General features: G+C 36.5%; 1 long non-coding RNA gene across 1 annotated transcript; it reads right to left on the reverse strand.

Annotated features, from left to right (window-relative positions):
• Positions 1 to 691: 691 nt before the first annotated feature.
• LOC116784506 lies at positions 692 to 51,162 on the reverse strand. Its single transcript, XR_004356100.1, has 3 exons — positions 51,064 to 51,162; positions 16,039 to 16,117; positions 692 to 743 (listed from the first exon to the last, which is right to left on the reverse strand). It is a non-coding gene; the product is annotated as an uncharacterized LOC116784506 (long non-coding RNA).
• Positions 51,163 to 72,089: the final 20,927 nt, after the last annotated feature.

The raw sequence follows: 72,089 nt of genomic DNA on the forward strand, positions 1-72,089 counted from the left end.
TGTTTATTGTCAAATTAAATGCCCTCAGACTAAGAGCTCATTTATAATTGAAATTTATTTTTAAAGCAAACTTCAGCAACCTCTCTGTCTGCTCTTGCCACCCATTTTAATGTCCTGAGAGAGACTGAAAGCATGTCGCAATACTAAAGAGATTTCAAACTTATGTGTTTTCAAGTAGCTATAGATTATGCTTAGATACTTTATCTCATGGGATGAATTTGAGATCAGAAAGTTTAGTGGTCCTCTACTATTTTCGTACACACACACACACACACACACAAAGTGGGAAAAAAAGGCTATTACATAATCATGGAGTAATTCAGGTTGGAAAGGACCTCTGAAGGTAATTTGGTCCAAGCCCGGCTGAGAGCACAGGTCTATGTTGTTGGTTGAAATTATTTAAGCGAAATGAGCTCAACACAACTGAAGGGCAGGAGATTTTTTTTTCCACCTCATGTAGCTGAGGTGGGTCTGAAGGTTTAAAGATCAGATACAGCTCTGATACGAACAGAGACATCAAGATTTGGATATTGAAACGGGTGATGCTTGTCTGAAATGTTAATGCAAGAAAATAAAATTTTTATTTCTTACTTACCATCCCTGCAGAATTCATGTCTCTTTTTTTCCTGTACTTCTCTGATAGTGCACAGAACACAAACTCATAAAGGTTTCTGGTAAGTGGTTGTCTATTAGACTCTTGTTTCTACTTTACAGGTGGTCGACCACAGTGGAATCCAGAAGCTCTGAGAAAGTTCATTAGGTAATTCACCTAATTAGTTAGATCAGCAGATAAGAAAAAGGCATATGGTATAATTGATCATTCAGTGAAAGCTTATATTTATTAAATTGACTACCACTGTCCTTCATAGTAATTCCTCTGACCTTAGGGATTCTCTTGATAGAATTGACCTGTCTTTCTAGCTTTTATTTTATGGTTTAATGGTCCATTTCAGCTGCTTAGCTCATAGACATTCTTAGTGCATCATTCTAACATTCAGACTTAAGAGCTAGAATGCTCAGTAACTCCCAAGCCTGCTGTAGAAATTACAACTATAACTCTATGAAATGAAGTATTAAAGCTGCTCAGGGTTTAAAGCTGCTTCCCGAACACCTTGGCTGCTTCCGTAGCAAGGCAGTGATTTTATGTGCACAGCAACATGGCACAAGCACAGCTTTTTGGGATGCAGATATCTCCACCAGCTTTTGGGTGGAAAATTCAGGCAAAGCAAATAAGATCCATGAGAGAGGTGGAAAATAATTCTATAAAGGCACGATTTATTAGTAATGGAGTTGGGGGAATGGGGAAAACAGATGAGCTGTGATCAAAAAGAAGCAGTTGAAGAAACTGAAACCAGTAAAGAAACAGTGGAAATTAAGAAACATGGAGAGAAAGAGATTCAAATGATTTTTGAATACATATTTTTTCTCAGTGAGACTTTGCTGAAATTATGCCAGTGATGAAGTTTAATATTGTTACCAGGGCATTACAAAAATATTTGACTTTACTAGGATTATTGATTTTAAATTAAAGACTTCAAGTCTGTCATACAGACCTTGTGAAGGTCATTATAGTTTTAATGATATCAAGGATTTTTCTGTATCAAAGATCCTGGAAACGATAGAAATCATGTCAAGGATAATTACAAATTTGTTTTCAGTGCACCTGGAGACAGCTCTATTGTGTGAAATGACCCGCAAAGAAAAGGAGCGGTGAATCAGTGAGGGCACTCTTAGGGATCAAAAAAAAAAAGGAAAAAAAAGAGGAAAAAAAAAGAAAATCAAATCTAAAACCCCACCAGAACAATTTTCAGTATATATTTCTAAAATCTTGTTTGCCCCTTGATTCTTACCCAGAGGCTTTCAACTGTGCCATTGCCAGCTGTGAGCTCCATACATTCCAATGCTTCTATTACATACAGTGCTCTTCCACCTCTTCTGGTCTGCCTATGCCTTCTGAAGAACCTGAAACTGTCCAACAGGGCACTTCAACCACAGGACTCTTCCCACCAGATTTAATTTATGCCAGTGATGTCAAATCTCTGAGACTGGGCCAAAGCGTTGAGCTCCTCTTGCTTGTTTGTTCCTCATGCTCAGTGCATTGGTGTAGAAACATTTCATTGTAGCCAACACCTCACGAAGCAGATTGAGGGATCCCATTACAGCTCACTTATATTTTGCAGCTCTTCAGATTTCTTCTCCCCTTATGGAAGCTAATCTGAAAATACATGCTCTCTGGCCTTCAGCTTCATTTTTCAGTTCTTCCACAGTTCTGGGATGGAGTTCACCTTGTAATTGTGAGTAATTCATAAACATTTAGTTCCTTGAGATCTGTTTTCACTTCTGTTTTGATGTTTTTAGGGTTTTTTAATATACACTTTTATTTGCCTTACTGTTATCTTACAAGGTCAATGTCATGCTCTGTTGAAAACTGAAGAAAACTATTTATTTATTTATTAAGCCATTAATTATACTTAGTCTCCACCTCTTTATGGTATCTTCTTTTAGATCTCATAAAAACAAAGTTATGTGCTTTTACTACTCAAGGTCATTTATAACTGGCTAGCTGAGAATGAATCACTGCCTCTCAGTGTTGCTCACAGAATCAAAGTCTGGTTGAGATTGGAAGGGACTTATGGAGAACATCCGGTCCAACCCCTCTGTTCAAGCGGAGATGCCATTCGGTTGCTCAGAACCACGTCCAGATAGCTTTTGAGCATCTCCAAGAATTGGGACTCTACCATCTCCCTGGGCAACCTGCTTGGTTACCCTCACCGTGAAAAAGTGTTCAGAGGGAACCTCTTGTATTTCATTCAGCATGTGCCTGATGCCTCTGGTCCTGTCACGGGGCACCACTGAAAAAAGCCTGACTCTGTCCTCTTTGTACCCTCCTTTCTGATGTTTATAGACACCGATGAGGTCCCCTTGAGTTTTCCCTTGTCTAGGCTGAACAGTCCCAGTTCTTAGTCTTTCCTCATAGGAGATATTCTCTATTCCCTTAATCATCTTACTGGCCCTAGACTTGACTCAGTCCGATAAGATGATATCTCTCATGTACTGGGGAGCCCAGAACTGGATGCACAGTTCTCCAGGCATGGCCTCACCAGTGCTGAGTAGCAGGAAAGAATCATCTCTCTCAATCTGCTGACAATGCTTTGTCCACTGCAGCCCAGGATGCCATCTGCCTTCTTTGCAACAGAGGCTCGTTGCTGACTCCAGCAGGACCTCAGGTGCTTTTCTGAAAAGTTGTTTTGCAGCCAGGCAGGCCCCAGCATGTGCTGGTGCATGGTTCTACCTTTCAACATCAGACTTTCCCCAGTGGTGCCTGGCCTCTCAGCTCATGGCTCTGACTCAGCTGGAGAGAAAGTTGCCTAAAATTTGAATTTGGCAATAGCTTTAATAGCTCTGTCCCAATAAGATTTCAGTCTCAGATTTGAATGTGTGTCTTTGTCATAGAAGCAGCTTAACTGTACAGCTGGATCTTTAAAAAATTGCAATGTGTATTTACTCTTACAGCTGGACAAACCAAAATTAGTGCTAAATAAAGATGTCGCTCTTGTAACTTTCTAGTTATTTTTTCCCCGCATTTTTGGTAAATTTGCAAGTTCAAGTTTCTGTTATTTCTAGATATCCTAAAAATAAAAGTTTAGTGCTGATAATACCAAAGTGTTTGAAAAAGTAGCTATTTGTAGAAGCAAGAAACAAGAAGTAACAACACAGATTTGACCTCACAAGAAATGTCACCTTATCATCTCCTTTCAGAGATTAAGGGACAATTATTATATTAATAATTGATATTTGATTACAAGCCTCTGTTTAATTTGGGGTGGGGGGTGCGGGGAGGAAGATAAAAAAGGCTACTTTGGGGAATTTTTCCCCTTTATTACTTTTCTCTTTCATATAAAGGTGCCTGGGTCACTTATGCTTTTAAAAATGGACATTTTGCCCTCTAGTGGTTTCTTTCAGTTACAAAATGTTCGAGGAAAACCTATTTCATCAGCTAGGAATGCTTGGTTTTATTTTAATTTTTAGACTGTGCACTCTAATTCATCCACTTAGATTCTAGTGTGGAACTGCAAAGCAAAAAAAATTATGATTGTTTTGAAAATGCTGGTATTTTTTTTCTTTTGTCTGTGTGTACTGATGCACTTTTAAGACTCCATCTTTAAAAACAGTGTCTTTGGGTTATATTTTATTCACTTAGATTGTTAAGGGGAAGTTAAAGTCACTGGACTTTAATTTGAAAGGAAATTATTTTGCTTTTATTTCAAAACAGTGACACTATTGACATTATGAAGAACATAATTTGCTGCTTTATTTAACAAAAAAAATAATGAAAGCCACATAGCAATTGAAGCTGTAATATACTTGCTAGAGCAGCATATATCTGCTGCAAAAATTTTCTTTGATTCTGTAACAATGATCCAATTATGTTTATTTGGCACATGACTTGTGGGTAGACAGAATTGTTTTTTTTCAAATTTATTTTAGAGCCTTAGTCATTGCTTTGGTGCTCTGGGAGTATGAGAATGAAGTCATACCATTTATATTTTAATTCTTGTGACTCCAGCATAGTGGTTTTCTTTTGCAATATTTTTATCTATTTTTATTATGTGAAGTTTTGCTGAAGTGAATGGCATGTTGTCACCCTCAATTTATTTGGAGCTCTGCAAAGGAGGAAGAATACTGCATAAAATACATAATATTCTTATGAAAGATAAGGAAGAATACTAATTAACATACTTGGTGCAGCACCAATTGAGATTAAAAATGCATGGTACTCAGGGTTTTTCTGTTCAAGATAACCTAAAAATAAACATTTAGGAGATACCACAAAAAGTCAATTTCAATACAAAGTTTCATTGCATCTCTCAATGCAAGTGTTTTCTGATTGCAAAAAGAAAGGTTAATGGATTAGTGCTCTTCCAATTCTCTGCCACATGGTTCCCAAAATATTCAGTTTAATTAATCCCTGAAAGTAACCATTGATGGATTGATGATACTCAGCGTTTTCAGAATGATTGGATGAGAATAAACCTGAGTTAGGCGATGCTATAAACCAAAAACTGTAACAAAAGTACAACTAGACTCTTCCTACATCATAATCAAACAAATTTCCATAGATGAAAATATCCTGAAGAAAAAACTTATTTCATTTGTGCTCTTAAGACTTGGCAATAAATGAAAATGTCAGACTATGCCTTCCAGTGCTCTATTTTTACTTGCAAAATGTTTGTTTATAAATATTTATTTATTAAACCCTTTTTCTCCAGTCTAAAATCTGTGAGAGTGTATCACCCAAAACACTCCTACTTTATGAAATGGTCGTATCTTTTCATAGAAAATCCCAATTTTACGAGAATAATGAAATTTTTACAGAAAAGTAATAGAGAGATCTTTCCATAAACAATGTAATTTTGAGTACTGGTATACAAGGGTAGCACAGAGGAGCCACCAAATAATGAAAATTGTTCTTGAGTCTTTTAGCTACTTCACCCCTCAAGAATAAGGGCTGTGTGTCTGCCAAAGTGGTATGAGCAACTATAGCATGACTCAGGAGAAAGTTAGGTTGAGAATTTGTATGGTTCAAGGCTAATCTCCTTAGGAAGTTGAGAAAAATGTATTAAGATCAGAGAAAATATCTCTACAGCTTATTTTTAAAAGCAAATTTTTTAGTATCAAAATGTTTTAAAAAGTAGCAGAACTTTTATGATAAGGACCAGTGGAAGAATAGGGATAGAAAGAGTTTGTGTCAGAATGAAAGAGAAAATAATGTAGTATTTCCTAATTAATTGTAAACAGAATGTTCATAGAATCATAAAATATGCTGAATTGTAAGGGACCCATTAGGATCAGCAAAGTCCAGCTCCAGGTCCTGCACAGGACAGACCTAGGAATCACACCATGTGCCTGACAGCATTGTCCAAACGCTTCTTGAATTCAGACAGGCTTGGTGCTGTTACCACTTCCCTAGGGAGCCTGTTCCAGGAAATTTGGTGAAATCTGGGTGATTGCAGATATCTAACCTAAATTTTAAAACCTGACTCAGCTTCATGCCATTTCCTTGAGTCCTATCACTGGTTATGAGAGTGAAGAAATTGGTAGAAAATTTTCTTCTCTCTGTAGCTGGTTCTTTGATTTCTTGCTGCCATTTTGTTGTTTTATTTGGTTTGGTTGGTGGGGTGGGAAAGGGCAAACGGTTGCTTTTTGTATGTATACAAGAGCACCTTTTTTCCCAGAGTTCTTATGATCTTAATTACCATTGCTGATGATGCTCCAGATCATCTATGGTAGACATTGCTGATAGTCAGGTGGACTCTGCTGTTTGACATTGCGTGCCATGTGCAAACAAGGTCTCTGCCTAGAGCTGCAGACAAACTTGGCTGCTCCAGTGTTTTGCCCAGAACTACCTGTTTTGTCTTCCTATTGAAGGCTCATGCCCTTGCAGCGGGAATGAATGAGACAGTTCACTGAGCCTCAGGTCACTGATTTATGAATTTCTTCTTAAGAATTACCACTGAAAATAGATGCTAATAGAAGAGGCTGTTAAATCACGGTGGCTGTGAGATGAATAGTATTCTCACAACTACATGTGATGCCCAAGTGTAGGGGACATTTTGAGGTGTTTATCAGTTCAGTACCACTGCTTGGTCTCCCTGGAGTCAGGAGTCTAAGTCTCCAAAACCAGAAACTCCAATGACTCAGGGATCAGAACACATGCAAGGTCCCTGTGAATGCTGCATTGAAGTCAAGGTTAATAAAAAAGGTTTATTTTGGACAGGCTGACTTACAGATTTAAAATGCCATAATTCTGATGTCAATAAAAGAAATTTTTTTAAACATCACATGAGATAAACTAGTGAGGACTTTTGTTTAAATTTTTTTTCATCAAATTGGTTCCCTTATCCCTAACTCCTACTTGTAATTATTAACATTATAATTTGTTTTTTTCTTTGTGAATATTTTAACTGCACTAAATATTTCCACTTTTCTTCCTTTATATGTAGTACAAAAAGAAGCACCAAATCAAAAATGAAAATTGTGTGTCAGTTTTGTTCTTCATGAAGAGAACCATAAATCTTATGAATTGTTGTCATATGCTGTAATATACTTATCAGTTAGTGATTGTTAAGTAGATTAATCAGATGGTGTTACTGTTCAAAAATCCTATTGCAAATAGTCTAAATCACATACTGAATATTGAAAATTATATCATTATGGTCATTTAAACTGCAACTAAAAATAATTAATTTATCTCAATCAAAGCAAGTTTAATAAACAGAAGAACACATCAAACTTAATTTTATTTAGTTTTTCTTCCTCTATTAAATTATGCTAGAGCACTAAAATATGCCCTAGGGAACCATTCCTGTAGGTTAATAAAGACTAAAATTATATTTCAAACTTTTATATCTATGTCATATGAATATCTAGATAGAGGATAAACAGCTTTTGAAAAATTGCCTGAAAACAGCAATCCATCATGTTTAGGGAGAGTTTTCTTCCAGTTTGCTATGCTAGCATTTTTGCTATAGTGTCAGTGTTCTTAGGAAAAATGGGATTGCCTAGAGACAATCTTGCATTACTGTAGGAATTTCAGCCAATCTAAAGTGCTTTTAGAATGAAAGTGCAGTAAATTCTGAAGAAAATTTTTTCTTTTCACTGCACCTGCAGCTATTACATGGTACTCTGTGGTTGTAGTTCTGACATCCTTCTAACCTCTATGAATGCAAAAATATTGTCTTCAAAAGTTTTAATTCATTAAACTAGCTAAATAAAATAAAAGTTTCTTTCCCATTTTGTAAGTTTTTAGTCCTTTCAGAACTACACAATGCTTTTGTACTTTTGCGTTGCTGCACCCATCATCCTCCCCCTCACCCAAGGTTTGATGGCTGCTTAAGATACCAGGAGACCATAGTTCTTGCTTTAATTGGTCTCAGGGACTTCACATTTAAAAAAGATTACCTGCAAATGATACTCAACCAGGCTTAGCAACCTCCAAAGAGAACTTAAGTCCTAGCTCCTAACAGTGAGATGTGCTTGTGAAGAAAAGAAACGCCAAACTGAGTATTTCTGATTCTCTTCCCCACTCCAGAGGTTATAGATCTGAGCCAACTCTGCAAGCACATATCTTCACCTACCCAAGCCACAGCCCCAAAGGTGGGACCTCAGGAAATAGTGGACTGTCGTGTTTCCCTCATTAATGATTAGAGGATAATGAAAGGCTTTTCCCAGGGAGTTGAAAATCCCACTGAATATGCTTCTCAACCACAAAGGATTCAGACCTTGCTGCATATCATTTTAGTATTAACTTTAAAATATGTTTGAATGATTTGAGATGAAAAATTGTACAACAGAGTGTGAGGTGATGGACTTTAGCATTCATAACAACATTTGTGTGTCGCCTAAAAGACTCAGGGAGAAAAAAACTCCAGGGCAGGAGTTTTACCTACCTTAAGTAGGAGGTAACATAAGGGAAGGTTTTAATGAAGTCTCTCAGGCTCTGAGAATACAAACCATGCATGTGCCCTGACCCATGAGTTACAACTTTTATAATGATGTCCATCCAATCCCTGTTTGTCCACGCTCCGGCCTTTGCCCCATTCTGCCCCTCAGGGGTTGAGTCTGGGGGAGTTTAGGGACCCCCTCTTCCTCATCTTCAATTTCTTCGAAGCGCGTACAGTCCTTGGAGACTTTCCGAAGTCCTGAGTGATATCTTATTGTCCAGGCCAGGGTGCAGATGTTCTTAAACAAAATGAAGGCCCACCTTGAAAAAGAGACTAAATATGCTATTGGAATTTAGGGGGAATTGATATGAAATGGGGTAATATGGTTGGATATGTGTAACTACTATGCTAAAGGGTAAGGAATATGATAAATGCAGCTACATTTAAAACCTACATTTTAAACTACACTCTAGGTCAGGGGTTGGGAAATGGGGCTTTATCTGATAATGAAAATACTTATTCTCTTGTTCACCACCCTGTATAACCCCAGCCCCAGAGCTACGAGTTCAATCAGGAGTTTTACTTTAAAAATATACAAGGCTCCAAAAACTCTTGAGGTAGCATAAACATGGCACACGTTTTCTCAGGAGATACTTTTACTGCTAACTTTAGAAAATAAGGGAGAAAATAAGAGATCTTGGCAAAAATTTAAATGGGTAATGTACAACCAAAATAGAGCATTCCACAAAACTATAACTTTGCACGTTAACCCACAGAACTTAGCAAAATCCAATCCATTTGGTCCCAAGTTACCCAAAATATTAAGAAAAGAGATTAAGAGAAGAAGAAGAGGAAGGAGTAAAGAAAGAGAGAAGAATAAGAGAAAAATAGCTACCACCAGACTGTGCAAGTCCAGGCTCTGCATGGCCTGGTAGCAGGTCTCAAGAAAAATGGAGCCATGTGTTGCTTTTTTTTGTGTTTTGGACCCCTGTGACAACCCTCCCAGACAGGACTTCTGGCCTACTGGCCACTCTGGGGATTCAGAGCAGGGTGAGGGGTGATATTCCTGCTATGCCAGGCAATCTAAGGCTGGGTTAGGGACTTCAGGGATGTGGTATGGGCTATCCTCCTGGGCTGCTTTTGCCTGACAACTGGTCTGAGGTTACCCAGTGAGACTGCAGGGACTGCCATGTGGAATACGGCATTACCTCACCCCCATGGAATTTGACTCATCCTTTACCACCCCCACCCCCCACATGCACTCTTGAGTTGGTTCTGACCCAATAATTATTCCAGCATCTCACATACCCTCACACTGATTTAATCAGTGCCTCTTCCACTATTCCCAGCAACACTGTAAGACAAGCATGCCTATGAGAATGCTCAAGCGTTAAACATCTTAAGTTAAACTTATTTTTGTAGTTATGTTTCACTTACATAAATCCAGTTTCTTCAAGATTTACGGTAGAATGAGTGAGACCCATATTAATTTGTATTTGTGTCTTTTTCATGTTGACATTGATGATGCAATTCCTAATATGCATTTTTCTAAATAGTACAGCTACATTGACTATAGCAGCGACACCAGCTGGTGTGCCAAAGTGAAAAATATGTTTTCCTGTTTTGGCTTTGTCTGAGTAAGTCTATATAAGCAATTGTATTCTTGAAGCAGGTTTCATAACAGCTGCTTCCAAATCTAAGTCTTTCTCTTACCATCTGTCTTCTACTAATTCTGCTATTAGAATGGCAAACAGAACCCCAAGGGTGCTGTGAGTTTCTGAGAAAGATGGGCAACCTCTAGCAGCATCTGAACATCGAAAGCACAAAGTTGCATTTGAATTTAACTCTAACTTCCTATTCCATATGAAGACCTGGGGGAAATGAGAACTGTGCAGATGCTTTGTGTGAAAAACACAGACTTATAAGAAGTCTGAAGATGGATTAAACAGGAAAAAAAAGTTTATTTAACTCTTTTAAGTGAAATTAACACCATCAGACATCTGAATCTGACTAATCTGACTTTTTAAGAAAAAAAATCCTCCTACTAAATCTTGTCTTTGAAAGTTCTGTTTCAACTAAATTTAAAAAAAAAAAAAGGTAAAAAAGGTTATAAGCATTTAAAATCAGGTCACCACACCATCTCTACTGTAGCACTTAGTGTTACAATAAGGAAAAAATGTTGTATCTTAAAAAATACTCAGCATACCCTACAGACATTTTAAAGATGGAGTTTCTTGTAAATTAATCTCTCTTGTAATGTTCTATGTAACTTAAAGATTTACATTTTCCCCATCACTTACTGCCTATTTTCAGCCTGTAATAGAGTCATATTTCTTGGTGATTTTATGGTGATCACTTTTTACTGAATGATACTGAACCCCACACTGCTCAGCATCTTCATAAATGCTCTACATGTTGGGTTTGAAACAGACTCAGAAAGTTTGCTGACAACACTAAACTGAGTGGTGAGGAGGACAAACCAGAGGGGAGAGCCATGTTAAAGAGAGACCTGGACTGGCTGGAAGAGTGAGTTAGCAGTACCAGTATAAATTAACAAAGACAAGTGCAGTCCTGCACCTGGGATGACATAAATAGTACAGGCTAGGATCTGTTTGGCTGGAGAGCCAAATATGTCAGCTGTGAGTTGTTGCATCAGCGATGGCATATCGGATCCTGGGCTGCATCGGCAGGAGCATAACTACCAGAGATAGACTTGAACATCCTACTGTACTCAGCACTTGTCAGGCCTCCCTTGGAGCACTGTGCCTGGTTATGGTCCCTACAATTCAGGAGAAATAAAGACTGGAGAGGGTCCAAAGGAGGCCCAGGAAGGGAGAAACTGTCCTATGAGAAGACACTAAAGGCCTTTTTTGCCCTGGAGAAGAGAAGGACTAGGAGAGGGCTTCATTACCATATTCCAGTCCTTAAAGGGCAGCTGCAAAGAGGATAGCTCTCTGTTCACAAGGAGCAACATGGAGAAGACACAGGCAAATAAATACAAGTTGCACCATTAGAGGTTTTATCATGATATAAGAAAGGAATTTTTTACAGCAAAAACAATCATTCAGTTGAACAACCTCCCCAGGAATGTGGTAGAGATTCTGTCACTGGATGTTTCCAAGATTGGCAATTGGACAGGGTGTAAAATAATCTCATCCAGGTTCCCTTCCCCACAAAAAATTAAACTAGATGATTTTTTTGAGGTCCCTTTCTGCTTGGGTTATTTTATAGTTCTGTTACATCTATCAAATCTGCTTTTGGAAGAGCAAGGAAAAAGTAACTTTTTAGGAGACAGCCCTAGTGCTTATTTCAGTAATGCTAGTTGCTTAATAACTATTTCTACTGAATTATCTAACTAACTACATAATATCATCTTTCTTCAGGGTAAGTAACAAGGTACTGACAGAAGGCCATATACCTTGACATATACAAAGCATTACTACTGACTTGGTTTTCCAGTTAGTCTTACTGTCAGAAGCTACTTTAATATTTTCTTTACTGATATCTGAAGAGGAACAAACATCTGTCAATGCTAAGTACCTAATACATGTATGTTTTATTCTCTTTCTACTTCCTGTCTGATTGCTGCTATTCTTTGCTGATTTAAAGAAGTCAAGAAAGTAGAAACTGGGAAAGCTTGCAGACAGAATTTGACATAAAATTAGTCTTCTTTCAGCCACATAAAATATGAGATTGACAGAGTGATCTGCTCAGATCATGAATCAAGTTTCCTATTTACAGTGCATACATCAGATCCCTCTGTTGCAAAGTCACTGAAATATGCAAACAGCTATCTCTCAACATCTTTGATTACTTTGTGCTAGAGTGTCTCCTTTTTAAGTTGTATGTTCATATTACCCAAACTTCATTCATCACGTCCTTGGCTGTTGACGAAAAAAGCCCATTGTACTAATTTTTAAAGCTCACAATGTCAACAAATAATTTTTTCAATTATTTTTCCAAATGCCAATCAAAAAAATGTGCATACTTTACTGCAGATATGATCATGAAGACCTTTATTTATTATAAAACTTCACATTAATTATCTTCCAAATACTAAGAACATTTCATACTGTATAATATGAAATCTTAAACATTTAGTTCCATCATTTTCTGCAAAAGACTTTTTTTTTTTTAATAGGTTTAACAGTATAATATTGGGGATTATTTTTGTCTCAAAAATTGGGAGAGGAAAAAATTTTGTCAATGATGCTAAGCACAAGGCGTATAAATCACTTTGTAATAGAGAGAATAAGGAAGATCAGTCATGCTTCCTGAGGGGAAAGGAAATGGGAGTTGAGTTTTAGTCTTTTCTCCATGGAATATTTACTATCAGACTGCACAGAACTGAAATTCAGTGTATCATTTTAGTTCTCTCCTCACAGTGTTGGGCAAAACCTGATTAATTAGTACTTAAATTTCTCACAATGAAAACTCATTCTGGTATATAAAATGTTGACATAAATTGCATTTGAGCATTTTTTAAGGAGTAATTATTCTGTTGTTTCTTAGTAAACTGACATCAGATTTAATCTTTTAGAGTGACATTCATCTTGACTAATTTTATTCACCTAGAAACATTATCTAAAGAAATTGTCTGGGATTCCTGACCAGCCAGTGGACAGAGATACATGTAGTCTCAAAAGCAGATTTATATCTATATCTAATCTAATCTATATCTAGATCATCTATATCTATATCTATCTATATCTATTTATATCTCTATTCTAAGTTTGGTTAAACTGTATTTTGAAAAAAAATATCATTTTTCTATTAATGGAGGTGTTTATAGCACTGGAAAGCCTAAATTAAAGCTATGATCTAATCAAAGTTTGTTGATGGCTAAAGTAACATGCAATTTCATCTTTTGTCTTCACACAAACAATCATTTGATCAGCAAGAAGAAAAAACTGCTTCTAATTTATGTCACTTCCCCGATATTCTCAGCAAAATGAGAACATTTTACGTGCCTTACATCTTCTGTAATTTTCAAAGCAGAGCCCAATTTCATTTGACAACAAAGGTTAGCATGTCTGTGACTGCTCAGATGTTAGATGGATGCAGGAGAACATTATTATCACAGGAATGTCTTGAAAAGTTTTCTGTATATTGGAGCCAGGGTGATGGGCATTGTCATATATTTTCAATGAATGAAAAATGCCTAAAGGTGGTTTATTTACACTTGCAGTACATGCTATTCTAATATGACAACAATAGAGGCCACTATGGTTCCAGAATTCAAAATCTAAAGAAGCCTATAAATTTACAGTTTTCCAGAGAATGAAAGCAACAGTAGCAGTTTACAGGTAATGTTTACCTTTTAAATTCTAGTAAAACATTAAATAAATACGTCTTCATGATTGTCTTGATGTATTTTCTTGAAATTAGATTAAATTCAGTGAGAATAAGATTTTGTTTTAACTAGATTAGAAGTTTAGGAAATATTATATTGAAGAATTAAAATATTAGCATAAGAATAAATCTTTTAATTTGGGAGGTACTGGGTACTCTCTACAAAGGCAGAGAAGTTAGAATCATTGTTTCTACCTGTATGCCGTGTTGAAAAATGTATTTATTCTAGTTGATACTGGTTCAGAGCCCATTAATGAATATGAGGCAGTAAAGTGGTTATTTAATTTTATTTTTTTTATTTTACATTCTAACATTATTAGTAGTTCTTGCAAAGTAGCAAGGAGTCATTATTATAGATTAGGATACTAAATGCATAGGTAGATACATGTTTATGTTTACACTGAGACGTTATTCAGGCATTTTTTTGACACTTGTATGGAAAATCTGAAATGTTATCTGTGACTTATTCAAAGAACTAAATATTGGTAAAATTAAGGAAGTCTCGATGTTGCAACTACCATTTTCTGAGCACAGGTACAGGGAACAAGTACAGGACTGGAAATTTGTGTATGGCAGACTGCCCAGTAACTAAATATACTTCTTTTTAAATGCATAATCCTCACTTCAGTAGCTGCTTCCTTTGAAATTTGGCTGGGAACTGAGTGTTTTAGACTGGGCCTAAAACACAAACTAATACTTGTCCACTTAACATGCTCTGTGTGGACAAGGCTTAAGTTTTCACAGAGCTCCAATAAAAGCAGTGATACTTGGTCTGGACACAACTGCAGAGAGTAATGCGGACATAGTTGAATTGTTATAACTTTGATGCTTCTTAATTTCACTAGGCAAAAGGCCAATTGCTGGAGGAGCTATCTAAGGGGACACAAGATTTAATGGTGATACGATCAGTAAAAGTGTCACTCACTGAGCTGGGGAAGATGCATATTTTTATTTAGGTATTGTTCAAAAGTGAATTAAAGTAATTTTACACCATGCATTGAACAGTCATCAGATGGCTGTTGGCTGCTTTCAGCTTGAGCTGGATTTAACTGTCAACTTAAAAATGAGAGATTTAAATCCCTGCAAATGAATTCTAATATAATTTCTGTGTGGTAGCAAGTGAATACCTTTAATTTTGAAATAACTTCAATGAAATTCTCTGCATTCAAGTCATCTTGTTATTTCACAGAGTAAAAATAGCAGAATCTAGAAAGAAAGTAATAGCAAGTTTATCTTGCTTTCTTTCATTGTACAATTACAGGTGCTGTGGATGATACCAGAGATCCTGAAATTAAGTATGGGGCAAGTCTTAGAGGAGCTGGAAGGCTTCTCTTAGTATTTTATGTTTTCTTTCCAGTGCCTAATGAATTCTGTATTTTTTTCATTCTCCCTGTGTATGTCCTCTACATGATTATTAGTAAGCTATTTAACATACGCATATTTACAACACAGATTTTTCTCACTATATGCTATCTTTGCACATGCTGAAGAGATACTTTATATGTGGCAAAAAGAGAGCTTTGCTCACAAAGCGACATTACTTTTGTCAGGTCAAAGGCTAAGCTGAGAAAAAACACTGGTTTGCTGGCATGGTTCTATCCATCATACAGATTTTGCCAACTTGTACCAGTCAAGCAGTGCAATTTTATATCCATAGAATTTTTTCCTAACATAACCACGTTGACAGAACATTATAGTCTTACCTACGGAGTACATCTGTTCCGTGTGTTGCAGCTGATTCAGACGACTTGTGATCTGTAACTCCTACCTCCCAATTTATTCATGTAGTTCAGGAGTTGAGGATCTTGCATTTTTTCCCTTTGTTTATTTCTTTCAAGTCTCTTGGAGAGACTCTAGAATAGAAATTTACCTAATACTTATTAACAATTATGAAGATAATGAAAGAAAAAAAAACCCAAAAAACCAAAAGCACAGCAGAATCTAAACCTTTAAACTTTATGCAGGTGACAAAGAGCTGGAAATTTGCTTTAGGGACAAGGACTGTCTTTTTATAGAACAATATATCTGTGATTTAATTTCCCTTAGGAAGTCTCAGTCTAATCTAGGTGTTTTCACCCTGGCACGTATCAGAACTAAATTCTCTACTATTATGGATTGTTGAGGTTTGTCTGAAAGCCTGCCACAGTGTAGCAACAGCAGTGTCTCAAAACAGAGCAATCATAATTTGAGGATGCTAACATGAAGAGAATTAATCTGCCAGCCCCATGGACTGATTCCTCACCTGCTCAGGCTGAAGTGTCATCTATAGGGCCAGGTTTGACCAACATCACCACATCAGTCAGTGAACACTCTTTTAATGGCTGTCAGCAAGGGGAAAAATGACAGAGAAAAGGCAATTAGAGTTAGAAAAGTGTTGTTTGAAAAATTACTTTTGTACTTGATACTTCCGTGAATGTGAAAAGTATGGTCTGTAGTCTGTTAGGTTTAAGAATAGCCAGAAGTAGAAAGATACTTTCTCAAAGTCAGCACAAACTTAATAGAGGCAGAAATTTACATTCTGTGAGACAGAAACAGGGATAACAGAGGAAAAAGGGTTAAACAAAATTAGATATAGTGACAGGTGAGTAAAAGTTAGCTACCTAAAGTATTTTTCTAGTCCTACCATGGGCCAGTTGCTAATGCTTAAAGTAAGGAATATGTTTATGAATAGCAGGGACTAGAGGGGGATGGCTGTGATATGTGATACCACATGATAACACACCAGACAGTTTATCTATCAGCAGGGCTGATAGAAGTCAAGAGCAGTAGCTCACGTTAATGAAGAAAACTTCAAAATTACCGAAAGGCCAAGGAGAGAGGCTTTGCTGGTGGCACTGCAGCAGGAGGAGACCTTACTTTCTCCCAGTGATTGGTTTTGAATGGTGTTCTGCCACGTCTGTACTTAGCCCATATCACTGCAGTGATAGCACTTGTGGTAGAACGCCTGCCAGGGAGGTCTACTGGCTTGTAAATCTCTTTCATTCCTAAATGATACCAAGAGAACTGACCGCAGCACCACTCACTTAAGAAGAGTGATAAACCCTCTCCTGGACCCTTATTGCTAAAAGCATTGTTTGCAGGAAGCAAGGGAACTCAGAAGGTGAACAAGGAACAAGAAACTGAGAACGAGTTAAAAAATATCCGGTCCAACAGCAAGGTTGTTTGTGTCAGATATCCTGTTTTTGCTAGGCAGGTTTGGCTGTGTTAGCAATTCTCTTTCAGTTTTTGGATTGCTCTGCATATGGTAGCAGAGTTAAACCTTGTCACCTTTGAATGACATAGTTCAGTTTAATGCTTGTAAGGTGAACAGTTCATTGCAGCTCTAATGCAACATTCTGATGCTCTTGAGGCAAAGATCAATAATTAATGTTCCACTAGAGACCTTAATGGCACAGTTACCATCACACATTGTTGTGTTTTATAATGACATCTCTCATGAAACCAAAAACTTATAAAAGCATAATAGTGGTAATGCTTGAAGGAAGCAAGTTAACAAAAAAACCTCAGTATCCTCCCTCCTATCCCCTGCTGTCTCCTTCTTCCCAACAGTAGATGCTTGCATCTGTGATAGGGATCCTAAGGCAAAGCAAGCATTAGCTGGTTGGTATTATAGAACACTAGGTAAAATAGTACAATGGGTAAGAAAAATACAAGCGTGCATCATGCCGTGTAAAGACAGTGCATTCTCACACAGAGAAAATTCACAGTGTGCTGTCAGATGTGTTTGCATCATGAAGACCTAACAAACTTAGGTGGATATGTCCTCCAGCCATAAGCAGGATCTCAAAAGCTTATGCATTGAACGTGCAGAAAGTGATAAACCAGCAAACTCCTTTCTGGCACTCTTTATTCTTTTTAAAAAGCATTTCATTGTTGTTGTTCCCTTGACAACAAATTTCCATTGTATCAAATGTAGCACAGTATAGATCATTCATCATTAAAGTTTTACCTTTACACTCCAGTCAAATATCAGTAAGAGGGATTGACATTCACAAATGGTCACTTTAGCCAGGGGGACCAAGTACCTTTAGGCTTCCTCTGTAGTGGGTGATAAGGGAGCACCTAGATATAGGCTACTGCTCTGAATCCTTTCAAAGCAGGTCCTCTAGCAGGTGTTTCTAAGTTGGAATCTAATTTTCACTTTTTCATCCATCCAACAGTATTTTTTCCCTAAGTATGCAAAACAAATTTTTTAAGCCTCATTGTATAAGCATGCTCTGAGGACAAACAATTTCACTGAGATTTTGAACCATCCCCAGGCATTCAGCTGGAATGTCTGAACTGGATGATCAGAGAGCAATTTCCAGCTTTGAGGTCTTGATTGCTCCATCTTTCCCTATGAACTCCTTTTCTTCTTAAAGGAAATGTGTGTATGTATACAGGACTGGATCTGCAGTGCACTCTGGGAGACATTCTGCCTGGCATGAGTGGGTAAGGACCATGAAACATGAACATACCTTTTTGCTAGTTTGGACATAGTCAATGGATGAAGTGTTCTGCTTCCTGCCTTTCTCTCTTGTGCATCCAGCCACAATGAATGATTTTGCCCTTGGTGAAAAATGAAAAACAGGTTTCTTATGCCAATGTACTTCTGCAAGGAATGACTTCACTTGTGTACAAATAAACAAAAGTAACTAATGAAACTATTCTTCATTGGTTAATCCTGTCAGACTTAATATATTATACAAACCATTCCTTGTGAAGGCTTAACATATTATTTCATCAAGCAATAAATGTTGTAGTGAAAAGCACCCCAAGTTAGTCACCCTCAGTGTGTTTCTCAAAAGAAGAAAATTAATAAGGTAAATTTTACTTGAGCTTTTAATGATGATGTTACACATGAAAGGAGTGACCCTAATATTGCAGTCCCCAAATCAAAGGAAATGCATGCATAGTAAGTTTTAATGTATGTTACTGTCATTCTTCTTCGCAAGTTTGTTTCATTTTAAGAAATTTTATCTTTCAGCCTTCTTGAACAAGTAGTACAGAGTATAATGTCCCACCAAAATAATTTCAAGTCCTCTAAGCCTTGATTCCTGCAGTTCTGAAATATTTGGCTGATGAAACATGAAATTGCCCAGGCATTCAGCGCTAAGATTTAAGTTGTGTTTCTGGTAGCATATTGACTATGGACCAAAGTGGAATCATTGCAATGCTGAGATTTCATGTGCTAAAAATACAAGTATATTGTTGCAGAATAACGTATGAACGTACCTCATGTTACATCAGGTGTGTTGGCCCAAAGATAGTAAGAGGATCTGGATTTTTTTCTATCTTTACACTACTTCATGGTGGTATAAACAATGCAACTTTTTGTCTGAGACACTCAGTGTACATTGTATTATTGAATGTGCTTTCTCTGAAACTTCATATTATATTTAGAGTTATTGCTGTAGATTATGTTCATGAAAATTTTTAAAACTTATGTCAATATAAATTCAAAAGAGGGTATTTTATTGAAGCATTTAAATGATGTGGTAAACTGAATGGTAAAGGACCAGCAGACAATGTTTGCTGTGACAACTACATACTGGTTTTACACTGCACATACCCATTTTAAACAGCAACCAATGTCTAGCCAACTATTGAATCCAAAAACTGGTGTGAGCAACTACAGTGACTAATATGGATTACAGAGGCAAATAAATTCATTTTGAGACAAGAAATAAGGATATCAATAATAAATAATATCCCCATACCAATGCAGGATCCATGTAATACATATAATATATGATAGACTTGGTACACAATTTATAAAGTTTTTTCTGAAGAAAAAACACATGGAAAGATACTTATATTTATGTACTAAAATATAGGAGATTATATAGAATATTCTTGTAACACAGATGCATTAACAAACAATGCAAAATATTCATATAAGAATATCTGTTGATTCACACCATAACTATGTCAGTCGTGGGTTACACCACTGACACCTGCTTGGGACATTCCTGTCCAAGCTATACTGTTCATTTTTCCAGCACTTTAGTTGTACTAATGCAACTCATTATGGGACCACGCTGATATGATCCATTATAAAAATAAAAAAAGTATACCAAAGTAAATTGGGTTTTAACTTCAGCTTTATCATGTAATAATTTTTCCTTGAAAAGACTTCATCATGTGTAAAATATTGTGTTTCCCACCCTTTTTAGCTGTCAGGCTGTATAAAGTTCTTTGAAAACCAGATGGCAATTGCCATCTTCATTAATATCTTCTATGAGCTGGACAGTGCTTTCCTGTACCACTGCCTTTTGAAAGAATTCTCAATTCCAGTAAATAGCTGAAGTGAATTGCAAAAAAGCAGTGGAGATGATGAGCTGGATGTAACATTGCTTTGGTATCTTCTTTCTGACTTCTGTCATTTATAATGTCTTTACCAGGGGACAACCATCAAAGAACTTTATTTGTTCTGATAATATAGAATGAGAATTAAAAAGCAGAAAGGACAATCACATCTGCTCAGTGCTAGGTCTGTGTCAGCGTGTTCTTATGCAAAATGTCATCTCTCTCCTATTGTCTGACTCAGGAAGAATACAGTTTTCCAGCCTCAATACTTAGAGTTCCACTTCTATTTTAGTGCCAGCTCAGTAGCCAGACCTTAGCACAATTTCTAAGAATGTGGTTTGGGTATCTTCTGTGCTTAGTAACTCTAAGACTACTTAGCAGTAATTGGTACATCTATGCTATTATGATGGAAGGTGGGTACAGAAGAGGCCAAAGGACAACTGCTATCTAATTTGTGGTCTTTTCCTGTCAGAGACTCTACAGGAGGAAGGAACTCAGAAATGCTACATGAGTAAATTGAAAAAAAACCACCCATTTTCCAATGTAATCAAGAGGTCAGGAGCAGGTTCTCCTGTCACATTTTTAATTGCTCTAAGGAAAAATCTGGCCTAGGACTAAGTCTAAGTAAGGGAGGGACCCTAAAATATATACTTGAATTTCCTGCATAGCCAGTTCAGACTTCAAAGGCCAGCAAAGGCCACCTGGCCAACTTATCTCAAGATAACTTAAGACATTTTTCAGCTGGTGCCTAAAGTATAAATGCTGTTAAAGGATGTAAGACTAGATCCTTATTGCCACTAACACTAGAGACAATGTGAAAAAAACCCCTCACCTTGATTTCCCCTGGACTTCTGTGCTTATCTGGGGGATTATAACTGGTTTAATCCTATGCCTGTTCTTTTAAGAAAGCAGTGATGATATGAATAATAAAAATATAAATTACTATATGTTGAAGTGTTGAAATTAAATACAGAATGGTCTAATCAGAAAAGAAAAATATCGTAGTAAGCGCTGAATTTTTGGATTCCAAAAACTGGATATGAGAAAAAGAAAAACTGCTAAGTTTAATCAAAGCCTTGGGCTGACAGATACTGGAAAACCCCCTTTTTCACTGACCTCATCTCTGTGGATTCTTCCTACCTTCTTCAGGAGGATGTAAAGAACATGATGTTATCACATGTCCTGCCCCAGCCAGAGAATCCACATCCTAATCTCATTAGATCTCTGAATAAAACCCATTGTGTTCCCCCCCTGCATATGTATACTCTGTATCCCTTGTTCAATACCTAATCCCCCTGTAAAGTACTCAAGATAAAATAGGGTTTTTCCATGAGGTAATTCCTAAAACCCCAAAAATGTGTTAACCTGGGTTTTCCCCTTACCTCATCTTTGTGAAACCCACCAATTTTAATACCATGAATATATAAACCCCGTTAAATATTTAAACCCCAAACTCTTGAAATATGAACTTGTGAGTCCAAATAAAGGATTACAGTTTCTGCCTCCAAACTGGGATTTTGTTAGTTTATTGACTGCCTACACTGAATCATCTTTCCTTGTATTATTCCGTTTTCTGTTTCATTTTCTGTAAATAAACTGAAATTTAAATTTTCTGTAAAGAAACTGAAATATGACTTACTATTAGTAGTTCTGAGGCATCTCAAAGAAGACATCTTAAGTCCTGTACCATAATCTGGGACACTGACTATTCTCTTGATCCACTTGGTTTGATTTTTCTAATGGCTTCATTATGGGCAGTGACAACACACTTTTATTCATCTGTTTAGAGTCTTTTTGTACAAATTGAACTATGAGATACTTAAGAGAAGATGTTTTTATATATTTTAGATTCCTTAATTGGAAAAGGGTTTAATATAAAATTAGACAATATCAATAATCTTCATGTGATGACAAAGTGGTGAATGTTTTTCAAAATATGTAGAAGATTGTTGACATTTGTCCTCAGTTTTTGGTACTAACGAGCAAGAACAAAATAGTAAGATTGTAATGGTGCTACAAAGTAGCACGTTAACTTGTCAGAAAGGGACTTATACCACAATTGCGTTCAGCTCAGCAAACTAAAAATAAAAAAATGTTCTAAACTGAAGAATCTGAATGTCATTTCTTTCAACTGCTTTTGCTGAAGTGCAATCCTGAATTGTGATGCAAAGTTATTGATAAAGAGGCTTAATTTCCTCTAGGTCAGCTTGCATTCTGCTTGGGAAATATCTTGAAATTAGACAGAAATTGGTGATCAGACATCTGAAAATAGAAACATTAACATTTTTTTGGCTTTTGAATCTTGAACATAGGATCAAGATATCCAAAATTTTGCAAGAATTAGATAATTCTGCAAAAGAAAGGAAATTATGTTTTGGGCTTAATTCAGTGGGGTAAATATAGGCAACTTCTACAACTTGAGATGCTTGAAGATATCTGAGTCAGATACAGGACTGAAATACAACAGTGTATGTGTAGTAGATTCTTACTAATGCCCCATTCCTGGAAATGTTCACGACCAGGTTGGATGGGGCTTTGAGTAACCGGGTCTAGTGATGGCCCATGGCAGTGGGATTGGAACCTGATGATTTTTAAGGTCCCTTCCAACCTGAACCATTCCATGTTTTTATGATTCTGTGATACATGTATGGAAGACCAGAGTTCTTCTGGAGTATTATCAGAGGATAAGTAGTATATCAGGATACATCAGTAGAAGGAAAATAGTGCTACAGACACATTTCCAGGTAAATGAATGCAGATACTTATTTTTGGTGTAAATAATCTGGAAAAATGAAAATGTCAAGACATCTTTTCTTCTGAAGAAGAAAAAGGTTTCAAAGAAAATGCAAAGAGTAACAGGTATTCAGCAACCCAAATTCAGAAAAGAAGTAACATAAAGACACGTACTTTCTGTAGATATTTTATAGTGAGGTATTTGTTGTCTAAACAACATCAAGAATCTTGAATCTTTTGGCAGTCTCTGATTGAATCAGATTATAGTCTTTTATTTATGGCTCAATTATGTCCTTCATTTATGAAAAACTGTTGAAGTATATACAGTGATTTAGGTAAACAGAATGTCATCTTTCTTACGAAGGTGCTTCAAGTTATTTGGGAGAGTTCTTAAGCTAACCACCAAATGTTGTAAATATAATTTAAGTATTTTATGCCTGCAGGGCATGGATCTGTGTTACTAATGAATGATTGAGATTTTTTTTTATTAATCAACATTTGTAAACAGGATCAGACATAACACTGACTCTTGAGGTACACCACTACTTACTGGCCAAACCAGTCTTTGTTTCACTGACCACCACTACCTGGACACAGCCATTTAGTCAGTTTTCAGTCTACCTCACTGTCTCCTTATCCAGTTCATACATCAACAGTGTGTCTAAGAGGATCTCATTGGAGACAGTGTCAAAGGCCTTACTGAAGTCCAGGTAGATAACATCCACTGGTCTCCCTTCATCTACCATGCAACTCATTTCATCATAGAAGTTTATCATGCTGATCAAGCTTGACTTCCCCTTGATGAGGCTCTGTTGACTATTCCTGATGACTTGTCTTTCATGTGCCTGAAAATTCTTTCCAGGATTAGCTGCTTCATTATCTTTTCAGGGATCAAGATGAGGCTGACTGGCATGTAGTTCCCTGTGTCCTCCCATCTTGAGGATAGGAGTAGAATTTGCTTTCCTCCAGGCACTTCCAGTTACCATGATTGTTCCAAGACTATCAGGAGTGGCCTTGCAGTGATATCTGCCAGATGCCTCAGTGCTGATGTGTACATCCCATCACAGGCCATGAACTTATCCATGCATTAAATATTCTCTGAGCATATCCTTTTCCACCAAGGGTACGTCTCCCTTACTTCACATTTTTCCATGGTAAAAAATCAAAGCAAACCAAAATGCAAACAAAAAGCTCTGAAACAACTGCAGTCTATAAGTCAGTTATCTATATATAAAAAAATGGATTACTTGTGAATGTAACATTTTTATGCTGGTTGCAGTCCTAATAATAAAGTAAAATTGCTTATGAATAATTAAAATAAGATTGAATTCAAGAAAATTCCTTTGCTTATTTGTATAATCTGCTGTAACAGGCAGGTAAGTAACATAACATTCCATACTGCTGTAGAGTTTTGCTGTAAAATTGAACTCCTTAATGTGCAAACACTGCAATGCAGTCAAGATGAACATCCAGCATAGGAAATGAGCTCAGGTGTCTGTCCTCTCTGTACTCCAGTTTCCTTAGCCCAGTCTGAAGAGCACTGGAACCAAAATGCCAATTTCCTACACTGCTCTTCAGTCATTACCATCAAGATAGAACTTCCGTGGTAGAATGTGTCTGGCTTAATCTACACAGGGTGTTCAGACCACACAGAGAAAGTAATGAGAGCCATTGGAAGTAAACATTATTGGATTTCGAGCAAGAATAGCCCTTAAGTACTTCAATTCAATTTTGATGCTGTATTTTGCTTTATTGCAGCTTGACCCATACAACACCAGACCTACTTTTAAATGACCATTTGTCTACAGCAAGAAGTGCACTGTCATACAGCCCTCTGTACCTCCACTGATTACTGTGATATGCAGAAGACTGAAATTGATGATATCACTTTTCGTTTTGTCAGTAGAAGCTCTAATTTAAGTTTATTTGCAGACACGTACATGGGGAGGTTACCTAAGTAATTCTGGCCTTGCAAGACTCCACATCCTGAAGAGTCCCTAGTTACCTGTCAAATTCCACCCTTAACCATCTGTTAGATTCCTCATAGCTCCATCTGCAAATGTTACCAACTTCTCACTTCGTTATTTCTTGTATTCAGCAATTACTTATGTCATGTCCAGTGGTTTCTCCTGATCTATTTGCTTAGTTTAATCTCAGGCTAGGGTCATTTGTCTGTGTCCTTTAATGGAGGGATTCATGGGAAAGGGCTCTGAGAAGAGCTATATCAGAATATATCCTGGAAATGAATCCACCTTTGGGCACCGGTACCTTAGATCAGTGATGGACAAATCTTTTGCTCTGTGGACCTTTAGCAACTATGAAAACATTTCATAGATTACTAAACACCATTCTCATGATTTAATTTAAAACAGTGGGGAAGCAAAGGAACAAACAAACAAACAAACAAAACCACTCTAGAAGTTGAATGGACAAGTTCTTTTTTTTAGGAAGTGCAGATAAAGGTGAAATCATCATAAAACATATGACTGAAAGCAACTGCTCTATATATTACAAGTAGTTGGACAAGATATATCAGTTAGGTCTATGTTGCTGATTTCATTCTGGCCAACATTTTTAATTGTAGCTATGGGTTGCATCCCTATTCACTTATCAAATCTGTAGCATTAGGAATTTGAGGGAACCTTAAGGTGAGTCAGAATAGCTAATAATGGAGACAAATGCAAAAATATGAAATCAAATTCTTGCTTATTCAGCTCACTATCATTGTGACTGTATCAAATTATTCTGTAAAATTTTGCTACCACATTTAAAGGAAGCAACAGCAAAACATCTGTCCATTCCCCATTTGGTCTAGATCAATCTGCTTTTCCTCAGATCTGATAAAGAAGCAGAGTGCCTCAAAGATTAGTTTTTTTCGACTTGTCTAAGTTTTACTTGGCTCCCCGCCAAGTCCCCAGATTCAGCACAAAAATACCTCCGTCAAAGCACTAAGGAAAAAAAAGCTATGAAAAATCCAGACTAGCCAAACTGTCTGAACACAAACGTATTTAAGTATATTACAGTTGAAATACCATATAAAATTCCAAAAGGGAAAGGGAAGAGGGAAGGAAAAAGGAACAAAACCAGAATAAAATATACACGATCAAAACCTCAAGATCTAGCAACTAAGGAATTAGCAAAAGAATATCTTACTGCTCTCCTTGGGACAACAGAAATCGTACTGGATGACCACCGGCACCCTCCGCCTCCCAAGATCCACAAGGCCTCACCAGGCCCCACTCCCCCACACAGCAGACCCGACAGCAGGGAACCCGCACCTCCAGAGCCCCTGGAAGGGAAGAGAGCGAAGGCCTCTCCTCCCTTCTTCTTTATAGTCCTGGCTTATGTAAAAATCATAGGGAATACTGGGTAGTACGGCCACTTCCTTGGTTACAAACTGGTCACCAAGGAAGGCAGAGACTAAAACTACTGCACCACTATATCCATTTAAAAGAGATGACCTCTCCATAGAATTTTGCCTCACTTATCTCTTTACCATCCTAATGAAGAGAGGATTATGAGGAGGACATTGACAATGCTTCCATTGTTTTTAGAGAAAACAAAGGATAATTGACTTAATATGAAGAATGGAGAGAGGTTACATATTAGGATTAATCTTCTAACTGTGAGGATAGAGAAGATTACTCAGGTGATGTCCTGGTAAAACTTCTTCATACTCACTATCAGCACATTCAGTGTATGTCTGTAGGTACATCAGAATCTAAACTGTGCTTAAAAATATCTTTGTATAAAGGAGATATAGAAAATATTGTATTTTTATGAAAGGAAATGTATAGTGTATCTCTAAAACTTATTTTCAGCCATGTATTTATATGATAGGATTTTCTGGTTTTTTTCTAGTGTTGTCCTTAGAGAATCTAACCCATTCTAATTTAGTTTTGCAAAGTAAGACTTTGGGTCAGTATCTGTAAAGGAATAAATATGTCATTTAATTCTTTGGACAGACAACAAGTGGATTTTCTATGCCCTCTTTAACTCTATCTTGTTTGCTTTTGACCCCATTTAATTAGCAAAACATTTCTTTCAAATCTAACATATAAACTAAGCTTTCTCTCAGATATTAAAAATATTATCACTGTGCATTGTTGTTAGATTTATGGTTCAGTGCCAGCCTAACTGACACAGAAAAATTTAGTACCCAGAAGAATCTGAATAGAAAACTAAGGGAAGAGCTTGTTTTCTTTAATTATTGAATTCATACAAATTATAATTAACATAATGCTTAGAATATAATTATACTACCATACAATAATTTATCTTGTGTTTATGTACCATGTTCAATTTACTTTTGTTAACCCCTAACCTGCACATTATGACTTGGCATTACACATTTGTAATAGCAGATGTTCATTTTATTTTTGTAATTACCTGAATATGAGATCTAGGGTAATTATTTGTATAACTTCATTAATAATATACAGTTTCAAAACATTGCCAAAGGAAAAAAAAGTATCAATTTAAGAACATTTCCTATACTAAATGTATCTGTTTTTAATTAACTGTAACCTGCTGTTTGAAAAAAACAGTGGAAACAAATGAAATTAGAAATAAACAGGAATTCCAGCAGAGCTATTTCATGCAAAGAATACTAGAAATAGTGAATAAATTGTCAAGAGCAATGACGCGATCAGTATAAATGGATTTGCGGAGGAGAAGGGAGAAATTAAAGCTGCAGTGGCAATATGGAAGAGTGAGAAGGAAATAAATTTAGAGAGCTTGCATGCCTGGGTCAAGCAACCTGACTTAGTAAGTAATTACTTATTAATGTGTTTCCCTCACCAGGCCTGTATGTAGATTCACAGTTTTACCATCAAAATCATTTGTTAACATAACAAAAGTTCAGACAGGGTCAAATTCAAGGTCCAAAAGTTCAACCTAGGGAAGAGATCTTTCATTCTGGAGGCAGATGGTGCAGCAGTTGTTGGGTGATTGGTGATTTGTTTACTATAAATGCTGACCTAGCATTCTCAGTGGCATGCTTGGAGATTTAGAAAAGGAAATAATTCAATTACTCGGTACAGCAAGCCTGCCACAGGTCATGGCCATTAGTGGCCTACTAAGCTTTTTTATTTGATACAACCTCATAGAGGAAAGTCTTTTTGCTGATGGTAGCAAAAGATAACATTTCATGCACCACATTTCTTTAATTTAGAGACCTTGGTTTTTAGAAAAAGTGGACTAATAATTAAGAAAAATAAAATGCTACTTAGGTAATTTTAAAGGTATTTGAGGCTTGATTGGGATATCATGATATGATCTAAATATCTGCAGTAATTAAATATTGCTTTCGGAGGGTTTGTACACTAATTGGCAAATGCATCAACTAAGTAGCACTGGAATGGATTATAGCATCTCTCTCATTTCTTCTGTGTAGAAGGGTAAAAGACTGTGATTTGGAGAAGGGATAAAAAAGCTGCAACACTGACTGCTTTCAAAACATTCCTGAAAGGTTATCAGAAATTTGAAAAAAGTTACATGAAGAAGTATATTTTGAAAGGTTATTTGCACTTTAATGGATGCACATGAGAGATCAATACAAGTAATTGTTTTCCATTATACACTCAGTTTTTACAATGAAACACAACTCAAAAGATCTGTGTGTCTATATGTATATGTATGTGTATATATATATATATATATATAAAATAAGAGGGGTTTTTTGAATATTTCAGCAGTTGGACTGATTTAAATAATTTGTTTAACTGAAAAATACACATTGGCCAAAATCTAACTTTGTTCTATGTTTTTTATTAATGGAAACCAGTTTGGATAGCCCTTTTTGTTTTGTTGCTGTTCTTGTTTGCAGCTAAGAAAATTGAATAAAAACGTCTTTCAAAATTTTAATGAAAAGTAACCTACTAGCATTATTCTGAATTCCTTCTACAGACCCATGTGATCCACATCTCTGTTCTCTTGATATTTGTTTGAAGAATCAGCACTTTTCCTTAATGTGAGAAAGATACCAAGAATAGGAACTTAAAGGAATAAGTCCTATTTTGACATCTTTATGTCAAATATCTGAAGAAATTTTGGAATAATGTCTGCTTAAGCCAATGAGAGTTAGCTACGTGCTAGCATCTGGTTTAGCATTGCTCATGTGAGGAAGGTGCTTACTTATTATCATTATTTATAAAACTATGTATATACTAAGTTTTTGTTTGTTTGTTTGTTTCTGGTTTTGTTTTTTGTTTGTTGGTTTGGCTTGGTTTTTGGTGGGTTGGAGTTTTTTTAAAGTAATTTTAAGGATATGGATCAAAGTTATGATACAGGTAGAATTTTTGTATTCAGATTTTCCCAGTTTGCAAACCTGGGCTTACTCCTCCGGGCTATTACTAAATCTTACTATGACTTAATGACTCATAGCATGAAGTTGGTAATTTATTCAAAATAGATTAGGCCTTCACTGTGTTAGGTGTTTTGTCTCATAGGAAATTTTCAGTACTTTATAACTCACAGTAGATGATCATAATACAAGTTGAATGACATATATGCCTGTGTGACTTTTAAATTGGTTGAAAAGATGAGCTATTGATAGACAGTTATTAAAAGTCACTGTAAACAGCTTAGATTGTCAAATTAGAGAACTGTTTATTGGAAAGAATAGAGAAAAAATTCCCTAAAGATTGCACTAAATAAGAAAAACTATTTCAAAACAGTATAGTACTGCAGCAATGCTTTCCATCTTGGGATTTCACTGCGATGCTCATATTTTTTAGCACATTGTCACAAACCCTTAACTCACAAAATCAAGAGGTTGTCTGTCAATCAAGAATCTGCCTGTCATATTGCCAGAATATTGAAGAATGCTTGGAAAGGTAAATTAAATGTGTTATTAAAACTGAAGACCTAAAAGACAATGCAAAAACATGTAAAATCTTCAGTAAACTTCATGATTGTTAAATGAGTCTATGAGTTTTTAAAACATAGCTCACACTTCCATGACTGCCTGCGGCTGCCAATATACAGAATTGTGGTTCAGTTCACACATATTCCAGGTTTGTCAGTGAAAACAAAATATAACTTGTGTTTCTGACAGAAGGTTTCTACTTCCTATTATTCATCACTTATTTTCCCGATTTGGTTTTAATTAAGAGGATCTTCCATATAGTCATTTTTAGATTTGTCTGTGACAGTCAGTTTTCTTCCTCTTCTTCCACCATTAGCCAAGTCTGAATTCGAATAAGTACACAGGTACGAATATAGTTTCGAAGGAATAGCATTAAGTCTGCCAAATTGACCACTTAGTAGTTACAAAATTCAGAAATGTTTGTGGTTCTGCCTTTTTGAATTTCTTTCTTTCATGTCTGTAATGCAGTCCTTAGTTATGCAACTGCACTATGGGTTGGTTTGGGTTTTTTTCCCCATTAATATTTGCTTCATTCATCACACTACAGGGATCTCCTCCAACTGAGGCTTTATAGTTAAGTAAGCTATTGAAATTTAGAAACATGAAATGGATGTATCATAGGAGTATACCATAGGATCAGGAATGTGATACCAGATGTGAAGACTAGAATCAAAACATTTTGGAAGAAGATTCTAGTTTGTAAGCTTCTGCTGATATTGTTTATATGAAGTAGAACACAGCTTACAGAAGGGATTTCAAATGCCTTTCACACCATCTGTTTATAATAATCCAGGGTCTTTTAGGACTTTGTAAATTTGTTTTTAGCTTTGCCAAATTACCCATATTAAAAAAAAAAAAACCACCACAACATATTTTTCCCAATTTGTGGGTGACTTTCTTCCAGGGTAGCAGAAGGCGCATTCACACCCATTCATCTCTCCTCAAGTTCGTAACTGCAAATTGTCTGCAACTCTAAATTTGCTTTGAAGTATAGGATCTATAACGTTTCAAAGTACAATGTTTTTGGTTTTAAGTGAGAATATGCATTTTTTCTTATTCTATGTCAGCATGCTCATGACTGATATAGGTAAATATTGGCTCAAGACAATAAAAAAGAACTTTGACTTCCATGTTTCACATTAAATGTAAAGTATGGTTTGAGACAGAAACAACAACAAACAGGTTTCAGAAAAGGGAGTATTTAAATATGTATACAAATCACAAGGGATGTGGTACATTTTCCATCTGATCTATTTAGTTTTGCATATATCCCCCATTTTCAGGGTATCTAAGAACAGTATGATCCACAGGTTTGCACATTGGTCAAGATGCATTATCAGATCCCAGAAAACAGCAAATGCTATCAATAAAACATGAAACAAAGTTAATTACAGGTTTCCATTCAGAGTCACCCCGCTGCTCCTGGCCCATTATAATGAATCACTCCACATATGTAGGAGAGATTGACAGAAATTTTATAAACTTTCTATTCTTCGAGTTTTACCTGTATAATAAGTGGCTTCTGTACACTAGAAAAGTGATTTAGTATCAATTTCAAGTAAAATAAGGAATGAATGTTTAAAAGACTGATGAGACACTATTTTTACTGCTCATGATACTGTGACTAACCAATGAGTCAGATGAATGCCTCTGTCATTCTAATTAGTCATTGGATGAACCTCTATTTTTCCTTAAACTCTAATAATTTTTTTAAGTAACTTAGAACTTTTCATCACTTTTTGAATGATGAGACCAGCAACTACTTCTTCAAATGTCCTGCTGGAATAAACGTGTATTACTTGTTTGTCAAAAAGTAAGGTCATTTTATCTTGCCAGTTCCTTTTGAGTCAGTGTTTGGATGTCACTGTCACATCTAGTTTTCTACTTGAAGTTACGTATTTCTGGTATTCAGAGTTTTACAGACCTAAATAGTGAAAAGGTTTTATCCTACTGCAGTCCTTCTTTGTCAAATGTAGTGAAAAGGGCTGGTTATCTTTTACTCCATTTCCATAACCCATTGATTCAATTAGAAAGAATGCTAACTCGTTTTTCAGCACACATTCTTGCAAATTGTCTTAATCTAGCACATTAAATGCATGAAGGTACGTGCACATTCTTCTTCTGATGGATTTGATAACCTCACTTAATGAGTCTTCTAAAAATTCACTGCTATATTGAGACTGGAATGGTGAATATCTGTTCAAATTGTTGCTGTTTGCAGAAGGTTCTATAGGTAAATCAGCATCTTGGGAAAATTACCCCTTGTTTCTTTTTTTTTTTTCCTATTATAATTTTTCTTCCACTTAACCAGAATGCTTTAGCCCTTTATGAAACTAATGAAAAGTGTGTTTTTCATCTGTGTTAAACTATATTAGTAATATCCATTGTTAAAATTTCAAGCATTTGAACAGTGGTGTCAAGTGGTGTTGGCTTATTGTCTGTAATATTAGCACTCATACATATTTTATTTAATATGTCTCAGTGAATTTAACATCTTCTTGTATCTTTAGAATTTTTATTTCTTAAATATAGATTTTTTTTTAATAACATGGATAAATTTCAGAAAGCAAGTTGATATAGTAAAGGTAACACTGTCAGATTTACTGACAGATTTACTGTGAACCTAGCCAGTGATGCAGCTTTTACTTTTTCTGGACTGAAGTGAGGAGTCTAGACTTAGAAGTGTAATTGAACCTTCTTATAATGTAGGAATACACAGGGAGAAATGAGGAGTCGTTTCACCACTGTCAGTTCTTCATTACCCACTGGCTACCTACTCATCAGTGTTGCTAAAGAATGGAAAAACTGCTGGTAAAATCATATAACTCAGTGACTGTAGGGATTTTGGGGTTCTTTTTGCATTTTATTGACATAATGGAAGTCTGATGCACCTGCTAGCTGAAATGGTGTCTTTGGTTTTGGTATTCTGAGTGAATCTGCATTTTTAAAGACTATGAATCATCACAATGGCAAGTAAGTTCCCCCTAAATGCTATGATACTATTGGAAATTTCATCTCTCCATATGACTTTGCATTGTCCATTGCTTTGAGCTACACCTCAGTGGCCCAAGTTTTTTCTTCTTTAAATTAAAAGAAGAAGTGAAGATTTGGGAGTAACATATTGACAAAACTGAGATTTATCTCAGAGGTGCCTCTCTCAGTAACTGACATAGAACAATATAGACTTTCAGAATAATTTAGAGAAATGCATCTAATCAAACAACCGTATTTAAATTCTGATGTGATATTAACACAATTTGGTGTCTAAAGAGAAAATAGTCATCTTTTCTTCTGGTATAAGTATGTGGACGTATGTATTTGCAGCCACATGGATTTCAAGCCACCATATCCCAGACTCAATGTATATAATATCTATCTTGAAGAAGTCCGGCCTCTATATAAAAATTCATCTAAATAAAAGCTTTCATTAACTTCAATGTCATATTTTTAAAGAGATAATTAGAGAAATTTTGACATTTATAGTTTTTTAGTAGAAAGGTAGTTGATATGTGTGGTGTTTGACAAACTAAGATTAATAGTTATACTTATTTCATAATCATGTTGGAAAAAAAAAATCTGCGTTTTTCTTTGATGCATTGCATTTCAGAAGCCAGTTTGACTCGGCAGCTTAGTTTTCAGCTGCCTTTAGAAATACCTGTTAAGTAGCAAAATAAGGTACATTAGATTGTATAAATTAGATTTGTTTCAGAACACTAGAAACTAGTTAGACCTCAAATAGTGTTGCTTGTAGCAAATTCTAGGAGATTATATGTGAGACAGTGTGATATGCTCAAAGAAGTTAATACATACTGGCCTGGAGGCCTTTATTTTTTATTACCGAGGAGTGCAAATAAACCTGCTTGTTAGGGTGGAAATTTAAAGGTCAGTCCTCAGATGTCATAAATCATAGATCTATGAAAAAATAAATTAAGGAAGCCTAAAATACTGTCCCAGCGTCAGCAACACAGCAGTGTTGCTTTAATTCTGCAACAAAGAACTGACTCCAGTTATTATTCTGTTCCTCAGGGAGTACTTTCATTCTACTTCAGCTCTTAAGAAAAACATCAAATAGGTTATAATTCTAGAATTTTTTTCACTTTTGATTTTTACTCTCAAGAATACATATTAATTTTAGTCCTTCCTCTGGTTAAACAATGCTTAATTTTATTCTTGTCAAGAGATAAGTTGATGTTTCTTGATTTATTTTTAAATCAGTACAGATTAGCTTTATTTAAATGCATGTATTATTAATAAGTGCATGTTTATTTAATTCTAATATTAAGAGCTCATAAGACTACATGAATTTTGAGAGGTCATTTAGACTGTGATCAACAGGGATCCATATTTATGTTATTTCCAATATATATTTCCATGCGTTTACAGTTTTGGAGATTGATGCTTTCCAGAGCAATCTAATTCAGTGCACCACTACCTTTGCAAAAGATATATCCTAATATCTAATCTGAATCTTCCTTGCTGAATGCAAAAGTATTATTCCTAGTTCTGCCTGCCGCAGGCATGAAGAACAAATCTCTTTAGGGAAACAATATGTATTTATGTATTGTGTATATCAAAAATATCATCTTGTAGTTGTCTCTTTTGCCTATAGTCTTCTGTACTTCAGGCTAACTAACTGAGATCATTCAGCTGTCCTGAGAGGGCTTGCCAATAAACCTCTCATCGTTCTTTTTTTCCTCATGCTTTGTTGTAACTGACAGGGTCTTTCTTGAAGTATGACGCCTAGAATTAGAGACAAGGCTGCAACTGTGACCTTACAAAGACTTGACAAAGGACAACCTATTTTATAGACTGTGAAGCAGACTAGTTAAACTCAGCTGTGTTCTTGGGATAATTCCATCTATCAGTGTTGTTTTATTCTCACTACCTATAAAAGTTACCTTTGTCATTCTAATTCTGTCGAAGAAATGTACTTTGTATCTCCTTTTTCCCAAGAAAATTCTTGTTATTCTCACTAATAGATTCTTGCCAGTGGTGCCTACTCAATTAGAGACTAGAACAGTATGCAAAGGGCACAAATTGAAGCACAAGAAGCTCTGTCTGAGTATGAACCCCTTTTTCTTTTTTTTTTCTGTGAGAGTGATTGAACACTGGAACGGGTTGCCCAAGGAGGCTGTGGAGTCTTCCTCAGTTAAAACTCAACTGGACAGAGCCCCAAGCAACCTGTTCTAGGTGATCCAGCTAAGCAGTTGGACTAGACAGTCTTCAGAGGTCCCTTGCAATATTCTGTTTCTATGAAAATACTACCAAAGTAAAGGTTATACATACAGGATTGTCATTCTTAACAGAATTAGAAGAAACAAAATTTTCAGTAATAGAAAGAGTCTAAAGTATGTTGTTTTCCTTACTTTCTAAATCTAATATTTATGTATATAAAATTATAGAATCATTAAGGCTGAAGTAGACTTTCAGGATCATCAAGTCCAATCTTTGGCTGAACACCATCGTGTCAACTAAACCATAGCACTAATTGCCATGTCTGGTCATTTCTTGAACATTTTCAGAGGTGGTGACTCTACTACATCCCTGGGCAGCCCACTCCAATGCTTAACAACCCTTTCGATGAAGAAATTTTCCCTGATGTCCAGCCTGAACCTCCCCTGGCACAGCTTGAGGTCATGTGTTCTTTTTCTGTTGCTAGCTGCCTTGGAGAAAGACCAACTCACATCTTGCTACAGCCTCCTCTCAGGTAGTTGTAGAGAGTGACAAGGTCCCCTCTGAGCCTCCTCTTCTCCAGGTTCCCTCAGCTACCCCCTGTATGATTTACTCTCCTGACCCTTCAGCAGTTCCATTGCCCTTCTCTGGGCATGCTCCAGCACCTCAATGTTTTTCTTGATGTGGAGGCCCAGAAATTGAGTATATAAGCATAAAAGTTAAAGCAAGTCCTTATGAATTATTTATTGTGTCAACCAGTGTATGAAAATAATTAGCAGTCTCAAATATGTTTAATTAAATGGTATGTATATTTTATGTGAATAAGGAAAGTTAAGTTTGCATTTGGAAACATACAGGCTTATTGGATACATTGTTGAATGAGGAAAAAAGGCATGTTGGTTCTCTAACAAACAGTAGACTGTTCATTTTGCCAAGCGTAAACCTTCTACTCACTTTTAAATAGGCTCTCAGAACATATTTTGTATTTTGTTGTATGACCCTTATCTATTGTCCATCATATTAAGTGACATAAAATGCTCATTTCTGAAGAAAAAGTAATTACTAACACACTAATGTCTCCCTTGAATGTGATTTTTTACATTAAATTGTGCTTATTGTCATTTAATGAAAGATTATTATACATTTACCACAATACCCCATTAATGTGCTCTGTTCAGAACAAAGCCATGATTGTAGTTGCATGTGTGGTCATGCGTGACTGCAAGTTGTTAGAATGAAGTTTAGAGAAATACTTTTTTCCTAATGTAGGTTTCTGTGTTCCAGACTGGGAACTAATCACTGCACTTCCATCAGTACTTTGAAAATTTTGGATTGGCTATGGTTTAGTTTCAAAAGCAGTTAACCATTTGAATTGAAAACCAAATCAAACAGAATTAGATTTTCCTGACCTTGAAAGGCGTAGTTGTTGGACTGATTTCTAAAATCAGATCTTATTTTCAATGACGATATGCTACATATACAATGTGACTTGCACCTCATCACAGAAGAGAGTTTGGAAAATCTCAGTCTTGAAATAGCACTACTGCAACTGTAAGTAGACAGGCTATTTACTATAGTTTCACAATAATATTTACTGCTTAGCTGGAAATATCTTGAATTATTACAATATAAAAAGTAGTTACAAAAAAATTCTGATTTTGTCCCTATTAATCTTTAGAATATGAGGTTATTTTAGCTTTTTTCTTTCCTTTGTTTTCCTGCTTGGATATATTTACTTAGTCCTTATGTTCCAGCTTCATATTACCCCTTTCCTGAGAGAGACTCAACAGGCAGATAGGGTGTATGATACAGGGAATTCCCTATTTTCTCTCTGCCTGGCTGAACACAATAACTAGAAATAAGGAACAGTGCTGACTGTTTCTGCCCGGTGCGGCAGGTGTGACTCCTCTATGACTGCTGCACCTTCCCAGGTGCCCTTGCATTGTGGGTATGAGGCTTTGCAGGTAAAACCAAATGATAACGAGGATGTTGGTTCATCTAACATTGGGGATTCACTGAAGTTAAGTTGGCCTACGCTCTGCATCAAAACTACTTCCATAAAGAATAAAATGATGGGCCCAGTGCCCTTCTGGACCTGTTGTTGGTGCAGAGGGAAGGACTTGAGCATGATGTTGGAGGTCATCTTGGGAACAGCAGTCATGAAATGATAGGTTTCAACTCTTGGAGAAGTAAGGATTGGGGTCAGCATCACTGCTACCAGAGAGCAGACTTTGGCCTACTTAGGAGTCTGACTGACAGAGTAGCTCTGGAGGTAATCCTGAAGGGCAAAGGAGTCTAGGAAGGGTGGACATTCATTAAGAAGAAAATCTTAAAGTTGCAGGAGCAGGCTGTCCCGACATGTTGACAGAGAAGCTGGGAGGGAAGACCAGCCCGGCTGAACACATAGTTTTGACCGAAACTCGTGTAAAAAAAGGGGAATCCATGACCTTTGGAAGAGGAGGCAGCAACTGTTATGTGGTGCTGTTATGCACAGAGAAAATTATAAGGGCCAAAGCCCAACTGAAACTTAATATAGCTACTATCGTAAAAGACAGTAAAAAGGGTTTCTATAAATATTTTAGGAACAAAAGAAGGGTTAAGGAGGATCTCCATCCTTTACTGAATGTGGGGGGAAACACAGTGACAAAGGATGAGGAAAAGGCTGAGGTACTTACTGTTTTCTTTCCTCCGTCTTAATAGTAAGACCAACTGTTATGTAGGTACTCAGCCCCCTGGGCTGGAATACAGGGACATGGAGCAGAATGAAGCCCCCATAATCCAAGGGGAAATGGTCAGTGACCTGCTACACCACTTAGACACATGAGGGTACTGAGGGGTCTGGTGGAAGTGCTCACTGAACTCTTTTCAATCATTTGCCAGCAGTCCTGGCTAATGAGGGAGGTCCCAGCTGACTGGAGGTTGACCAATGTGACACCCATCTACAAGAACGGTCAGAAGGAGGATTTAGGGAACTACAGGCCTGTCAGCCTAACCTCGGTGCCAAGGAAGGTCATGGAGCAGATCGTCTTGAGTGCATGGCACTGCATGGGCAGGACAACCAAGGGATCAGACCCAACCAGCATGGGTTTGGAAAAGCAGGTCCTACTTGATCAATCTGACCTCCTTCTATGAAAAGATGACCTGCTTAGTGGCTGAGGGAAAGCCTGTGGATGTTGTCCATCTGGACTTTAGTAAAGCCCTTGGGACCTTTTCCCATAACATTCTCCTGGAGAAACTGGCTGCTCATGGCTTGGGTGGGTGCACAGTTTGCTGGGTAAAAACTAGTTGGATGGCTGGGCCCAGAGGGTGGTGGTGAATGAAATTACATCCAGCTGATGACCTGTCATGAGAGGTGTTCCCCAGGTCTCAGTATTGGGGACAATCCTGTTTAATGCCAACAATCTGGATGAGGTTATTGAGTGCACCCTCAGTCAGTGCACAGATGACAACAAACTGACAGGGAGTATTCATCTGCTAGAGGTTAGGAAGGCTCTGCAGAGGCATCTGGATAGGCTGCCCAGGGAAGTGGTTGAGTCACCATCCCTGGAGGTATTTAAAGGATGTGTAGATGCAACACATAGGGATGTGGTTTAGTGGTGGACTTGGCAGCGTTGGGTTAACTGTTTGTCTCAATGATCTGAAAAGTCTTTTAGAACCTAAATGGTTCTATTATTCTATGATTGTACCCCCTTGGTCAATCATTCTGTATATTCAGTTCCTCTTTTGTGTCCTCATGCTTTTGTCAGGCTTTTAATGCCTATAAATTTCATGTCTGCTTTCACTTCTGGTCCAGCTTATTTTACCTAACAAGGAATGATTTTTTTCCAAACTTCTTCACAGGTTTATTACATTCTCCTCATCTATATCTTCCACAAAAAAAGATGCCTACAGAGACACATAGGAAGATATATCTAGGTGGAAAGGAACTATATTGCGTTAGTCATGCTATATTTTAGGATAGATCCATCAAGGCACACGTGTCATAAACTATAAGATCATATGATCCATTGTTTATGTGCTGGAGTTCATTTTTTTACTGTCATTATTAATGGTTTTATTAAGACAAACAATGGAGTACTCTGGAATTTATTGTAGTTACCTGTAGCTGTTAGTGTTACCTTTTTATTTCACAGATTTACAGTTACATGTATACCTGATCTGAGGGACTGAAATACAAATGTACCCTTTTGCAAAATACAAAACTATCTTATAGTTTGATTTCTATATGTTTCAGTCAGTATCCCATACTGTCTTCTAAGGCATTTCATTTGCTAATGGAAAGTTGGTATGTATTTTCGTTTTCCAAATGTATCTCAAGAACTGCATATCTTTCTGATTTTTTTGAAACAGATGTTTCAAAATATAATTGAATTTCTCATCAAGATAATTCTAATTTGATCTTCTCATCAAGATCAAATTCTAAGAAAGAGAATGCTTAGTTAAAGTAGTTTTCTTGCTTGTCACATGAAAGTTACATGGTTAAAAGAATTATTTTTAAAAGTATTATTTATACTTAATCGTTTTCTTCCTTTGATATTGGTTGCAGTTTAACATAATAATTCCTACTTTTAGGGATAATATTTTGAAAGTGTGATGGTTTTGAGTCTAGGCCTTCCTTCCTGGCAACCAGGTCGGAACCAAGGAAGTATTCCATCTTATTCCTTTACGTAACCAAACATATAAATATGAGGGGAGGAGAGACTGAGTCCTTCTTCTCTTACGGTGTTCTTGGAGAAAAGCAGCCCTCCCTGCAGCTCCTCCAGCCATGGGGATGTGTGGCCTGTGGTTTGCCAAAAGACTGCTGTCTTCCTTCCGAGTTTAGAGGGAGATGACGTGATTGTGGAGTGGACTGAGACATTTCTGTTCTCTCAAGGAAAGTACTGAGATTTTGTTTGTCAGTTCTTTATTAGTTGGGTATATCTGATGGGGTTTTTTTCCTGTTTTCAGGTGTTGGGAATTTCTTTCTTAGGTGTATATAGTCTTTGCAATTGTATATAAATATAATATGAGTGTAAATATATTTATATATTACTGCTTTAGTTCTCTTATTTTGGTTCTCTTGGTTTTCTTTCTCTTTTCCCTTGGTTTTTGGGGGGAAAGCTTTTGCTGTGGTGTTGGGGACTTGGCAGGGAGCCAGCTCCAAAATGCCACAGAAAAAATTACTTTTGAGAAATAAGATTTTCTGTTGATGGCCTGCTATTGAGCTGCTTGAAAATAAAATTCCTTGATTTTTTTCTTTGGAGGGCACACCAAATCCAATACTTATGCTTAGGTGTGGTATTATTAAATCAATTGAGGTACTGGAATTGTACTGGTATGGACATTGAATCCAAAACTTGACATGTGTAGTTCAGCTAAATTAGTAACCAGGACAAATTAACTATATCTAGCTGTTTGTTTAGCTGCCTATGTATCTTAACTGTGTGACTTTGGTTTTATTTTCAAGAGCAATAGAACATGGATAAATTACTCTTAGGTTAAACAATCTCTCTTTTACAACACCTTTTGAACTGATGGCTGAAAACATTTCTTTTATTACAGCTCAATTTGTTTTTACAGAATTTGCAGGTTTTTGGGAGGGCAGGCAGAGACAGCTCTTCCAATAAAGGTGGGATTGGTAAATCAATACATACTAATATTAATCAAAGTTGACAGTGACTATCATGATCATGTATGATATCACTTTTTATTTCATTAACATCTGCATAGGGTTTCCAGAACCTACTTATTATTTACCTCCATTTCTTTTTTCACGGAAAACTGGAACTCAACTTTTAACCTCTGGATCGGTTTGTTTTGACTGATCACCATCTTTCACCATTTGGTCCAAGGCAGAAATTGGCTTTTTTGCCTCTTTTGGCTGTATTTATGGTAGATTCTGTTAAAAAAATGTTGTCTTCTTCCTTCATAGGAAATCACTCCTGTTTCTTTCAGCTTTTGCTCTTCACTGCTTTCAGTCATCATCAAACTTTCTTTTCATTTCAAGAGATGTCAAAACAATTATTAATTAGATATTTTGATTCAGTTTTTTTCATCTTGTTGTGTATTATAGATAAAATTCTAATATACACACTTTTTTTTACTTACAACTAGATTCCCTGATGATTAATTAATTTCCTTTCTTCCTGATCTTTTATCCTGTTTTACTAGAACAAAATTGTTTTAAACAATTATATAGCTGCTGCACTTCACAGTTATTTATGCATGACTGCAATTTTCTTCTACAAGTATGCATTTTATTCTACTCTGTTTGGAGAATTCTGTTTTCCATGACACTAATGTTTTTCAAGTTCAGCAAATAATTGATGGTGTCTTCCCATTGGCTGGCACGACTAATTTGAGTGAACTCCCTGCAAATCAATATATCCTTCTTTTGTATTTCAAGCATGTAAATTGTTCTTCTCTGGCTGTTGATATTCTCCTGCTCTCACGGGTTACAACACTCAGTATTTTCAAATTATTAGCCAATAATAAAGAAGTACAGTACATTGCGGTACTTTAACCAGCGTAGGAACATACCCAGACATATATGAAATGTCATAAAATAAAACATGGATACCTTCTGTTTGATACCATACACTAGAAAGGGAAGTACTTATTCTTAGTATGAGAGAAATTGTTTCAAATCAGTCCAGGACTCTGAGCTCTGCTAAAAGGTGCTCTGGAGTTAACCTTACTTCATGGATTATTGAAATATTTATTCATGGAGTGGTACTGTACAAATTGTTCAAAATCAAGAATAGGTCAACCTTCCAGACTTGGGAGATTGTTCCCATCAGCCACTTCTCAAGGGTTTGTGGGAAACCAAATGCTCATCTTTTCAAATGATCACAGAGAACATACTATAAATTGTGTTTTCTTGCATGTGTATCTGTGTGTGTTTGTGTAATACATATTTAAGAGAGCAAAACTAGAAGATATCATAAGCACACAGTTGCAGACTTGTAAGAAAGAAAAAAAAATATGTAATGTTATGAAATCTCATAGTATGCAAATTCTTTAACCTTACACCTATAAAAATCTGATCAAAGTCTTGCACTTCTAAAGGAGAGAAGAGGGTAAAAGAACATTAAACTTCAGATCTTCTTGCAGAAACCCTTGTATTTATTACCTTACTTCACCCAGTTATTTTTGTAGTCATCTAATTATTATCATACTACTTTGGCATGAGCCCCTACGCTTGATGCCATATCTTATACACCAAGACCTACAAAATGAGCAGAAATTCACTAGCTACTTATTTAATATAGATGCCTCTGTTGTAGTATTTCTTATCAGTCCCTGTGTAGCTTTGCTGCTTTAATGATTCACATTGTTGCAGCTTTGAGAACAGCTGCAATAATAAAAAACTAAAAAAAGGTATAGGGGTATTTGTTGCGTCCAGTTTATGAAAATTGCAGATGACACTGTAATTTTGTCAGCTGAGAGAATTAGACACCTAAAATATTTCTAGGAGAATCAATACTCAAGCGGGTACAGCTTGTGATGTTTCTGAAGCAGTTTTTAGATTTTCCTTTTTAGTAGCTGTAAAAAGTAGAAGATGAAATAAAAATTTATCATTTCCAGGGGAAATGGTAGGTTGGTTATTGTTATTAGAGCACAAAACCTATAGAGCATACAACTCTCTTTAGAAATGTATAGCCCACAAATTGATCATATTATACGTATTTGGCAGTAAATTTTCAAGTAAAAATAATTCTCATCAGATACAAAGTCTCTTTATACTTACCTTTCAGTTTTCCAAGGATGTTAAAAGGAGTAACTGAAAAAAGCTTATGCCTTTAAAACAGTAAAAGTCCCTTTCGATGTAGAAAAAAAGTATCTGAATAGTTTTTAACTCTCCTTCCTGACATTACTTTTCCCAGTATGTTAGATACCATCTCTTTTCTGCTATAATATCTCTTTATATTTAGCCTATAAATTAGATTAAATTTGTTTCAGTGTGATACTTTTCATTTCTTTTCTGCCAGACTTCAAGTGAAAATTCTTCATCTACTTTCTTTAGTTCATATGACTACAGAAGAGATGAAACATTAGTCAAAATGAAAAAAGAATCCTCAGAATAACCAAAAAAAATCTTAAGGAACTAGGAATGCAAAATAAAGTACTAAATAAAGTGGTCTAACAAGATGCTTGCCAGCATGTGCAGTCTTCTGGCATGTCCGAGTATGGGGTTTGTGGTACATATGGACTATAGAATTGCCATAACAACACAGGTAGGAAAATACATTGATGTCTTCTGCAGAAGATATTATTGGCCTCTGAAGAGTCAAGAACAGGGACTCTGTTTCTTTTCTTAGTTCTAAATCTACTTTCAAATACAGCACTTTTGGCCTAATACTTGACACAAGTCATGCTTCCATCTGGTGGGATAGATGTCTTCAGTTATTTTCAGGATCTGCAGGATTTTCAGGATCTTTAGAAACTTTTTCCACAGCTCTTATGTGATACTTCCTTACCAAAGCTGAGACTTAGCAAGGGTATATGGCCTTCCAGCCCAAAGTTATACTGTCTATAAAATGATTCCACAGAGGCTGAAAACATATATTGTGTCTAGATGAAGTATATATAGAAGACCTAAAGTTAAGGAAGCAGTTTAGAAATAGTAAGCTACAATTTTTTTGGCAGGGAGACAGAAAGAATCCAAAGAGAAATGGGGATGAAGCTGATGCCTTAGAATTCTTAAGATTTGTAACAAATATGGATTTTTAGTATGGCTGTATAGTTTCTAACACTTTAGAATAGCAGTTGAGAGTTAGCAAACTGTGTTCTCACACTTCATATTGAATTTGCTAAACTCTTCAGGTTTTGTTTAATATTCTTTTCAAGGGAAAAGACTCTAGCAAGCACATCTTTGGGACACATGCCTAGAAGAGCATAATAGGATATCATTGTAGTCAAAACCTTGAAGGACCAGGAACCTTGGATAGTGTGTGCTGTGAGGAGGAGGAAGATGAGGAAGAAATGGGTCTTGAGACCTCCAACTCAATTCGGGGGGGCGCGTGCCAGAGAGGTAGATCTGGGGAGGTCCTGGGGGCAGATGATTCTTGAATTGGATGGATTAGTCCTGTAAAATTGTAGAATCCCTCACTCACATGCACTTTTATGTATTTGCTGTATCAAATCTACCTTATCTATACTAATATTGTCCAGAAAGTTTTTTCTATTTTAGGCAACAAAGCAACCTCGGAAGGAATCTGTCATCCTATACTATGAATATGATTTAATTCACCGGAAAGTTCAGTCCATCTTCTGTACCTAACATATATCACAGTAATGGATTGGACTGTGTGGACTGAAACATTTACATAATATTTAAATATTTATAATTGTAATTAGAAATACTAAGAGCCATTTTTATTTTTTTTAAAAAAAGCTTATCCTTTTTAATAAGGGTATTATTTGTCCTGGGTCTGTGCAGAAAAGCTTACCAACACCCTCAAGAAAACTATTCAGTAAAGAGTTAAGGAAAATTTAAACTACTCTGGGCTTGATTCAGAGAGTCATAGCTCCTAAACTCAGCTCCTTAGATTCTCATTTGGTGGAAGCTCATACAGCTGTTGATGTAGCTGCATCATGCTAATTTATGTCAGCTGATGATCTGGCCTCAGGTACTCTGGATGAAAACAATAACAATTCTGGCACCATCTAGCATTTTTTATTATTCTCTTTACATAGGTTGCTTTCAATTAACCACAGCAGCTTCTCTAGGAGCAACAGAATTGAACCTTAAACTCAGGGAAAATGTGTGATTTGCTCCCAGGTTCCCCTTTCTGGGATGGCACTGTGGTCTGTAGGCTTGTTGACAGGGCATGCCTGTCTCTTGCTGTCTGTCTTTATTATGGTCACAGCAGCAAGCACTGTTCATTGCTGCACACTCAATTACTTGTACAGACAAAACTAAGTAACAAAAATGCCTCCTGCCACAGTGTAATTAATCCTCTGGAGTCCCATAGGCAACAAGCAACTGCACAAACAGCAGACTAATCTGCCAAAGTACGCAGATACCTCGATTTGCAAAGCAATCAGTTTTCTGCTGGTATTTCTATACTTAATAGTTAATTGTTCTTTGTCATATAGCTGAAGTGAATTCTTCTTAACTTGCAATTACTTGGAAGCCACCATTCACTACCTGCATATTTTTATAGTGGGTTGTTTATTTCTAGCCTTTTGACAGATCTTCTCTTTAAACATTAGAGGGCAATACTCTCACTGCATATGCACATGGAGAGAGTAATTTTTTTATCCACTACCTTCTAGAGTCTGATGTTCATTATCCTTCATATATTACCTTCAGCAAACTTTTAAAAGTATATTCTCTATCAGGAGTCATTATCATGGCTAGGCTTCGTGAATGAAGATTTAGGAAAGGCTCTAATTGTAAAAGTCCACATTAAACACTTTGGATGCAACAAGTCAAGTGCTAAACAATATGATTCAAGGAAAATAAACTTTCCTTTTTCGTGATACAGATCTGACCTTTGGTATATAATATTCACATACTAGGAAAGATGACCTAAGCTGTAAACTTCTACATGTAATAATGATAGACTTGTTTAGATTTTTTCTGATGTTAGGCAAAGTATATAATGATAAACATGTTTTTAATACACAGGGTACATTTTTACATTTTCTTCAGAAAACATGATGGTTTCTCCTTTTATTTAACATTAACAAAACCAAGTAATAGTTTTGTGCATATAGTCTTGATTCATAAATAGATAGCAATTCTATTCAAAATAGTCTACTATTTTTCTCAATTAAACTACAATAATGTTTGTTGATTTTGGTAGAATTTAGTGTGAAAAGAAACAGATATACTTGAGGTCATAAGAGAATTCATCTTTCAGAAAAATATAAGAGCACAGCAATGCTTTATTCTTAATTGGCATAACAATATTATAAGAATTTCAATCATGGTTTTCAGTTACAATTACAACTTCTGAGTCCACTGAAGTCCGTCAACCAATGCTGCATATTTAAAGAGGGAAAAGAATCTTTGGAATATAAGTTTGGAAAATATTTTTGGAAAGATAAAATCATCAAGAATGTGTCTTAGGAGCAAAAGGAAAGGGGATAAAAGCTGAACTCTATATTGAATTGCTTTTTCTTAAGGGTATGAAAATGAGTAGCACAAAAGAAAGAAAAAATAAAAATATAGTTAAAATACTGATGGTAAAGATATAAAGAAATTATAGAATAATTTCTCTTAGATCTTATTCAGTCTTTAAACCAGAGATCATAGAATCATTTAGGTTGAAAAAGATATTTTAGATCATAGTCTAACCTTTAAATGCAGTACTGCCAAGTCCACCACTAAACCGCGTCTTCAAGTGCCACAACTACACATCTTTTAAATACCTCCAGAAATGGTGATTCAACCACTTCCCTGGTCAGCCTGTTTCAGTGCTTGACAACCCTTTTGGTGAAGAATGTTTTCCTTGTATGTGATCTAAACCTCCGCTGAGGCAACTTATGCATGGATTATCAGTGTTAAATCATCGAGTGAAAGTAACCCATAGAAGATTTGGTGAAACCCAATGTTCTGTTCAGATAATTAATAGAACTTGGAGTGTTGAACTAGTCTTTCTGGGATCAGTAAAGCTTTGAAACATAGAATAGCTGGAGATATCTCCAAGAAGAGTGCCTTTCACCTCTTTCATATTGAATATTTGCTTTTGTGTCCCAATATTATGCAGATGAAATACTAACATGAAAATTGGAAGCTATTATCTAAACAGAAGATTATAGACTTCATAAAACAGATAAAAAGTCCCAACCGAACAAGTCCCCACTAAAAAAAAAAAAAAAAAGTAAAAATTATAAATGAAGTAATAAAAAAGGTACCTAACTAAAAAGCACAAAATGTTGGGTCTGGCCCTTGATGATCCACAGTAGGAAGTTTTGCTCTAACCTTGGTGAGCATCACCCACATATGACAAATGGGCTGTATTCAGATGTTCTACATGATCTATGGGTTGCATTAGAACTTCAAAGGGGATTCACTTCTAAAAATGCAAAATTCAATACTGAATTGAATCAAAAAACTAGAAAAAATTGGAAGTTTTTTTCTTATACAACTACTGTTGTATAAGACCCTGGTAAGACCCCTCCTGTGCTGGAAAATGAGACTGAAGCTGGGAAGGAGAAGGGCTGCTAAAGTGTTTGGGAGAGCCTACCTTTTAATGGAAGAGATCGGCTTGATTATCCAAGAAAAGTTGAGAAGAAATGTGGATTTGTTTACAAATATCCAAAGAATGAAGAAATGCTCTTTAAACTAAAGAATTATTTTAGCACAGGAGCAGAAAATTAGATTAATGTTGCTGACCAGTGGAGCACTTAGATTTTGGATCTGTTCTCTGAGAGTACTAGGATGAAAAAATTTAGCTGTTTTGAAACTTGAGATCATGAAATGTGGTATCTGTGATAGCTGGGCTTGATGCCTGCTATCAACTAATTTTTTTGTTCTCTTTTCTTCAGTACTTAGCAATTGAATTCATGCATCTTATATTCAACACACAAAGAATCATCTACAATTTCAAATAGAGCAAATTTTCTTTCTGGAGGCCTTTTTTAAGTCTTAGTGTTAACAATTATGCTTTATTTTAGAATTACAGTAGTCATTAAGGTTCAAATCTGCAAAAATACTTAGGTATAGCAAAGGATAATTTTAAAACATCCTGCCCTGGGTTTGTAACCTGATGTAGTTACATAAGTAATTATACTCAAATACTAAGTCAACTCCTACACTGCAGTGCTTAAATCACTACAGTTTCATTGAAGTTAGAACTGTGGCTGCTTCCTGGGTGTACCTCTTAGGGCATTATAACCTGATTTGACTCTCCTTCTAAAACCAGATGCTAGAAATTGTGGTTATCTTGACTTTTCTCTTTAATTTACATACATAATTTTTTTTTCCACTTTTCAGTTTGGTTAGAGATCATCTCTTCTATCATCCCAGTCAAATCATGGTCAGCTTCTGGGCTGCAGTGTGGGTTGGTCCTTAGCTCGGAGGTTTGTCCTTTTGAGCTCTGAAATATCTCTGAAGATGGAATTTTTAAAGCCTCTGCAGAGTAAACCTGCAATGATGCTTAAGTACCTTCTTGCTGAAGAATTTTTTCTTGTATCTAATTACCAGAGTACCTCATGGGTCAGGATTTCCCTGCAGCTGGGGTAGCGGGGTCTCTCTGCGGTGCATCAGGGCAGCACCTGACAGCCAGCACTCGGCCCACCAGGCAGGACAGCCAAGGGACACCAGGGGCAGTTCCAGTCTCAGGCACCCTGGGGACAGGGACAGTCAGAGGCCAGTCTGAGCCACTGGCCCACGAGTAGGGGTCAAGATCAGGTCTGGTGAGCAAACTCAGGGTCAGACAAAATCACAGGAAGACCAGATAGGGCTGTGAGAATGAGGGTCACAATCTGGAGCAGTAGGATACCTGGTTGAACATGGCACAAGCGCAGCAGCAAAACAGTGGAAGTGGAAGCTGAATAGCAAAGCCTCCTCTAGGAGCAGCTCCCAAGTAAAGGGTAGGGGATCTCTTTCCTAGGCTTTTCAGCAGAACTTCTCCCTGGTGACCTTGCATTTGACCTTCCTCTAGCTTCCTCTAGATTCACAAGTTTTGTCAGGGAGCTGGCTTTGAACAACCCTGAAATTTTGCATTCTGAAACAAAAACCCATGCTTTCAAAACACTTCTGGTTAACTATGCCAGAGTTAACCCCCCCCGTATTGAGTTAAAAACAAACAAACACATTTGAGATCAAGAAACATTGAGAACTTGCATAAAATATTTACCATGAACATTTGTAAGGATCTTAATTTTTATTAAACTAGATATGGCAGTGTGTGGGTTTTTTAATATAAAAAAGCATAATTACATTTCCTGCAATGACAGACAGAAATCAATACTTGCCCAAGAAAATACATTGATTTCATAGAGAGATTTGGGTCTTGTGCACGTTATTCTTTAAAATAATAGGGACACATTTTTTTCTAGGGAGATTTTATTCAATTCATTAGAGCAAATTAGAATTTTAATTTGAAGCCCTGAATTTTGATAGCTGACTTAATTGAGTAGTGTGCAGTGGAAGAGTAAATTTAAGAGGGTATGAGACCCGTGAGTACAACTCAAGAGACTCATGATAGACGTTTGTTAAGGTATTTGTTTAGAAAAGTATCACAGTTCATTACTTGCTGTATATCCTTTGACTTTTTTCTCTGTCATTGAGTTACTATGGTTGGTTATGTTCTGTCAAGTTGCCACATTGAACCTAGACTTTTGTTAAACCTAGACACTTAAAACATTGCCTTAGTGGTTAAACAATTCTTTTCTGATTTATGTTTACCTTGTAAAATTTCCACACTTTAGTATGTGGACTATCAGCAACAGCTTATGCCACTGCTGAACCAAGTCCCTTGTATTGTTATTTATGTTTGTTATAAACTGTTATTTGCACAACAAGTTGTAAACATGATTTACAGTGATAACATTAATTAATTATGTTTCATTCAGCACCTCACTTGCCAGTAATTTGGCCTTAATTTTTACAAAATTTATTCTTGTTTTACAATGTGGGAAGCCTGTTGGCCTTTCGTGAAAGAACATGACCAATGGTGTTCCATGACAGAAATGCAAAAATGACACAGAAATCAAAGTTTTGTCTGGTGAAGCTTATCCATCAAGGTAGCCTATGAGGCTGCAGTGTTCTGCACCACCAGTCTCTGGTAAATACATTAAATAAAGATTCAACACACAAGCATTAAGCAAGACCACTGAGTTGTGCATTATTCTGAAAGCTGCTGAACAGCAGAAGGTAAAGTAATCATTCAGTAGATTCAAGATGAATAAAATAAAAGGCTATCTCGTTACATTTGATTTCAATCTGCTGAAATATGCACTGCACATTTTGATTAGCTGGGTAATGCAGTGTATGCTTCTGCTAAGAAGGAGAAATCCAACACCTTATTGTGCTTCTGTTGGCTGCCTATCCATTCATCAAAGCTTTCCTAGTTTATGTTCTATTTCCTTTGATGCAATCAATGTAAAGAATAGAGGGTATTACCTTGCATTTCTATACTTCGATCTGATTTGGCATTTGTGATCGACATAGCCTAGTAATGTTGCAGGTTAGGAAACATTTCGCTACTGCCATCAATTATATTGTTCAGTGACCTTCCTTCTCCCTGCCGTCCTTTGAAAATACACGTATATATTTCAAGATGTCTTTTTTGCCTACACTATTTGTTTTACGTAGCAACACTGTGAAAATGAGAGATGGTAAACAACATCCTCAATGCTTAAGATGAAGAAGCCAATGGCTACTTATCCACCATTATATTGATGTACAGTTACTATAACTGAATATAAATAATAATACCATTAATCCTCCATGTCATAAAGAACTATATACATAGCCTCCAGCACTGTGGTATGCATTACCAGTTCATGGACTTGAGCTTTTTACTCCCCCGGAAAAATCCGTTTGTTACTGTGTTCTCAGTTCTTGAAAATATAGAAATGTAATAAACCTGATAGTGCATTATGAAATAACTGTAGTGGTTTTGTTTGGTTGGTTTGTTTGGTTGTTTGTTGTGTGTTTCGTTTGATTTTTTTTTAGTTTTAACTGGTGAGAACGAGCAATCAATGGACCTTAATCATTATTTTCATAATTATACCTAAGATATGACTCAATATCTTATTATCCTACAGCATATCTTTGGATGCATGACTCCCATGCTGTATACTTGAGTTCTTTCATTGATAGAATGAGATAAAAAAATAATTTGTCATGACTTTAAGATTGCCCAGTATAGAATAATCATTGTGTGTATTATATTAGCTCATGGGTCAAAAGAAATAGGGATGATAATTAAAGTCATAGGCGATGTCTGCTCCATAAAGAACTGAGAGAGAAAAAAAATAGTTCAATTAAGTCACTATTCTCTCTGTAGCCATTAGAACAACTTAAATCTAGATATGATACTAGTGCCTTTATCATTAAACAGCCCAAAATAACTTTTACAAAACTGGGATCAGAAATAAGAGTGTTGCTCCAGGCTTCCTAGTCAAATTCCCTTTGTAAGACATTTCATCTTTCAAAATGTGAGTTTGCATGTGTACTCCTGACTGCTGACATGAAATAACTTTATAATATTGTTGTCACTACCTTCATATTCCTATATGAATTTCTATCCAAGAAACACTTACCTCTAAGGAGCTGGGAATATCAACTAGTCCAGAAAACATATTCTGAGTCTGAACATCTATTAATCCTGTTTCAGGTTGCCCATACAAGGAACCAGGGGGTGGATATCTGTCAGAGAGAAAGTCTTGTCCAAATGAAGGACTTTCAAATGAAAGAAATTCAGGACAAAGAAAGAAGAATAAATAAAATAAATAAACAGCAAAAGAACTGCTAAAAATGCTTATGGAAACTGGGAGTTTCATGCCTGGAAGACGTTGCAATACAGTTTTCTGTTTAGCTTACACATTGCTTACCCAGAGAACACTCCCTAGAGACGCATTTGTCTTATTTGTAAGGAATACCTAGGTGGTTCATGAGCATATGGGCATACTAACATAAATGATACCAGTAAAGTACATTTACTTTTATCTTTAAAAGAGAACAAACCAGTGAAATTTAATAAAGTGCTTGGTTTTATGTGTAGGCTAAAAAGACTGGGAAATCTAAGGGAACATCTATCAACTGTAATGAAGAGCAGCAGGGAAAAGATAAATTTCTGTAATGGAGGTTATTTATTCTAGTTACTACAGCAAGCACTTGCTCATAGGTGATCTATTAAAGAATGCAAACCAGTTTTCTTTCCCACCTCCTGCTTTCTTTAATAGTCACTCCTGGAGCTGAAATTTGCCATTCTTTTCTTAAAGAAGGTAGATGTATAATTCCCTTTCTTTTGCCAATTAACATTTTGGTCTAAATCCTTTCTGTTCAGACCATCACAATCTCTCAATTAAATTATCTTTCTTCTTTTTATTTTTTTTTAATTTATTTTCTCCCTTGCCGTCTTTCTTTGGCTCCTCTTCTTGTTTCCAGTCTGTGTTTAATGTTCTGATTAAACACCTCCCAAAAAAAAATCTCCAGATTCTAATATTTTACTCATTGTCATTATGCTGTTCATATTTTTAGACTACCTCTGGTTCTTAGGGTACTGGGTGTTTGTGTTGGCAGTGGGGTCTGTGAGGAACAGCCAGGACTGTCCTGTGCCACATATGGCTGATTCCAGTCAGCTCCAACGAACCCACCATGGCTGAGCACTGCAGTCAAGGCAGTGGAACTTCTGGGAAAGCATATTTAAGAAGGGAACAGGTAGTGAGGAATGAGGGGAAAAAATATGCAAGAAACAACCCTGTGAGCACCAAGGTGAGGGCAGAAGGAGGCTGAGGAGGTGCTCCAGGTACTGGAGTAGAGATGCCCCTGCAGCCAATGGGGGACCCCGTGCTAAGCATGTACATATGTCACAGAATCACAGAATCACATAATCACAGAATATGTGGAGTTGGAAGGGACCCACAAAGTTCATGGAGTCCAACCCCTGGCCCTGCACAGAACCATCCCCAAAAGTCACAACATGTGCCTGAGAGTATTGTCTGAACACTTCTTGAACTTTGTCAATCTTGGTGCTGTGACCACTTCCCTGGGGAGTCTGTTTCAGTGCCCAACCACCCTCTGGGTGAAGAACCTTTTCTTAATATCCAACCTAAACCTCCTCTGACACAACTTCAGGCCCTTCCCTCGGGTCTTGTCACTGGTCTCCACAAAGAGATCAGTGTCCTGGAGGAACTGCAGCCCATGGAGAGAACTGATGCAGAATCAGGGGGAACATGTAAGGAGTATTGAGAAGCAGAGAGGTGCTGTTATGGGGAGACCTCTACTCCCTTCCCCATCCCCTTACTCTTGAGGTGGGAGAAGATCGAAGAGTAGGTTATGAAGGAGTGAAGTTTAACCTGGGGAAAAAACGGATTGATGGAAGTAGTTGTTTTATTTTTTGCATTTGTTTCTCATGGTCCAAATCTACTTCACTTGGTAATTAAAGAAAATGTAATTACTTTTAATTAATAAAAGTTTTCCCCAAGCTGAATCTGTTCTTGACATGATGGTAATTGGTAAGCAATCTCTCTGTCTTTATCTTGAACCATGATCTTTTCTATTTTATTTTTTCTCCCATCCTGCTGAGAAAGAGAAGTGTGAGTGGATGGATGGGTGTCTGGCAGCCCTCCAAGGTCAACACACCATACTTAACTTGATTCTTAAGGCTTTTAGCCCATCTTATGTGTAGACTGCAGGTAATGGAGGTGGAAATTATTGACAACTTTGTGTTTTTACCATATTTTCCATAATGGGCCTGGTTTTGGGATGATACAATGTGTATGTGATATTTTCAGGGTTTAAGGAACAGTGTGGTGTAAGAGTATTTCTAAAAAGATAAAGAGAAATAATTATTAAAACCATAGCAAAGTTAGATGACAGGTATGGCTTTCTGAAAGATTCAGTCCCTTCATATATGAAAGAATTAATCTGAATCACAGTACTCTATATAAAAGATAAAGTTGAAAAGGGCTAATAGTAAGAGAGACGTTGGGGTGATTGTGGACAGTAAACTGTAGATGATCTCATTCAGATCTCAAGGGACAATGGAAAGTGGGATTTTTTTGTCTGCTTGCACTAAAGAATGAAGTCATGCAGAAATGAAGCTTTAATCTCTGCATTGCTCTTACCAATCAGGTAATCAGTATCAGGAATTCTGTGCTAAATTCCAGGCATCTCAACACCAGAAATATATGGACAGGTCTGAAAGGTTTTCTAGGTAGATAGTTCAGAGAGAGAAGTACTGAAATGATTGCAAAGCAGGCAGATTGATTTCTAAGAAGAAAAAGCAGTATAAAAGCTAAATATATAACATACATAAGACAGCCACAATAGATGTATCACTTGACATGATATTTAAAGGGTATAAATGCCATGAAAGAAAAGTAATTGTCAAAGAAATTTAAAAAAAAAAGGATCATAGTTCCAAGTATTTACATGAAAAAGATCCAGGAATAGAAGGACACAGATTGAGGCAGATACCTGAAGCAAATAGCATGCTAGCAATTTTGTATAAATAATGTTATTAATTTGTAAGTGTGAAAATGAAGCAGCATATATATTGTAAAAAGGTATCTGAAACTTTGACAAATACACTCTAGGTCAGACAGGAGAAATTTGCCACTACTGGGATGCAGTGTCATCACTTTTAGGGGTCGCATTTCATGTTCATTTCTTTGCTTTGCTTGTAAAGAGGAAAGTTTGATTTCTCTTGAGTTATTCATTTTGCTTTTACTTAAACAAAGTGTGAAACATCTATCTGTTATAAAAAAAAAAAAGAGAAAAGCTAAGCCTACTCTCAGGACAAATGCTGGGAGGTGACTTGACTTCTGGAATAACTACAAATGCAGGGGTGTACCTTATATCTTTCAAAATTTTCATTCTAAGAAGTATTGCTAACCTCTGAATGAAGACAGAATCCTTATGGTCAGTGGACACTTTCTCCCATTATATAATTACTTTTTTTAAATTTTTCTCATCTACTTGGTGCATAAAGCCAGAGAACCAGGTAGCAGAAATTAATGTCTGAGAAGGAGGGCCTGTGTCTTTAATGAATAAGGTTAAAAAGGAAAATGCATAGAAAACCTTTCCAATAGAAATGCCATCAGCGTTTCATATCTCCATCGGTTTATACCCTAAATTGATCATCTTTTGTAGTTTCATATTCATGCTGTAGACCTCACTCATGCAAGCAACAGGCAATTTGAGTCCAAGAGCAGTGCCAACTATCAGTCCACGATAAAAAGATGAGCTCCTTGATTCCTCAGGCAATCATTTCCTTACTGTAATTTTTCTATAGGGGTTCAAAAATGTGTATTTTGTGAAGTAGTGTTGCAAAAGTTGAATTATAGGCATCTGTGGTTTCACTACACTGAAAGTAGGCCACCTTAAGTATATTCATCAGTTTGCATGCTATTCTTCTTGATGGCAGGTGAAACAATAATAAATAATGTACAAAGGAAGTCAATCTGTTGTCAGAGTATTTTAATAAATAAAGTGTACAAAGCCATTCAGGCCTTGAGCTTCTTGCCAGAGCAAGAAAGCTCCAAAACTTGTTAAGGTACTTGTACCAATTTTATATTTGTATTTATTTTTTCTTCTCACACTCTGTGATTGGATTTCATACAATAATCACACTAATACTGTAATGACTTTATAAGAGAGAAAGAGGAAAACCTCTGCCAAGGTGTCATGGTTTGAGATTCCCAAAATCCAATTCCCTAACTCCATCCCCCCTCCCACATCTCAACCCAGTGTGAGATGTGTGTTTCCAGACAATCACATGGACTCAAAATGGGGGAAAGGGAATATATTACAATGACTGTACAAATAAATACTACAATATATTATATACACTCTTAACTATCTCTACCATGACATGAGTATTTACAATGGATCAAATCTCTTCTCCCTTCCAAATAAGAGTCCAGGAGGGAAGAAGGAAAGATCCCTTCCAACTCTCAGGGCAGCAGCTTCTTCAGAGTAGCAGTCTATCTCTCTCTCATGCGTGCAGCTGTTGCTGGATCTCTGCCAGCACACACGAGGGGATATCCAAGCCCCTCAGCTCTCCTTTGACTCCAAGAGAAGATCTCACCCGTGGACTGCCAGCAGGGACAAAACTTGCTTCACCACAGGCATATCACGAAGTGCAGGGGCACCTTCGTGAAAGTCCCTTTCTCAGGGGATTTATCCCTGCGTCAGAACGTCTCGGGCAGCTTTCAGTTGAAAGTCTTTGCCTCAAGAGTTCTACCAGAGCTCCTGTGCTCTGCCTCAGGCTGTTGCCTTGGCAGCAGTGGAGGGGGGGTGGGGAAAGGCCAAGGTCCCCCCCCTCTGCATTCCTTCTCTGTCCCGGTCCAGCTTTCCAGGACGCTCTGAGCTTCTCAGCTCCTCTCTGCAGTGCATGTCGCACTTCACCCCTCCCTTCTAGGATGTGAGGGATCTCCAAGGAGTTTAGGGGGTCTGGTTCAGTTCTTACCCCCAAAACTCTGTCTCTCTGCTGCTCTCTCCTCAGACAACTTTGCATCTTCCTTGGCTGCACGCTGTTTTGCTGCTTCTACAGTTCAGTTCTTATCTGTTGGCTTTTAGCCATAGTCTCTGGACGCTGCCGCTGCTTCTGCTGCTGCTCTGTCTTGGCTCACTCACGGTGGAGAAAACTTATTTAGCTTCCAGCTGCAGGCACCTAGCCCAGCTTTATGCTGTTCCAGGTCCCCGCAGCCCCCCACTGGGAGTGGGGGGACCCAGCCCCCAGTGGGCTGCTGCTGCTGTTTCTCCTCGTGGCTCCTACAACATGGCTACCACTTCTACCATCAAACTACAACTTTCTCTTCTGTTCTGCTTGTGGTATGTTTATATTTTTCAGGAGCGCAGGTTGGTTCAAATCTCAGGTGTCACCACCCCCTGGGGGTTACCACTTTCTTAGCTTCAGGGGGAAAACCTTGTTCAAACCACTACACAAGGGCAGTTATTGTTTCATCAATTTCTAATTATTCCTCCTATTCACCTTTTATATTTTTGTGTCTAGTACTGTAAAGAAAAAAAAAAACAAACCAGAAAATCAACTACTGCTTGTGTTGAGTGCTTATGTTGGAATGAACTGCACATGGAGAGGAAAATGAATTTGCACACACTAAGAGCTGGAACACTATGTTCGGCTGCCCAAGGAGAAGGTATTGAGAAGGGATGCAAAATGTTTCCTTTCACTTGCATGATGTTCCTTTGTGTTTCGGTTCAGGCTATTAGAAACATAGTAGTTATGTTTACAAATGTAGTGGCTTACTCTCCCAAAATGATCTTGGTTAGCTAATGAATGCTATCAGTATAGAGAAATATTTATTAATAATTGGGAAAAGGCAATAATAAAAGCTAATTCCACTGATAAAAAAAATCTGAAAAATATGTCAGGAGCTGGAAAAAACCCACAATAACTGTATGATATCGTGCAATGTTCTAGAAATTGTTCCATTTCCCCAAAATGCTGAAAGAATACACAGCAAAGGGATTTAATATATCCCCTATACCTTGTATTTTTAACTGAAAGAGGCAGGGGGGGATCTTTTTGAAGCTGAGAATTCTGCTGCTGCTGAGTATGAATTGTAGAAATATCAAAATATGTTTAAATCCAAATGTGGTTACATGTGTCTAACAGCATTGCATTCTTCATAAAAATGTTATAAAATGGACACAGCCAGTTACTGATCAGTATCTTCAACAGCTGCTCCTGGAAATGCATTTATATATCCATATTTTGTATAATTTTTTGTCCCACACACTAGGGCTTTCAAGAAACAGAAAAACATTATTACCATGCTGTTGAGGGGTAAAGAAAAAAAAAGAAAAAATGAGCAGATAAAAGTACTACGAAAAAGTATAATAGGAAAAGCATATTTCCCTTATGACAGCAACTATCTGCCTTATTAAATAGCAACCTTCTCATATTTCTAAAGGAAATAAATTTCTCATATGCTCTTTCTGTCTTAAATATTGTTCAAAAGCTATTGGATTGATTGTGTGAAAAATCCTGGAGTTAGGAACATAACTGTCTTATCATAAATGAATATATTAGTTCCCTGACCTTTTCCTATAAAAAGGGACAGAAAAAGGTGTGTCAGGTTTCTATTTCTTTGTTATGTTTGTCATTGTCACTGTTTGTTGACTGTTTTTTCTCCAAGCATGTTTTAGGATTGCTCTGACAACAGCTATAGATTCATGGATATTGAAGAGAGGTATGTACTGTTCTGGGATAGCACTTTAACTTCTATTGGAAACAAAAGTGGAACAACTCTGAAGTGATTCTACGTGAGACAGATCATGACTGAGTCCTGAGGCTGAGCAGTGAGGGGCAGCATGAATTCAAGCACTTTGAGTTAGGCAACAGTGGCCTCAAAGCCAGTTTAAGCCTTCTTAAAATGCTTGCAAGTTTAAAAAACAGAGACAAAAGTCTGTTCCAAAATGATAAAATCATGTGAAATATATATAAAGTTGCTAGTGGAAAATACAGAAAGCATTACAAATGGCCTATGTAACTGTAGTTCCAAGGAATGTTGGAAGGATCTGAAATCATTCTCTGTTTCAGATAATGTTGCTGTGATTTTTAATAAAAATGTTGGTTTTATATATCTTCTTTTCTTCTCTCGTGTCCCCCTTCTTACTGTGTTTAGGCTGCTTCTTTCCTTTTCCTTTAATCTTTCTTTCTTTCCACGTCTTCTACTTTCCTATTATTCTTTCAAAATGAATGACTTACAAATAATGCCAAGTTCTCCAGGAGTCCTTCTGTGTTCAGTTGAACTTGTTGCATATATTCCACATAAGTTTTCTTTTAATTGCTGCAAGCCAGGAAATAAAACCACATTTTTTCCCTAGTATATCATACAGGTCCTTAATTCGGGAATGTGCCTACTCAATTAATTCTGACCACTCCTTGCCTTCTGAAAAAGAGGGTCAGCACCTGCAGTTACACCAATATCACAATTTTAGCTGTTTTGACATTCCTTCAAGTTCAAATTTACATGTTCTACAGGTTCCCATGAAAAGGACCCTTTAGAAAATGCTGTACCTCAGAGTTTTTCCAAGAGTATTTATAGGCATCAGTTTAACTATATTTTGGTGCATGTGATGAGATTTTAAAAGGTTGATATTAGCAACAGTTGAGGTCAGATCCACACTCTTCTCTGAATATTAGAAATTACTACATTTTTATTTCAGTAGTTCATTCAGCTTCAATGACAGTCAAATTTTGTTATTAGAACTCAGATAATGAATGACATGGGAAAAATCAGCATTTAGAAGTAGAAAAGTCAAAATCTGTATTGAAAGAAAATGTCTCGTCTTCTTCAGGGTGTTGTAAGCAATGGTGAGGAAACAAAACAAGACATGACACAGTACTTGACTGCAATTTTAATGAGTTCCACTAAGGGATTTTCAGGTTTTTTTACTAAAACAGTGTTTTTAAATATATATATATATGTATACATAACTGAAGGACAGTTTTCCATCTTTGTTTTAGCAGCAATGACACACTAGTGATAAGTGAGGAAATAGTTATTTCTCTGGCAAGGACTTTCAAAGATTATTTGTAACAAGAATTGTTTGCATTGTTTACGTGGTTTACATTTTCACTATATAATTTAGAAAAATTATTTTTCAACTGTGGACCCCATATCAGTTTGGTTATTTTACCCAGTAGTGGACAGCTAGTTACCTTCATCATATTGTATTATCTCTGCTTTCAATGATAAACATTTATGGTGCAGCAGAGCAAGTATTGACTAATGACTATAGTTGATGAATAATTTATACAGACCTTTTTGGAAGTATTTTCACCTATTTCTATCACTGTTTATCTAACCAAAATAAGTAGAATCATCCTGTGGATAATGCATATTAGACCAAATATTTTCTTTTACAAACAAGAAAATTCAAGAGCCTTCAGTAATGAAAAGAAACATACTTTAGCTCAAATACTCATAGAATTCCCTGTAATAATATTCTTCTAAAACCTGGCATGTCTCGAACCAAGATATCAAGGCTTAATATTTTATTTTGACATTTCCAATACAAAAATATTTACTCTATTTTTTCATGAATAGTTGTTTCTATGCATATATATATAAATATTGCCACTAAAATATTGAGTAGCTGTAGCTTTATTTCTGGATACAAGGTGGTGCTGTTTCTTTTTAAAACTGAAAATAATGTGTTGATGTGATCTTGCAGAAAGCAGTAGTAGGGACACAATATCTCATCAAATGTAGTTCTTCTAAGAAGTCAACTTCTCTATCTCCAGTTCTGTTTAATTGTTATGCAGTTAATAAGACATATATACATATGCATGTTCATATGTACACATATTTATACATTCAAATAAGCAGTTTTAAAACAATAATAGACTTCAACCTTGCAGGGTCAGTCTCTGACATTAAAATTAACTTACATTTTATTGTAGAATTAAGCTATTGGCAACTTATTGAAGAGTGATTCTTTGTACTGTACAAGTATGAAGGATATTGGAGCATTTGAAATTCTTGTAATTTTACATAGACTAAATTTGTCTGACCTACCTACTTATGTTTTTTACCTTTATGTTAATTAGGTCACTGTAAAATAATGTCAGAGATTTTATTTTTAATTAAAAATTAGAAATGAGATACATTAAAAAAACCCAGCAAAAACCCCAAACCAAACAAACAAGCAAAGTGCAAATGTGATTTGCACCCCTGCAACACTTCCCAAGTTCTTCCCTTCTTCCCAGTATTGTTACCAACATAAATATTATATGATGAATTGCAAGACTCATTTTCTGAGCTCTCTGCTGACTGACATTGTCTTATTCTAGATTTTTTTTTTTTTGCAATGTTCACTATAAAACCAGATGCTGATAACCTTTTCAAGCAGCAGAATATATTTGGTACCTAGCAGAGTCAGACCCTTGCACAAGTTACATTTGATCCTTTCATGGCTCTTCTGATAGCTGACATTTTATGAAGGAATTCAAGGAACTTTAGATGGTGGGTTAATGAAATATCAGGCTAAATGAACAAAAAGAAACTATTAAAATATACTAACACCATCATATTGCTTCCACTAGCATAGGTTTTTCAAAATGCCCGTCATGTTAAGATTTGTGACCCTGAGAACTTATAGTCAAACTGTGTATAGGTACAGTTCCACTGAAGATGATGGGATTACTTACATAAGAGATATTCATGGCTAATTCTTTGCTGAACTGCAAACCTTGATTTCTATAGATAATGTTAAAATACATTGCTCATCTTGACAACAGATTCTTCTTATATAATCAGACCAAAAATAAGTATCTTCAGACACCTCCACATCGTGCCCAAGTTATTACATCCTGAGTGTTGTAGACAACATCTTCTGGGACTAAAATACTTTGTATTAAGCAGACTGTTAAAATATACTACTAAGATCAATGGTTTTGTTTGTTTCGTCGGTTGGTTTTTTTCATTTGTGATTTCTGTTGAAATGTAGCCCAGGTAAAAGTTTTATTGATCTGTCTCCATAGTATACATAGTTATTTTGAAAATAGTTGTAAATAGCCAGAGTCATGATATCTGATTACAGTTTACCGCTTTTATTTTGTACAGTTTGATCCTTAACATCTCTCTCCAGCAGCTACTTTTTGTCTGTAAGGCATATATTCATGTTGACAAAATATTTTTTTAATCACTTTACAAAATAGTGTTAGGGAATCATAGTTTATCTAAGTAGGTACCTAAATCACTTCCACAATTGTCAATAAACACAAAGAAATACTTAGTTTTCAGAACCAGTAGCTACTATCATAAGCTATGTGATGAATGACTATTTAAGTCATTAAGCCTCATAAATAAGCAGGGTTTTATTTCTAAATACAATGTAAGTGATTCTTATCTTACAGGATGATAACGAGGGGAACAGATCTTTCGGACCCTCTCAGAGTATGGTCTAACAAAAACTTGCAGAGACATATATATTCTTCCTTCCTGGTATGCCTGATACTTCCCAATATTTAGAGTTGATAACATAATCACTGGGCTTGTTGAACAATTTTTGAAAGTAGAGGTCATTCAGGGTAAAACAACAACAACAACAACGACAAAAACGGAACAGCAGCATACCCAGATAATTCTCTCTAAAGGACCTGTATCTGTGTGAAGCTGTAGGCACTCTTTAAGATGGGAAGAGCTCCTTCTGGATTTTGACGTTGCCTATGGTTCATTAGTCTCTCAGTTTGGTTACAGATGAGGAAATTAATGCAAATGATACAATTTGCATTTTGTGACATATCTCTCTTTTTTAATCCTTTCTTTTAGATGACTTTCTCTTTCCTCTTTATGCAGGTTATCTAAATGGGAATATCTATTTAAAGGGCAATATAGAATGTCCAAAATCATGATTTACTTTTCTAGCAAGTAAAGGTCAATAAAGATAAATCATAAAGCTGGATGACAAAAAGCAGGTTAATTTAACAGGGTCTAGTAAATCTTTAGTCAAAAAAAGGTACAGAAATCTAAAAAGAAAAAAGGAATAATAATTGAATGAGAAATGTGTACTACAATATTGTCATATCTTACACAAAAATGTAGCAATAGGGATAACACTGGTAATGGGAAAAATTACCTTACTGGCATGGATAGAGTTATCTCTAAACGACAATGAACACTAGACAAAAACATGAATCTGGCAGCTTCTGAGTCCTAAGGAAAGAGTTTGAGATAATGTAAAAGGTTTTGTCTTTGTCAGGACAGATGCACAATTGAAATCTCCACTGAGCATTTGTACACATTTAGAATGCAGAGTGGGAGGAATAGATTTAAAAACAAAAGAAGTCATTATTTAGAGCATAGGTATATATTTTAAGGTAAAGTTCATAGATTTTAAATACATATGGAATCACATACTAGCACATTAGCTATGAATATTGCTCCTTTCCCCATATGAACTAATGATTGATGGACAAAGGGGAAATTTGAGACTTTTTGGACTACACACTAGAATGCATAATGCATTACATTTTCCAATTATGCTTATCACCCAGTGGAAGGTCACCAGCAAGCATATCTTTGAAATGATCTGATTGAACATGCTGTTCAGGATTTCCCATTTGTGGTTTTATTTTTTTCCCTACCTGCAATTTCCCATTATGCATGGTAGCTTTCACACTGTATTCATGAGATACAGGTTTATTTTTGTTCTCTTACTGATTATTTATGATTATTCCTCATATCAGGAGGTCTGACCCAAATGCCAATGAATACTATGAAATTCAATCAGGGATTTCAATTGACTTTGAAATAGACCTAAGTTTGCAGCTTTGTTCAATTTTATGATGATTATAGTAATCATTAGAAGACCTTAGACATTAAATGTAACTTTCATTTAAATATGAGAGTGATGCTAGATATTGTTATATATTTTGACGGTTAGGGAAAGCTTAACAGATTTTATTTTGCTTTATGAAAATTTCCTTAATAATTTAATTCAAAAAACTGCTTTTCCCTCAACCACTAAGAATTAACTTGAAGTCATTGGGATATATGCTGACCACTCAGGAGAAAATTAATTGCGTGAAGATTTGGGGGATCTTCAAGTGCGCACAAAACAGTCATCCAATGCTGACATAAATGATCACATGAAATAAGGTTTGTTTTTCAGAAACTCCTTCTTGGTTCCCTTGAATTAGTCAAAAATATTAGTATAGACAGATATCAGTTGTTGTTTTTAACCAAGATCATGGAAGGGACAGTGGCCATTGTCAGTGTAATATGCAAGTAGAATGTGATTGGGAATAGACACTTGAATTCAAGTTTGCCACTAATAGCAGAGGTTCAAAATGTTCAGCTTTCATTCTCCAGGCAAATACCTTAAACAATATTGCAGCCATCTGCCTCTGGTCTTCCTGATAGAGTCCTGAGCCATGAAGAATAATTCTTATCACCAGAGAATGGAAACAGAAGAAAATACAAATAGGCACTGCTCTATACTGAGTAGTGAATGCTGGTGTTCCAGTTAGGTGTTTTGTTTGTTTGTTTGTGGGGTTTTTTTGGGGGTAGGTGAGGCAAGGAGAGATTATGAGCTGGGGAAGCCCATGGAGACAAGGTGAAGTGCTGAGTCCTGCACTTGGCTCACAGCACCCCCATGTAATACTATAGGCTGTGGGGAGAGTGGCTGGAAAGCTGCCTGGTGGAAAAGGACCTGGAGGTGCTGTTCATCACCAGGCTGAACATGAGCCACCAGTGTGCTCAGGTGGGCAGGAAGGTCCATGACATCCTGGCTTGGTCAGAAATAGAGTGGCCAGCAGGACAAAGGAAGTGACCATCCCTCTGTACTCGGGCCCTGGTGAGGCTGCACCTCGAATACTGCACTAGCTTAGGGCTCCTCATAGCAAGAAGGATTTTGAGGCACTGAAGCAAGTACAAACATAGGGTAATGAACCTGGTGAAAGGTTTAGATCAGAAGTCTTAAGAGAGGTGTTTGAAGGAGTTGGGGGTGTTTAGCCTGGAGAAATGAAGGCTCAGGGCCGACCTAATCACTCTGTGTAATTACCTGAAAGGTGCTTGTAGCCAAGTGAATGCCAGTCCCTTCTTCCAAGTAACAACTAATGGGAAGAGAGGACACGGCCTCAAGTTTCACTGAAGGAGGTTTAGATTGGATGTTAGGAAAAATTTATTCACCAAAAGAGTAGTCAAACATTGGAACAGGCTGCCTAGGGAAGTGGTGGAGTCAACGTCTCTGCAGGTACTTAAAAGACGTGGATGTGTCTCTTGGGGACATGATTTAGCAGTGGATTTGGGAATACTGGGTTAAGGGTTAAGTGATTTTGACTGATATATATTCATTTTACTGACTTTCTGAAACAATGAGAATTAACTTTGAAGCTGGAAGCTTATTTGTTTTCTTTGTTGAGTTTTATGGTTCAACCATAACTAAGGACTAAGCCATATGAGTTCCACCTGCTGACCCGCTCAACCTGCTTTATTCCATTGAATGGATTTTGATGAGTACCATGTTGGGTTTTTTTGGTAAAATGTAAAGTATTATAGCAAATAGTACTATTTACAAATTCATGTTGAGTGTTTGTCAACTTCTGCTCTCTTCAATACTTTTTTTGAGCATTTAAATACTCAAGATGGTGTGTTCAAATTTGTTTCTGCTTTGCTTTATATTTTGTTTCAAAGTTTAGTTGATTTACTTTTAAGATAAGATAAAACATTTAATTCTAATGACAAAAAATATTTCATTTTGGGTTGCCCAAGATATTTATCTTGGGGTCATACATAATATTTTTTTTGTAATTATTTGATGTTGAGAAGATGTTTCAAGAAACTAAACATTAAACTAATGGCTTTTATTTGTAAACAGATGACATAACTTATTGTTACACTAAATTATATCTGGCATCTGCATTACTCAATTATGCTGGCACTCATTTACCGAAGTAAATACTCATTAAAATAAATATCTATGCTACAAATAGGAATTTACCTTACTCTTGTTATTGCAAAAAATCTGAGACCAGAAAAATCTCTAGAAAAAGGAGCATCAAGATCCATCTTGTAAATTAAGATCAATTTGAGAAAACATATGTCACTATGAGATGGTGAGAATATTTGCATGTAAATGTGTAATAATTCTCAGGGCTTATAGGGGAAAGACCTTGGTCTTTGGAAAAGGAGATGCATTTTTTTAGCTCAGCTGAAATAGAATCAGTAAAAGGTGAAAGGAATGACTGTCAGTTGAATAAGTAATGTAGAAAATAGGTCCTCTGTGTTTCCTAATTCTAAAGCAAGCACAAGGGTTCCTCTACAATATCAAATTCAAAGAATTCAATTTGAAATTTAATGGAGTACCATTTCCTAAAGTAAATATTTCGGTCACAGTGGTGTCAGATGTGCCAATATAATTGTGTGTTTTTCAAAGCATCCTGGCATTCTCAAAGGCTAGTTACTATAACATACCATGATGGAATAGTTGCTTAAAAAGTAGATATAGATATATATTTTTATTTATACACAAAAATTCTTCACGTAAGACATCTATTTTAAGTATGTCATTGCATTCCATATGATGTTGAAGTTTGTATGATGTTACACTCTTCCTTAGCTGAAAAGAGAATTGGAAGAAGTTATTGCTTCTTTCCTAGGGGTTGATCTCATGAAGAGTCAAAACCTTTACATTCATCCTGCGAAGCACTTAAACACATACTTCAGTTTAAATAGTAAAACACAACAAGCTAGGAGTACAAACGTATTTAGAATCCCCCAGGTGCAACTCTGGACATTTTGTACCTTGTAGCACCCAACCCTTATGTTCTACAAGTAGCAGACATGAATGCAGTGTTTAGCCTTTATGTGAGGAAGAAAAAAGATACATAGGTCTGTTAGTGACTTTCAAAGTATATTGTAAATATCTGCAGCTACACTATTTTTAAAACTTAGCTTATTTCTGCAGCTGAGTGAAAGGTACTGCTTGGTTTACAATGCATAGCAAATCCAATTAAGGGAACGGAGCTGTTGGAATTCTTTTCACATTGAGATCAAAACCGGCTTTGCTAAACCATGTAATTTTTTCCAGTAAGCATAGAACAGAGACACTTATATGCATTAAAAGGAAGTTCTCCATGCAATAAATGTTACACATTAGCCATTTTCTTCTTTTTTTTGGTGCATTTGTCATTCATATGAAAGATTTTAATAATTGTATAGTGAATGAATCTCCAGAAGAACATCAATTACAGGTACTGAAGAAAACATTGGAATTCTGAATAACATCTTGTTTATTTTATGTCACAGTACACAGGTGTTTGTATTGTCTATGAATGTATCTATAAACATTCCCATTTATCCATACACTGTAATGACAACAGTTGCAATTAGTTCTTTCACAGTGAATTTGTTACTGATATTTCCTTTCTCTTCAGTGAAAGGAAAAAAGAAAAAAAATATGGGGTGTACCTTAGTGCTTGGAAAAGGAAGCATAGCAAATGTGACAAGTTTCTTGTATGCCTGAGGATTTCATCTTGGCATGGAAAGATCAGGTGACATGGAAAGCTAGGCAGAATGAGAGATAACATATCTAAACCTGCTTGCACAATGTGAGATCCCCCCTTTGTTTCAACTGTCTCCAAGCAACAACAGCAAAATCTCTTGAGTTAATGTACCAAGTAATAAACCAAAGCAGAACCTTTCCTATTTAAAAAAAAAATAACTTTTATGAAGGAAATGCAGAAGGCGAGGAAGGAAAGATAAAGAGATCTCCTTCTGTTAGTTTAAAACGTTTGTGATTCTCTTTGATATCACAGGGACAATCTAGATTTAGAAGTGTGGATGATAAGGAGCAGATGCTAAACAAGGTATACTTTCCTTAGATGAAGCAAGGTGAATTTTCTGCTATGGAATCCAGCATAAGTGAAAGATATTAGATTAATAATAACTCATGTTTCCTTACGAATATTGCTGCTAGCAAAGAGGAAAGGGAGACTGTTGCGTAATTTTAATGAGCTGCAGTTTATTTTTGAAACTTCTGAAAACTCTTTAAAGTGGATTGGAGATTAGGACAGTGAAAATAGTTTGGAAATGCTTTTTTAATTCTATCATATTTCCCCCTAAGTCCTGTTATCTCAAAACAAACCCCAAAAAAATCCATTTTATTGTATGAATACATAGCACCTTAGGTCCATACATACTGCTGTATTTATGGGCTGAGCCATTCACTTGGATGAAACCTAATAAAGTAGTTAGGAAAATATTCATATTGTTACTTTAGACTACTTTAAAATATATTCACAAATCCTTCCTTCTCTAGTAGATTTATTATGATCCCTACATAATTTCAGGTAAATTAATAACCTAATATCATGTTGTACTAAGCTATAAGCTATATAAGTTAAGTGATAAGAAGGTCATCTGCACATGTGAAGAAAGAACAGAGAAATAATGGCAGGAGGAATAACTCAATAACCTGCTTCAGCTGCTCCCAGGCCACCTACAACAAAAGAGCCTCCATCTTGAGAAGCCCAGAGGAGCAAAGGAGCACAATGACACTCAAGAACCCAAATTGAGGGCTCTGGAGGAATTTCCTCCTTGCCCAGACCTCTCCTGGGACTATCCCAGCAATGCCACCAGATCTGCTGTCCAGGTGTGAGACCCACCCTAATAAAGGGGAGTAGCTCTCTGGATCACCTTTCAGACTAAGGAGAGGGGGTGTGTCATTCTCTAGGGTTGTGTGATACGGTATTTGATACAGGGAAAGACCATTTTTGGGATTGCACAGGGCTTATTATAGGATGCTTAGAAGAGGAACCAAAGGCAGAAAAAGGGTGATATTTAGTTGACCTGTGCAGGAACAAGTGTGGGAAATAGAGTGATTGTCATGTAGATAGTTTGTTGGTCAATAGATTTGTCTGTTCATGCCCTGCCTTGTGCCTGATCACCTCAGGTTGCCCTATCTTCCTTTTATCTTCTTCTATTTTCCAATGATACTTTATAAGAACGTGAGTGCAGATGCTCAAGTGAGTGTGTGAACAATAGCAAAGATAAATCTGGATTAACCAGCAAGTAGGTCAAGTGGCCTGGGAGGCAGGAGGTGAGTGGGCTTCTAAGGGACACCTCTGGGTGGGGTAAGTACCTCTGTCCCTAAGGGTGAGAGGTAGGTTGGCTGTGGGACCAGAGTGGGTGTGTGCAAGTGAAGGGGTCTGTACCAGACACTGGAGTGGGGCTGAGGCCTTGGGGGATTGTATACCAGATGCCAGAAACTAGGTAGACCGGGATCATGGGACAGCTATTGGGCAGAATGACTGTCTGAGACCAGGTACTGAGTGGACTCACCTTTTACATATTCATATAAATATTTTTGCACTGTCAGAACTCCACCTTGCTCAGTCAGAGAGGGAAGGACAATGACACCATTGATGCCCTCGGTGTTCATGTGAGTGCTCAGAGGGTCTGCCTGTGATCTGTGGCCAGATCTGTGTGTGTGTGTATATATATATATACATATATATATCTCTATATACATACATATATATGTATAATATATATATATGTATATATATACACACACATATATATGTGGTCAGATTATGTGACCAACAGATCTGTTCTTGAACAAGCAGCAATCACAAGTATTGAGGCCATGTTACCGAGAACACAGCTGCGTTGGGCACGGCAGGTCTCCAGGATGAAGGACCACTGCCTCCCTAAGATCTTGCTTTATGGTGAACTTGCCACCGGCTGCCGCATGAGAGGAGCCCCGAAGAAAAGATATGAGGACTCCCTGAAACAACATCTCAGCCTTGGCCATATTGATCACCATAACTGGTCTACTCTGGCCTACAATCGGGAGACCTGGAGACACGCCATCTATAACACTGCTGATGCTTTTGAGAACGCACGCAGGATCACCCTTGAGGAGAAAAGACAACGCAGAAAGAATCGTGCCTTGCAGAATATACCACCTAAGGAGCCTTTCTGTTGTACCTTTTGCAACTGGACATGCCTATCTCGTATTGGCCTTTTCAGCCACCAACACACTTGCAACAAACATGGGTAGAGCCCTTCCCAAATCTTCGTTCGCGAAGCCCAGCCATGATATATATGTATAATATATATATACATATATATTGTAAATAGTGTAAACTACTTATCAGGTATACACTTAGATTCACTACTGGAGGGACTGAGTGACTGAATCAGACTATAAGGATGCCAGATTCTGGAGACAGTCACACTTCTGGACAATACAGAAGGAGGAATCTTATAGGTTTCCAAACTTGTTTGATTTTGTAATCTCAACATCCCTCAAGATAGAACACCACCTTCAATTTAGAGAATTGCATTTATTTTTTTTATTTTCGGATCTTCTGTCACCCAGGGCACTTTTATTCATTTTAGCTGCATGACTGCAAAGCCAATGTCAAGCTGGTTTGTCTTTTCATAAATGTTTAAAGGTATCATAAATTACTCTGTTTCCAAAGCTTAATAAAATTAAAATTCTTTTTAGTTGGCTGAATATGCTTTGATCTTATTGGTTTGTCATTTTTTTGCAAGAACATACAAACCCAATAATGATGAAAAGGAAGAAGAAACATAGATTTTCTTTCTATTTTGACAGCCTTTCTACTTTAACTTTTTGTTTAATGTATGTTTTCAAATCAAATCCTTTTTTTGTGTTACTTGGCTGAATTAAGTTCATCGTGCCCAACACAAATGCTCAAGAAATAAGAAAATATAATCACCTGTATTTTACAAACAGGGTCAAATAAACAAGGGAATTCCAAACTTGAAATGAGGTGTTCTGTTTCACAGATAAGTTCTGCCTTACTTTCAATGGCATATGACCTTTGCAGTGAGTTATTGTGTACCTCACAGCCCTAAGGTTAAGCATAAAGGATGCAGCATGTCTGTGTCAGATTACAAATCCTTCTGTCATATCTTTGAGGCTGCTATATCTGTCTTTTTCTAGAGAAATGTTCATAACTGAACGTACCACACCCACCAAAGAACATGAAGTTTTGGTCTGTGCGAACAGACATTGGTGAGGGAGTGATCATAGGAAAATTGAAGTGTATGGTGCTAAATTTGATCTTATCTAGCTCCTCCCTCAAATCAGTATAAACTGTTCCTATTCCTTTCCTGGCAGACCTTCACATTCTCTGTTTTTAAAGCCCACCAGTGGCAATGATGGCCCTGCCTGGTCTTTTTCTGTCCTGCTGTCCATGGGTCTGACTTTCTATTCCAAAACACTGTTGCATTTCACCAAGACTTTTCCTGAATCTTTTGTGCTACAGTCGACTAGATCTCATATCCACTATGGAAAAAAGAAAGAGACAGCTTCTTCATCTGCAACAGCTTTTTTTGTACCTAAGTAGTATTTATCCTTCCTCCTTTTTCTTAGAATAATCACTACAATTTTTAAATAAATTACATACAAATTATATATAATATAGTCCTTCTTCTGCATTAGTGTATCGTGCCTGTGGAAGATCTTACACTTGTTCCAGAATCCTTCTTCCCTAGCTTGCTTACAATACTGTCATATTAATCACTATGAAAATCCATTCTATAGTCAAGACGCATATCCTTACGACTTATTTCCTACCCACAATATCTATTAGTCAGTTGTAGTAAGAAATGTACTTTGCTTAACCTGGTTTGGCTTGATATAAATACATTAGCTGATTGTTAGCTTCCTCATATTTACAAATTGGCTATTTGGTTATTTGTTTCGGAATTCTTTTGAAACTAGAATATTTAATCTTTGAAGTAGTCTCCTTTGGTTTGCTGAAGATCAGAACAGCATTTTTCCTGTTTCTGGTCTTTTCTCCCATTCACCAACCTCCACTAATTCAAGATTAACTGGTGTAATTTCAGCTATCTTTACATTACCCCATTGTGAAATCCATCAGATTCAGAAAGTCTGAAAAAAATAAGTATGCTCTTATATTCCATTTTAATTTTCTGATAGAAGAGCTCAGCATTTGTTGTTTGTATTGATTGAAGTTGTTATTTTCAACTGGGTAAATGTATCCTAAATTATACTTAGGCCAGCTGTTTGTTATCAAGTGTTCCCCTTTGTTGAGTAGTGACCAATTACTGCCTTGCTTTTATTTTTACTGTTATTGCTGTGGAGTTGATTCCTGATACTTTGGAAGTCTCTTCCTATTTGGGTCCCATTTCATGTTTGTCAAATTGCATTCCAGTTGGTTGCAAGGAGCTTGGTTGGCTTGTTTTTTCATTCACTCTTTGCAGTGCTTTCCCCTTGCTTTTGAATCAATGAAAAGTATCAGATTTATTCAAGTAGGTCACTTGCTACATCTCTTAGCTGTCATAGTTTACATGAGTGCCCTAGAAGTAATTTCTTTTCGTAAATGTCAGTTCCTCATTATACCTTTTTCTCCCTTTGACTTGCTTCACTTGCAGTATCTCATATGAATTGGAATTCATTTGCTGAGAAAAATTTTCCTGATATTTTCTTCAAGAATCATAACAGTTTTTGAAAATCACTCCCAAGCTCTTTCAGTTCTTCAAGTTACCCTTCCCCACTGACTGGAAATAAATCTATAGAAATTTTCCCTCTATTTCTTTCTATAGCTTCTCTGTCACTTTCTGTAGTATTGGACATTAGCCTCAGTTGACTCAGTATACTTTTTGATTCTAAATCTACGTATGTTAAAATAAATATTACCTTGAAATGTTCAATTGCACTGAATTGTGATTGTTCATAGTAATAATCTGTTAGAATGGATCCTCTCAAATTTATTCTAAAATTTCTCCGAAAAATTGGGGTATTCTAGGAATCATTCCCATTAAGCAGTTTTTATGCAGTCACTCTGTTCTGGAAGAAAAGAGAGTTACTCACAGATACTGACAGTTTTGTACCAGCTGGTCTTAGTAAATGAATCCATTTACTATTATAAATATTATAAATATTATTCACTGAATCACCATGTTTAGTGATACCTACATTTAGAATTGTACATCTCAGAAGCTGTTTCCTTGGTCATTATTGATATCCCTTTCTTGAATACTGAAAATTCCTTCCTTCCATAATGTAGAAATATTAGATGCCTCAATGTCCAGGGATGGCTCAGACTGCAGCATGTTGCAAAACAACTACAGTCCCATTGTTG

This window comes from Chiroxiphia lanceolata, chromosome 3, assembly GCF_009829145.1.
Source record: "Chiroxiphia lanceolata isolate bChiLan1 chromosome 3, bChiLan1.pri, whole genome shotgun sequence".
NCBI lineage: Eukaryota > Metazoa > Chordata > Aves > Passeriformes > Pipridae > Chiroxiphia > Chiroxiphia lanceolata.